General features: G+C 47.7%; 2 protein-coding genes across 2 annotated transcripts; one reads left to right on the top strand and one right to left on the bottom strand.

Moving 5' to 3' along the window:
- The first annotated feature begins 8,772 nt into the window (after nucleotides 1-8,772).
- Nucleotides 8,773-15,494, top strand: WFDC2 (WAP four-disulfide core domain 2). Its single transcript, XM_036245742.1, has 4 exons — nucleotides 8,773-8,871; nucleotides 9,395-9,535; nucleotides 12,351-12,503; nucleotides 15,344-15,494. The coding sequence occupies exons 1-3, from the start codon at nucleotides 8,796-8,798 to the stop codon at nucleotides 12,500-12,502; spliced, it is 369 nt and encodes a 122-aa protein (XP_036101635.1). The 5' UTR covers nucleotides 8,773-8,795; the 3' UTR covers nucleotide 12,503; nucleotides 15,344-15,494.
- A 13,334-nt stretch (nucleotides 15,495-28,828) lies between these two features.
- On the bottom strand, nucleotides 28,829-54,158 carry LOC118619374 (eppin-like). The gene is made up of 4 exons (XM_036246082.1): nucleotides 54,068-54,158; nucleotides 52,257-52,388; nucleotides 48,188-48,355; nucleotides 28,829-29,031 (listed from the first exon to the last, which is right to left on the bottom strand). The coding sequence occupies exons 1-4, from the start codon at nucleotides 54,156-54,158 to the stop codon at nucleotides 28,829-28,831; spliced, it is 594 nt and encodes a 197-aa protein (XP_036101975.1).
- Nucleotides 54,159-54,962: the final 804 nt, after the last annotated feature.

The raw sequence follows: 54,962 nt of genomic DNA, 5'->3' as shown, positions 1-54,962 counted from the left end.
GCCAGATGCTGCCGTCCTGCTCCTGAGCCAGAGACCTTGAGATGGGTCAGCAATAACTAAATGGAATCTGTCAACCCAACATTTGGAAGGTAGAACTTCTCAGAAAGTTTCCAAGGCGGGGCTGGAGGGTTCAGAACAGGCCTCCCCCAGGATGTGCTGCTTGTGAATTATTTCAAGCTGAAGGCAATCCTGACCCTGTGGGCTCAAGAAGTAAAACTCTCCCTTAAAGAATTTAAATTTGTGTTTTTTTTCCCCCAAATTAAATAAGAGATATTACCAGATATAAATATGACCTGCCTAACTGGGGCAGGGCAAACATCTAATTACTGAACATCTATCTGGTGTTTTCATCCATCTGGGAATGACCCTCCTCCCTTTGGAAGGCCCAAGGCATCTTACCTCATTCCTCGGCTCAGGCCACCATGTATCTTAGTACACCTTTCTGTCTCCGAACCTCTCATGTATGAGGGATCTCTGACTCTCATGGAGTTCCCATATGGGCATATGTAATTAAATCGGGTTATTTTCTCTTGTTCATCTGTCTCCTGTGGATATAATTACTCGGCCAGCCCCCAAACCCTAGGAGTATAGAGGAAATGTATTTCTCCCCAACAGGTGTGAGAATGAGGATCAAAAGAGGAACCCTGAATTACTGAGCAATTACTCCCCAGGGTCCCAGAGCTAAGCATTCTCCATTTATTAGTCTCAAATACCCTCACAACAAGAGTCCTAAGAAATGGGGTTGGTTGTATAAACAAGCCTGTTCTACAGATAAGGGCACCGAGGCCCAGAAACACTAAGTAATGTGCCAAACCCATGCCCCCTGTTGGTGACGCAGGCAGTCTTTTGTGCTGTCCTGCACTCCCGGCTGGGTTAGTCTCCAGCGTGTCAAATGAATTCAAAATGAGTCTTGAGGCTTGCTGGGAATAAATGATAAAGATTTATTCAAGGATCTTAATGGTTTACAAGCCTAAAACACGACTGGGGAATATGCAGAGGAATCTGAAGAAGAAAGAGAAGCCAAGAGTTCTTACAGTGCAAAGTACATTCTCAGGAAGAATCTGTCCTGCATTCTTAGCCTCTGGATGAGTCTGAGATGGTCATCCTCTAGATCAGCGACTGTCAACCTCTTTCATCTCATGGCACATATAAACTAGGCACTAAAATTCTGCAGCACACCAAATAATATATTTTTTGCTGATCTGGAAAAAAATAGGTATAGTTTTTATTCATTCACCTTGGGCAGCTATTGTTTTTTGTTTGTTTGTTTGTTTTGACAGTCTAAGGGAAAAGAGGTCAGTGCCCCTCACTAGTCAGGTATTGCATGTTTTAAAAATTCTTGAGACACTCCGGTTGAAAATCGCTGCTCTAGATGACCAGTGGCCTGGATAGTGGGTGTCAGGCCATCTGGAAAATGGATGTAAGGTGGTCAAGATGCTGTTGGTTCTCCTCGGGATCAAAGTCACCTTTTCTTCAGCCATTAGGAACGGGTCTTTAAGGAAGCCCTGCCTGCCCCCTGGTGGCTGTAAAGGAAGTGCAACCTCCACCTGGACCCACGTAAACTCTCCTGCCCTTATGACTGGGATGATAAATGCTCATTTTATTTTAGTTTATTTATTTATTTTACATTTAAAAATTTTAATAAGTATTCAGTTTTACTCATCATGGGCAGCAAACTATATAATTATACTGAAGCAATATTTGATAGAAGCCCTTATTTATTTTATGCACCACAACTATAAAAATGGCTTGAACAGTTCCATTTAACAGTTTATAAAGGGCAACTACATAATACTCTGCATTTCATCTGGGATGAATGTACGCTTCTGAAAAGATTTCTACCAATTTCTACCACTTCTGAAAAGATCTAGCTGTGTGAAAAAGGACTGTCCCCAATACAAAGGTGACTATGTCGAGAGCTTTAACCCTTTTTTCCCCAACACTCAGCCCCTGGGTGATTGTATGAACAGATCTTACACATCGTTTGGGTCTCAGTGCAAATGTCAACTCTTCAGAGAGCTCTTCCATCCTTGACTTACAATGACATGACCTGGCTTTAATTTTTTTTTTTTTTTTGGACAGCATTTATTGATATTTTCTACTTAGTAATTTACTTGCTTATTTTCTTCACTAGAGAGTATAGTCCCAGGGCAGATACCTTGTTTATCTGGTTTACCACTGTTTTGGTGATCTATTGTGCATAAAACTAGTGGCTTAAAAGAATTTGTTATTATCTTTTGTGGGCTTGTGAGTTAACTTGGATCAGCTGGGTTCTGTATGAGGTTGGGTCAGATGGTGGCTGAGGCTAAAGTCATTGGAAGGCTTGACTGAGCCCAGGCACCCACAATGGCTCCACCACAAGATTAGCATTTGGTGCTGGCTGTTGTCTGGGAGCTTAGTTGGGACGTCCACTGGAGCACCCATATGTGTCTGCATGTGGAGAATGGATGAACTAGATGGAAGGGAGTCCAATACTGATAATGCTTGGACGAGGCAAGAATGGTGGAAATGATGAGAAGTGGATTCTGGAAGTAGTTATATATTTGAAGCCAGAGTCTATAGGGTTAGCTGATAGATTTCTGTGGGTTATGAAAGAAGGGAGGAGTTATGGAAGACCATAAGGCCTGGGCACCTGGGAAAATCAAGTTGCCATTTATGAGATGGGAGAAGCATCTTAAGGAGGAATCAAGAATTTGAGTTGGAGATGTTATGTTTGGAAGGCAGGTTAGACATCCAAGTGAAGATATACAATAGAATGGAGTTAGGAAGGACATGGGGGGGGGGGTGCGTGTGATCATTTAGGTTTGAGGAAACAAAGCCTATGCTGCAGAGAAGCCAACAGGTGGGTGTGACGAATGTTCAGAGGGAAGACTGGACCTAGTGACGTTGGACAGGGAAGAACAGGAAGAGTCCACAGTGATGCTGTGACTGTGAGCCCCCTGCCCTAAACAATGACGCGGTAACTTCAGCTGATCTTACCAATAAAGGTGTTGAGTTTAAGAAGATGGGACAGCCAGGTGAAAATGCTCTATCTCAGGCAATGTGCAAAGCCAACAACCGAGGATGAAAGAGACGAAAATAAAAATGGAAAACGACTGAGTGTCTAGACTCAGAGGAGAGGTTGGGGGGTGGAAATCGACATGTACTGAGTACCTACTATGTGCCAGGCACACTGCGAGTTCTTTATGTTCATAAATGCAGCTGGCCCTTCAAAGGTGCCCGCAGGGAGGGCGCCATCATCCTGTTTTACATGTAGGAAACTGAGGCTCAGACAAGGTATGGGTATTACTGGGTCCCTCAGGGGGCAAAAGTGGCAGAACGGGTTCCCTGCCTTGATGTGGTGGTAAAAGTCTCTGAGTAACTAACTCTGAGAGAGGTAATCTCTGAGAGTGGAATAATATAATAGAATAATACCCAGTACCACTTACGGAACATGTATTATGTAGCAAGTCACATAAATCTTTATCTGGAAACCTCACAACAACATTGGGAGGTTGTATTCCCATTTTGAAGCTCAGTGGCTTAATGTCTTCTCCAAGGTCGCGTAGCCAATAATGGCAGGACTTAGGATTCAAATTCAAGACCCTTTGACTCCAAAGACTAGCCTCTAAAAGAAATTTGAGCCCTGGCCGGTTTTGCTCAGCGGTTAGAGCATTGGCCTGCAGACGATTCCTGTCAAGGGACCGTCAGGTTCAATTCCTGTCAAGGGCACGTATCTCAGTTGAGGTTCATCCCCCGCCCCGACTGGGGTTTTGCAGGAGGCAACCAATCGATGTGTCTCTCTCACATGTGTCTCTCTCTCTCTCTCTCTCTCTCTCTCTCTCTCTCTCTCTCTCTCTCACATGGATGTTTCTCTCTCTCCCTCCCTCCCTCCCTCTCCCCTTCCCACTATATCTGAAGATAAATGGAAAAATATCCTCAGGTGAGGATTAAAAAAGAAGAAAAAGAGGTTCAAAAACTGTGCCCTCAAAGACCCTAGGTACCACAAGGGGGACTCAGGTGCTTCAAATACAGAAGCTCTGCTTTTCGTGGTTTTTTGCACTGAGACTATTTGGAAAAATAATGTCTGTATAAAGAATGTGGTTTGGCCCTGGCCGGATTGGCTCAGCGGTTAAAGCATCGGCCTGAGGTCCAGAGAGACCCGGGTTCAGTTCCCGCTAAGGGCGCGTACCTCGGTCGCAGTTTGTCCCCGGCCCTGGTTGGGTCGTCTGGGTGGCGACCACTCGATGTGTCCCTTTCACGTCGATGTTTCTCTCTCTCTTTCTCCCTGCCACTCTATCTGAAAAAAATATCAAAAAATGTCCTCGGGTGAGGATTAAAAAAAATCATTATAATAAAGGATTTGGTTTGTATTTATGTCATGAAGGCCTTAACTGTGAGTTGGGGGGTGGGGTGGTGAGGGCTGAGAAAAGGCCATTGGATTTGGAGAGAAACCTGGTGGCGACCTAGGTGTAGGCGGTTAGATCTCACCGGTTGCTGGCAGCAGAAACAAATTCTGGCTAGTATAAGCAGAGAAGAAATTTGTGAGAGTGATGTGGGCATGCAGAGGGCATCTAGTCTCCCTTCCTAAAAGGAGCCTTAAGTTAGCCCCTGTTGGATTCTTCACCTTGCAACCAGTAGAACTGGAGGGAAGGCTAAGATAACCCAGCTGGGAAAGAATGGTAAACAAGGCAAAACTGAGTCTTCCCAGGGCACCTTTGAATGAGCACCATGCATTTCCAGGTCTTGTCCATTCATTGCTCAAGGTTAACATTCTAGGGAGAGCATCTGTGTTGACCACCCTTTGTCTGGTGATAGGGCAACCACTTTGATCAGCAAGCCCCACTGCCTCACCTGTCCTAGGTAGAGGAACAGTCATTCCCCCAAAACAAAATCAGGGTACTGTCATCAGAAAAAGGACAAACAGATGCTAGGTAACAAAACAACAAAATAGCCAATATAGTCAGGGAGAGAGTTTTCTGTGAAGACAGTTTGTGTGGGTCCAATGGTCCAAGAGGATGAGGCCCCATTGTATAGTTAAAGCCGCCCTGTTTGTTCCTCGGAATTTTTTTAATCTTCAAGGTTAACTTGTTTATAGTCATCTCAGAGTGGGTGTGTCTACATCTGACTAATGTCACCTCCCATTGTAAACCTTTCCTTCTTTTCTAGTTCCTTTCTTCCTTTTCTTCCCTGATAAATATTATTTTATGCTCATGAAGTCATGTCCAAAATCTTTGATGCATCATCTATGCTAACCTCAGATGTGTGTGTGCGTGTGTGTGTGCACAAAATTGAAGTCACTGGGACTGCATGACTAAAAGCTTTTGACAAGTGTCTTCCTTCTGATTTACTGGCTGTGTTTCTTCCAGTAAGTCACTTTCAGAGTTGAATTTCAGTCTCTTCGCCTGTAATACAGGAATAACAATACTTAATTCATAAGACTGTTAAGGGAACACTAGCTACCTTTCACGGAGGTCACAATTTTCAGCATCCTCCACGCCAGGCAAGTACTGTGAATGGAAGTAGTTGGAGTGGGGTGAGGGCATGTGAGACAATAGGAGCAGCGGAGATGATAGGAAAGTGGAAAGAATTCTCCCCTCGGAAAATGAGAGCAGTATCAGCATCACCTGGAAACCAGTTGGAATGCAAGTTCTCAGCTCCCACCTGTCAAAATCAAAGGCATCTGCAGGCTTTGCTAGAGATAAATGATAAAGTTTATTCAAGAGTCTTAGGATTTGCAAACTGGAAACAGAACTAGGAAAAGGCCCAGAGTGTTCCAAAGAAGGAAGAAAAGAGTTCTTACAGTAAAAAGTACATTCTTGAGAATAATCAGTCGTCCATCTTTAGACTGATCTACGATGGTTAAAGATTAGATGCCAGGTAGTCTGAACGACAAGCGACAGGAGGTCTGCTCATGCCCAGTGATCTGGCAAATGGATGTCAGATGGTCTGGGTATGAGTCCTTCAGGGGGTAATCAGAGGGTTATCTGGAGGTTTGATATATAGCCAGGCATTGACGCGGGACTGAAAGTTCAAAAGTTTAAGTTCCCAGGCTCGTTAAAGTAAGAATTGAATCATTTCCTCATATCTCAATCTACTTGATTTTAGCGATTCAGCAGCTTGACTATGGTGACTCCATTTTATTCCTTCACTCTCTGCCTCACATCCCAGACCTACCGAATCAAAACTCTGGGGGTAGCCCCGGCCGGTTTGGCTCAGCAGTTGGAGCATTGGCCTGCAGACCAGAGAGTCCCAGGTTCAGTTCCTGCTAGGGGCACGTACCCAAACAAAAACACCAAAAAACACAAAAACAAAACTCTGGGGGTAGAGATCTCCAAATCCATGTCGTAACAAATTCTCCAAGTGATTCTGATATTTGCTCAAATTTGAGACCCACTTACTGCTCTGTAAGACTACAGGACTGTGTCTTCAGATCTTTCACTTTTCCCAGGAGAAGCTAGAAATTTATTTTTATGTATTTGAAATCCCCTGCTTTCAAATCTTGACAACAAATTCAAAGTTTTTAAATATACTGTGTGGGCTAACAATAGATATGTTTTAGCTAGATTTGCAACCCCTGGTTTATGCCTTTCCCCTTTAATCCTTAAAACAAGATGTAAGAAGATGTCGGTCCAAAAAGCAAAGTGTCACTTTAAGTCAATAGCCAGGAAGTGGTCAGTCCCTGCTTTGGACCTGAAATTATTTGGTTGTAAAGCCTCTGCCCTTTTTACTTTTTGTGTAGAAGAGAAAATATATCAATGTCCCTAGCACAGAGACTACCATCACAAAAGAGAAAAATGGCCATTGACTGATGAAACTTTCTTCTCCATCCTCTGCCCCACCCCATCCTTGCAGCCTCAGGCCAACCCTCATTCCTGTAAAAGAGTCAATCTGCGGGGAAGCCCATGAGGGCTGGGAGAGGTGAGGCTGGGCAGTTTCCTGGCCTGAGGAGCTGGGTAGGTCCCAGAAGAAAGCTGTGGGCAGCAATACCTAAGGCTAAATGTCCAGTAGCCGCCAGCTGGGTCCACAGGCTAAAACTGGCTGCTCACCAAAGAGTCCTCTGTGTGCCCTAGACTGCGTTTCAGGAGCTCACCCAGCCTTGTGCCCCCACCTGGCTCCTGCTTCATTGCTGTTGACGTCTCTGAGCTCAGAGTAAACAGTCCTGGCCCCGCCCAATGAAGGCATGTTTCTTGTCCCCAGGCTGGGCATGGGAAGTTGGGGGAGGCATTCTCAGCCTTATCTGTCTGTGGAGAGTGGCTGGAGGTGAGCCCTGCTCACCTGTCATCCCAATGGTCACTGCCCCAGGGCCCCTAGCAGGGGTGGGAAGCTTTTTTCTGCCGGGGGCCATTTGGATATTTATTAACATCATTCAGGGGCCATACAAAATTATCAACTTAAAAATTAGCCTGCTGTATTTGGTCAGGCTAATTTGGTGAGGTGTGTGATGTTAGCCGGTATTGATTTCACAGGCCTTATGTGGCCCGTGGGCCGGACGTCCCCACCCCTGACCTATAGCCTGCAGCAGCAAAGACTTCCTGGGACTTATAGAACCTCAGATCCTTGGAGCAGGAAGGATATTGAAAGGCACTCCGTGTCTAACTCCCTGAGTAACTCTGTCTTGGCATTTGCCAGCCTGGATTCTAAAGCTTATATATACTTATCAGTCTCCTTAGTAACAGTAGACGCCATTTATCCATTACGTGTCAGGGCTGGGTCCCTATGTCGGTCATGTGGACAAGTACACAGCTATTCCATGTCAGAAACATTACATTCTTGTTCTCATTGAATTCTGATACTATTATCATTTTTGTAGATGACAAAATGACATCTCAGAACAGGGAAGTGATTCATTCCAGGTCCCTCGGCTGAAAAGTGGTGGAGGTCATCAAATCCAGACCCTGTCACCGTAAGACCAATGCAGGAAGGTTCCTTTGATTACTTTCTCTCAACCAAGTGTCTTGCCCGATATGTGTCCCATAGTGGGCACCTAGAGAATATTTATGATGGGATGGGGAAAGCAAGGGCTTGGACAAGGACACCTGGATTCAAAACCTTGTTTCTATAGCATTACAGGGAGCTTGCTGGGGAGGGGTCTAAATCTCCCAGCATCCAGTTCATCTGTCTTATACTGATAATACTCTCTGTTGGTAGGAATCCTGGGAAGATGGAGGCTCCATGAGACAGTGAGCAGAGGCTGGTTTAGAGTCAGCCTGATAGACTGCTGGTGTGGAAAAGGGAGGAAGAAACACCCCAAATGGCTGCAGACTGTTAACAGGTTTGTGGGTCTCCGTCTCTTGTGTCAAATGGGTTCATTTATTCATAACAACCGCTTTTTTTATAGCCTTTACTATGTGCTCTGCATCACTACACCGGACTTCCATCACTAACCCCTGACCCCAAATCCAACCGTTTAATCCCCAGTACCCATAGCCTCCCTGTGGGCCCTGCCCTTCCCCTCTTCCTCCGGCTCTGAGCATTATGGGGAGTCTTGGAATGGGCCTGAGCCTCTCCTCCCGCCGCCCTGTCCTCGGGCCCCAAGAGGGCGGAGGCGGAGGAAACGTGGACAAGGGTCCGGCTGCAGCTGGTCAAGCTGGGCCTGCCTGGAAGCTGATTAGGTTCCTGGTTCCCACCGGGGCCAAGAGTGACACCTGATCCCAGGGGATTGTGAAACGGCAGGAGGTGGCCGCCCGCCCGTGGTGCAGAGCAGTCTACCCCGCCGGCTCGCCCCGCCCCTACCCCACGCCCCCCGCGCGCGCTGTTAAATCCCCCCATCCGGGGGCAGCGGCTCTCACCTGCACCCCGCCGGGCGCAGCACCATGACGACCTGCCGCCTCGGTCTGCTCCTCGCAGCCCTCCTCCTGGGCCTGCTGCTGGGCTTTTTCCCGGTCACAAGTGAGTGGGGCAGGGAGAGGCCGGGCCAGGAACGCCAGGAGGGAGCAGGGCAGAGGCGTAGCCTCTCTGCAGGCTGGAGAAGTGGGGGATCCTGAGATAGAAGTGGGGAGACCCATAAAGACGAAAATTTGGGGAGCCATGGTGTCTAAGATGGTGACCCTTGGAGTTTAGGGTGTGGGGTCCAAAGTACTGGAGGCGGGAAGAGGCTTTGTGCTGAAGGTGGAGCCTGTGTCCGGAGGGGTCCCTCCGCCTAGACGCCGGTAGCTCCTAGACAGTCAGCTGTGCGGGATCCCCTGAGGATAGAGGGATCTGGGCCAAGGGTTGGGTAACTCCTGTACCCTTCCTTCGGTGTTCGGAGCCCCAGGCCTGGAAGCAGCGTCCGCCGAAGGCTGTAAGGGGAGCGCCTAGGGCCAACACTGAGAATTCCTTGAAGCTTGAGATCCGGGGTCCCCGGAGCAGGAGGTGGGCATCCTCCGGGACCCGGGCTCTGGTCTCCACTGACCGTCCTCAACCTCCCTCCCAGGCACAGCAGTGAAACCGGGCGTGTGCCCCGAGCTGGAGGAGGAAGGGAACTGCACGCAGGAGTGCGGCTCGGACACAGAATGCCCGGACAACCTCAAGTGCTGCCGCGCGGGCTGCGCCATGCTCTGCCAAATGCCCAATGGTAACTCCCGGCGGGGCGCGGCGGGGCGGGCGCAGGGCGGAGGCGGGAGCCTCCGGGTTCCAGGAAGGGGGACGCGCCAGGACCCAGGGACCCCTGGCCAAGTCCAGGCGGATGGAACTAGATCGATCCGCACTCTCCCTTGCTTGTCCCTGGGGAGACAAAGAAGTCAGTGAGGCGCAGCGAGAGGTCGGGGAGGCCCCCACCCCTACCTGTATTTCAATCTCTGGTGCGTGACGGGCTTCCGGGCACGCACAGCAAGGACGTTGTTCTGGCAGGCGGGGAAGTCCAGAGCTGGCCAGTGACATGGGCTCCAAGGCCTGGGCACTCATCCCTCTCAAAGTCCTTTCCCTGCGGCCTCCCTCAGCCCCAGGAGTAGGATATGGGACGCCTGGCCTGGCCAGATTTCCCGGATTACCCTATCCAGGCAGGAGGCGATCTTACAGGGTTAGGAAAGAGGAAAGTTCTTGCCCAGTCACACTGCCAGATCTTGGTTCAGCAGGAGTCATGGCCAGAGGGGTTCAACTTTCCCCAGTGGATTGAAGGAAGTCAGGACTCTTCCTTGAACACTCCTCTCCCATCCTCATCTTTAAAACAACCTCTTCACTCCAGGGAGTGAGTGAGAGAATGTGTGAGAAAGCTTGGCGCTCACGTCTCCCCACTAGGCCCTGGGACTCCATCAGAGCAGGAAGTGGCATTAGACAGCATGGAATCCAAGCTTCTGGGTTTGCACAGGGAAAAACTGAGGACTAGAGGCAAGGCTATGACCTGGGGTACCAACTACTGTGATTACTGGTCCTTGTCCAGAATATAACCCTGTGATGTTCCCTCTTTGTTACTTCTGCAAAGATGCCAGCAGGGGCTGGGAAGGTTGGTAGTTAGAGACCTCAGACACTTATGATCAGGGAGGTGGGAGGTAGAGAAAGGACTGGCCCATGGGCCTCTAATCTGGACCAGTGAGAGGAGGAACAGAAGGAGAGGTGGAGACCAGGAGAGAAAGCAGGAGGCACACAGACAGATGAGAGAAGTGGATTGGGGAAAAAAGGAGTCTCTGCTGTTAGATAGTGTCTTTGCTGTTCCCTTGTCTCAGATGGACAGACTGAGGCAGGAAGAGGGCCAGGGCCAGACGGCCTCCTGAACTAGAATCCTGGTTCTGCCACCTGCTAGTTGTGTGATTCTGAGCAAGTCACTTTACCTCTCTGAGCCTCTGCTTTCTCCTCTCTACTCAAACTTCATAGGAATGATATAAAGGCTAAATAAAATAATATGTGTAAAATATCTTAATAGGAGTAGATTCTCTATACACAGCGCCTTGTTTCATCTATACACAGCGCCTTGTTTGAAAAAGGCAGGAGCTCTGGAACGGCAGCAGGGTATCCAGAGCTCCTGCCTTTTTCAAAGGAATGTATTTTTGTGTGCTAGAAAGTCGGCCACTCCTGTTCTGCAGCTCGTCACCCAATTCTGTGCTGCTGTTTGACATTTGACTGGGCTTGCTCCTGGGGTTTTTGGAAAGTCAGCTGAGTTCCCTTCTCCTTTACCCAGGAAGTGGAGCATGGTGTGTGTATGAGAGAGAGAGAGAGAGAGAGAGAGAGAGAGAGAGAGAGAGAGAGAAACACAGATATTGGAAGGCTTGGCTCAGGCCTTGGTTTTACTTTTGACCAGCGGTGTGATGTTGGGTTGTGCCTTCACATCCCGTGCCTCATTTTCTTCATCTGTGATAAGAACAGGGTCATAAATATCCCCTACAGAGGAGATATTGGATGTGAAGATTAAAGGAGATAATGAGGCCCAGTCGGGGTGGCTCAGTGGTTGAGCACTGACCCATGCACCAAGAGGTCACTGGTTCGATTCCCGGTCAGGGCAGGTTGTGGGCCTGATCCCCAGTGGGGGACATGCAGGAGGCAGCCAATCGATGTTTCTATCGCTCTCCCTCTCCCTTCTCTCTCTAAAAGAAAATCAATAAAGAAAATAAATAAAAGAGATAATGTGTTTACACAAAGAACATTGTAAGCGGCACACCTCTGCAGCCATAGCCGTGTGTGTGTGTGTGTGTGTGTGTGTGTGTGTGTGTGTTGGTGGAAGAATGCTTGTCTGTGTGTGGATGAGGAGTGTGGATGGGGTCACGGTGCTCCTGGTTGTAAATGGGAATGAGTATATGGAAGTGGGTAAAGAGATTGTGGGTGTGTGACCCCTCACATGTGCACCACAGTTTGCGGTTTACAAAGCAGCACAGTGCATGGCGCATAGACTCAGAAGCCAGATTCCTGGCTTTCACATCCTGTCTCTATCCTGTATGACCTAAAGAAAATTGCTTAACCTTTTGGTGCCTCGGTTTTCTCATCTGTAACATGAGAAAATGGTGACAATACTTCTCCCCCTCCTTTAGGACCATTGTGAGGATTAAGTGAGTTAATACACAAGTTAATATGCATCAAGTGCTTAGAATAACCACTGACACATAGAAGGAGCTAAGTAAATGTGGACTGTTCTAATTACTCATCATTATTGTTGTTGCAAAGGAGTTTGATTTTTCAGGGAGAATTCCTACAGGCCTATTGCCCCCATTACTTTTGCAACAACCCCTGACATGGGCAGCACTGTGCTGGGGCTCTGGGACATTCTGGTCCTAGGCCACAAAGTCAGGAAAAGGCAGAGCTGGGACTCTGAGGTCCTGTGATTCTGGAACCAGTGACGGAGGGAACCTGTGGGGGAGGGGTTTGCAGGTGATCTTCCAAGGAGAGGGGTGCTGGGAGGTCAGGCTGTGGATACCCTTGGCATATCCCTCCACCCACTGCCCCTTACTCCTTCTTCTGTGCAGAAAAGCCCGGCTCCTGCCCCAGGGTGGACTTCCCCTTGACCCCGCTTGGCATCTGCCGGGACCAGTGCCAGGTGGACAGCCAGTGTCCCGACCAGATGAAATGCTGCCGCAATGGTTGCGGGAAGGTGTCCTGCCTCACACCTGTCTTCTGAGGTAGGTGGGAGGAAGGAAGTGCCCTGATGCCCAGATATGATGACACCTGCAGGAGGTGGAGAAGGAGGCCCTGGCGAACCTACTTCTGTCCATGCAACAGGTGTTCCCTGAGCATCTATCACGTGCCACGCTCTGCTCTAGGGGATGCTTCATGAGTGAACGAACCAGACGGCAGTTTCTCTGATGGGTTTACAGCTAGCGGACAATAAACAAAACCAGCACATGGAGTGTTAGAGGGAGCTGAGTGCCGGAGAGGAAAAGAAAACTGAAGGGGGATGAGGAGTACTGGGGTGGGATGGGGTGGACAGGGAGCAGGGTTGTCTTTTTTATGTGCCATCTAGAAGGTACTGAGCGGGGAGCCATGAGGGCATCTGGGAGAATGTTCCAGGCTGAGGTGCTAAAGCAGGAGCACCCTGGTGCGTTTCTGGAAAAGCCAGAGGCTGGAGCCAATAGGAGGAGAGGGTCGGAGAGGGACGGAGTAAGTCAACAGCTCCTAGGGGCCTGACAGGCCCTTGGAAGGACTTTGGTCTTGACCCAGAGATGTCGCACCCTTGGAAACGGACACGCTCCGACTTAGTTTGAAAGGCCTGCTCTGGCTGCTGTGTGGGGAATAGACTGTGGGGACAGTGGCAGAAGCAGGGAGGCCACCAGGAGGCTCCTGCAAGGGACCAGGTGGGAGATGACAGACCAGGGGAGATGAGCGGCTGGGTTTTGGGACATGTGTGAAGGTAGAAGAAACAATATTTGCTGGTGAATTGGCCTGTGAGGGAACGAGATTTACTCCTTCGTTTCCTAACAGGGCATCTAAATAAGTCAGCAGCCGGAGGAGCAGCTGTACCTTGGGGGAGGGAACAGTGGCCGAAGGGCCCCTGGGAAGCTCCTTGCAGGGCCAGTGAGAGGCAGAAGAGTTGATCTTTACTTCTGCCAAGACTCGTGGTTTCAGGACGGACAGGCAGACATCGGTGGACTTCAGCTGAGGTCGTCAGGTGCGCGCCTGCAGTGTGCTGAGCAGTTCTGAGCAGGCCGGGGCTATTGGCCTCTAGTGGCTCTGACGTTAAATGGAAGGATGCTGGAGTCTCTCTGTCCCCATCTATAATTAAAAATAAAACAGTATAGGCCCCGGCCTGTTTGGCTCAGCAGTTTGAGCTTCAGCCTGTGGACCAGAGAGTCCCGGGTTCGGTTTCCGCTAAGGGCACATACCAAAAAAAAAAAAAAAAAAAAAACCCAACAGCAAAAAAAACAGTATCGCCCTGGCTAGTTTGGCTCAGCGGTTGGAGCGTCGGCCTGCGGACCAAAGAGTCACAGGTTCAATTCTGGTCAAGGGCATGTGCCTCGGTTTCGCTTCATCCTTGGCCCTGGTCGGGCTCATGCAGGACATGACCAGTCAATGTGTCTCTCTCACCTCGATGTCTCTCTCTCTCCCTTTCTTTCTCCCTCCCACTCTATCTGATGATAAAAGGAAAAATATTCTCGGGTGAGGATTAAAAAATAATAATAATAATTAAAACAATATCAAGTCCTACAGTAAGTGTAAGGAATGAAAGCAAAACAAAACCCAACTACACGCTCCGCAGGCCCCCTGGGCGGTCCAGTGCTGGGCCACCGGCTCTGTGGCAGGTGCTGGGACGAAGGTGACTGCTGCCTTCCTCACGGAGCTCGCAGCTGGGGGCCGAGATGGACAGATGGACGGACGTTCCCAGTGCTGCCGGGGAGGAAGGGCGGCTGCTGTGGGAACAGAGGGGAGGACTGGGAGAGGGTGCAGCAGGCTCCCGGAGGGCTGACCCCGAGCCAGTCCTAAAGGATGCGAGCAAGGTGGCCAGTCTGGGGAAGCACAGTGAGGAAGGAGGCTGTTCTAGGCAGAGGAAACAGATGAGCAAGAACCTGGCAGTGCCCTTTGGTTGAAATCTCATTGTTGATCTGCCGCCCCCCCCCCCCCCGCTTATTTTTTTATGCTCACCCAAGGACATTTTTCGATATTTTGTTCAGATAGAGTGGGAGGGAGAGAGAGAGAGAAACATCGACGTGAAAGGGACACATCGAGTGGCTGCCACCCACACGATCCAACCAGGGCCGGGGACAAACTGCAACCGAGGTACGTGCCCTTAGCGGGAACCGAACCCGGGTCTCTCCAGACCGCAGGCCGACGCTCTAAGCGCTGAGCCAAACCGGCCAGGGCGATCTGCTGCCTTGGACAGGCTCTCAGCCAAGGGGCAGGCAGGTCACCACGGAACCCAGTATTGCACAGGTAAGACAAAAGCCCAGAGAAGGGACGAGCTCAAGGCCCCGTGGTTGCTACTTCACGGCAAGACCGTCAGTGCGGAGAGGGAACCACGGTCTCCCTAGGGCCCAGCGCTCTCCAGTGATGCCGACCCTCTCTCACCTCCTTGAGTGCCAACAGCATGGCCAGACGTTTGAGTCAGGAAGACACAGCTTCAGATTTCAGCTGACACTTAACTACTCTTTCACCTCCCCGAGCTGCAATTATTTCACTTCTACGAGATCAATGAGATCTTCTTTGATCAGCTAATCCCAGCTGAACCCAAAGAATGGAGGCATGGTGGCATTTCCTGGTGGTCGAGGGACACGGAGATAAGTGACAGTGGTCCCAGGAAGGCCACACAGTCAGCTGGGACCATGGTATAGCCAGCTGTGTCCGAGGACTGGTCTGAAGCAGAGGAGTGAAGTGCCCGGGGCCTCAGGAAGGTAGAGTGGGGGTGGAGGAGGGAGGGGAGAGTGTGATGGAGTCGGGGAAGCCTTGGTCCGGAATTTAAGCTGCAGGTACTCTTGCTTAGTGTTGTGGATATTGCTGTTGATGGTTTTATTCTGTTTTCTCCCTGCAGTTTCAGCCACCACAGCCTGAGAATGAGGGAGTGGAAGTCTGCCCGGCCCTGTCCGGCGGCAGCCCCGCTGCCTTCCCCTTTCTGGCCTCTGTCTCCCTCCTGTGCTGACCACCATTTCCTTCTCCGGCCAATAAAGTGACCACTTCCAGCACGGCTGGGGCTGTGGCCTCCATTCTTACTCTGTCCCTGCCTCTGACTCTGGGTTGGAATGGGATTGGGGGGGGGCCGGGCAGCGACAAGATCATCTAGGCTCAAAGTCGAGAGAGGGATCAGCTCGGAAAAATGAACATATTTACAGGGCTCGGCTCATGTGCGCTTGGTGGTTATTCTCCCAGGATGACGGGAGGGAAAACTCGGGCTCAGAGAGGGTGGAGTGCTCCTGAGGCCACACCGATCCTTGCTGGGTCTGATAACTGCAGCAGCAGCATGTTCCATGCTCCAGAGACAGGGCTGGGAGGTTCCCGGATGGGAGCTCCTGGGTCCGCAGACCACCCAGAGTGGTTGATGGCAGCCCCATGCTGTAGACCAGGACTCCCCCTCCAAGTTACCAGCTCACGGCCACAGAGGGAGAAGATGGCAGAGCCAGGGTCCCTTGTTTTAAGTCAAATCATTGTTTGGTATAAACAATATATTCATAGGGGTCAACATTTTAAAGGTAAAAATGAAAAGCATTGTTCACCCTTGACTCCCTGTCTCTAACTCTGGCCACCCAGCTGTTTTTGTGAATGTGGCCCAAATCAGTTTCTGGTGTATCTTTTCAGAGATACAGTGCCGTCTCTCTGTGTAGCCTCTCCCTATTCCTCCGCCTCTCTCCCTATTCCTTCTCTCTCTTTTCCTCTTTCCTGCTTCCCCCTCCATCCCTTTCTCTATCCCTCTGTCTCCCTAATTTCCTCCTCGAGTCCTCTTTCCTACTCCCCCCTCTTTCCCTTTCTCTCTCTCTCTCTCTCCCTCCCTCCCTCTTCCTCCCTGCCCTGCTCTGTCTAGCCCCATTTCTCTTCCCCCCTCTATCCCTCACTCTATTCTCTTTCTTTCTCTATCCCCATCTTCTCTTTCTAGCACCTCCTTTCTGTCCCCTCTTCTCCATGGCCCTCTCTCTTCATCATCTCTCTATCCCCTTCTCTCAATACTCCCAGGTGTTTTAGGTATTATCGCCTCTAAATCTAATAATGTCTTTTAAACATGGTGTCTGGCATCATCCCCACTGTACATGTTGGGAGACTGAGGAGGCCCAAAACTGGTAAGAAAAAAAGAGGTCTGAACTCAGCCCTCCGCAAAACTGGGCAGCAGGTGCATTCCCAGGAAGCGGTGCTGGATATCGGTGCACAGGTATAAAGATGACCTGGGCAAGGAGGGTGAGCAGCCGGCCCAGGGTGGCTTTGGTGTCTCTGATTGGAAGAAGGAGCCCGGGTAATGGAACCTTGAGGGGTGACCTCACTTCCTTGGTGACAGAACTCCAACAGAAGTTAGAAGTCTGGTAACCAGGCATCCCTATACAGCTCACTTGACAGGAGCCGTCAAGAGAACAAGATGTGCCCTGGCTGGTTTGGCGCAGCGGTTAGAGCATCAGCCTGTGGTCCAGAGAGACCGGGGTTCAGTTCCCGCTAAGGGCACATAACTCGGTTGCAGTTTGTCCCTGGCCCTGGTTGGGTCGAGCGGGTGGCGACCACTCGATGTGTCCCTTTCACATTGATGTTTCTCTCCCCCCCCCCCATTCTATCTGAACAAAAAAATGGAAAAATGTCCTCTGGTGAGGATAAAAAAAAACGATTTAAAAAAAAAAAGAGAGCAAGATGTATGTTTGCTGTTTCCCGACTTCCCGAGGCTCTGGGTTGAGGAAAGCCCAGTGTGTCAGCCCAGAGCGAGGGATGTTTCTGTGGCTGTAGATACTGGCACAAACCTCCCCTCTGACGTCATGAGGCACCTTCAGGTAACAGGGCAGGCCAATCCAGGCCAGGCCTCTCTATCTTCTCTCTCTACCTCCTTCTCTTAATACCCCTTCTCTGTTCCTCTACAGCCTCCACACACACCCCTCCACCCCTTCCTTCTACACCCATTTTTCTTTCCTCTTTCCCCCCTCTATTTCTCTCTCTCTCCTTCTCCTTACCCCTCCCTCTCTATGCCTCTTATCTCTATCATCTATCACCATCTCCTGGGGATACATAGATATAAAATCCTCATCCCACCTTTTTACATTTGCTATACACATTGTGTTTTATCTTGCCTTTTTCACTTAATGCATCTTGTCGATCATGCCATAGTAAAGGGCAGGGAACGTCTTCATCCTTTCTTGCGGCTGTAGGGCGTTCCACTGTTTGGATGAACACCCTTTACTGAACCACACTTCTACTATTTCGGTTGCTTTCGACCTTTGGCAGGCCTAGATTTGAACCTGAGTCACCTGATGCCAGTGTCCCATGCTTCCTCCACTGCAGTGATGTCTCACTTTTTTTTTTATCCTCACCCGAGGACATTTTTCCATTTTTTGTTCAGGTAGAGTGGGATAGAGAGAGAGGAACAAAGAGAGAGAGAGAAACATCGATGCGAAAGGAACACATCGAGCGGCTGCCACCCACACAACCTACCAGGGCCGGGGACAAACTGCAACCGAGGTACGTGCCCTTAGCGGGAACCGAACCCGGGTCTCTCAGGACCGCAGGCCGACGCTCTAACCGCTGAGCCAAACCGGCCAGGGCGTGATGTCTCACTTTAATCCATGGGGTGTGGGCTTAGCTTTTGGGCTGCGGAGGAGGGAAAGGATGGAAGTCATGGCAGTGACTCTGGCCCCCAGGACAGTCATGCCTCCTGTTAATCCACCCACTGCGGAATGTGAGAGATCAGGGCAGAGTAAGTGTCACTGTCTGGAGATAGGAGTATGGTGGCTTGGTGTTTGGCCAGCCTTATCTTTCCTATCCTCCGGTGGGTCCGGGCCCCAGGTCATGAGCTAGGCAAGAACCAAGGGCTTCTCCATCCACGCCCTCTGGGGTACAAGGTGCAGGAGTCTCCTGGATGAGAGTAGGAGTGCTCAGTGCATAAGGCTGCCCCCTGGCGATAGATGGCAGTATAGCTTTCCTTCTAACTTCCCCTTTTCTGGTTTCTATCTGTCCATGCTTGGGTCTTCCCAGCCCTTCTGGGCAGAAGCAAAGGCAGCCAGTGATGGGCTGGGTAGAGTTGTTAGGTGCTAAATGTGTGGCTACCACCCCCTCCGCTTCCTCCAGGTTTGCATTCGGAAAGAGAGCCCTGGGCAAGGCCACGTCTAACTCAAGGAGGCAGAGGTCTGTCTTTTGTTCGCATGCCGTCATTCCTTCCACCAGCACCCCCGCAGCAAACTTGTATCACTCATGCAGCAACTTTCACGAGCCCGTAAGTGGCCACAGAATCTTTAAGCCAGGGCTCCAGGCAGCTGCTACCAGCTGTTCATTCATTGGCGTTGGCAGGCAAAGTCGCTGCTCCTGACTTAACTCAAGAAATAAAGGGCCAACAGTGGGATATCAGCCTGGTGCTTGAGGTTCTGCTGAGTGAGAAGGCTGCACCCTGACTGGGGGCCGAGGGAGACGGAACCTCAGGCCCTCTACCAGAACCTTAAGAGGGGCTGGGGCTTTTTCAGGGGGCCTCCTGGGGAAGATGAGGTGGGGAGAACCAGGGTGGAGATCAGGAAGCATGCCAGGGATGAACAGGAAGAATCACCTGGGAAGGAAGGTTGCGGGGTGGAGCGAGTCAGGTGAGAAATCTGGCTGGGGGATTAAGAGGAGCCCCTGGCCTAGGATCTTTCTTTGACCAACTTTGGCAGCCAAGTGGCTGCTGCAGGTTGGGGACGCTGAAGGTCTTTGGCTGAGGAGGGGGAAGAGGACAGAAGGAGGGGCTCCAGTCTGGTCCGTTCCCCCCCCTCTTCCAGGTCTTGATGGGCTCAGGGCTAGGAGGATGGCTCCAGGGCCAGGAATCCTGGTAAACTGCCGGCTCCAGATGGAACTGAGCCTCGCAGCTCCTCCCAGAACTGCTCAGAGCAGGGTTTCTTCCTGCTCACCTTCTCCCATTGCCCGCAGCAAGCTACTCTGCTGCCGCCTCTAAACCCAGTCTCCAGGCCACGGGGCGGGGGAGGGGGAGGCCTATGCAGCAGTGCCGCGTGGAAACAAACATCTGTTCTGCAGGGAAGTGCAGATTTGGGGGTGGAGGGAAGTTACAACATAGGAGTGAGCTGGAGCTTAAAAAATGGAATTCTAAGTACAGACCAGAAGATTGCCCTGCCTGAGGGACAGCATACATAGAGGCGCGCTTTCATTTGCTTAGTGTTTACTGAGCTCCTACTATGTGTTTTGTTCTAGGTGGTGGGGATTTGACATCAAGGACGTGTGTGGTGTTGGGGGACTAGTCAATAAATGAATGAACCAACGCATATGTAACACATCAGGTTGTGGAGAACTATTAAGTTAGGTGAGAGGACTAGTGAGTCCAGGGGACGGGTAGAGGTGAGGGGGGTTACTGTGCAGAGGGTGCTCAGGGAGTGTCTCATAAGGTGTCATGCAAGTAGTGAGCGGAAGGAATAAAGACATGAGCCCTGTGACAATCCATGGGGAGAGCGGTCCAAGCCCAGGAAACTTTCAGGGCCAAGGGCCTGAGGTCAGTGTGCTGTGGATGTCTGAGGACCGTCCAGGTGGCTGAGGGGAGATGTGATCCAAGAGGTCGTGTGGGCACAGGTTACCGAGAGCCCTGTGGTCCCTGCAGGGAAACACAGGAGGGTTTGAGCAGAGCGATGACATCATCTGACAACATTTGAAAGAGATCCATCTGGCTGCTATGCTAAGAATAGACTCTGGGGGGGGGGGGGCGATGTGGAAGCAGGGAGAGCAGTTAGGTTGGGGCAGGGAAGAAATGACTTCCTCCCTCTCTCCCGCGCTCTGGCGGTACCAGCTCTGATGGCACCCGCGTGGTTCTGCCTGTCCTGTCCATTAATGCATCTTAGAGAAACTTGGACTTGTGAATTAATCATATAGCAAACACATCAAATGCTCCCTTTCCTTCCCTGTGTTTACTTATTTGATCATTCTACCACAAGGTCATGGCAAAAGTGAGAGGGAGGAGAAAAACTTAAAAACAGACTGCTGGCTGACAAACCTAACCCTATATTCAGTGCTGCAAGGAGCCGGTGAGGGTCTGGTTTGCTCAGCTGTTAAAGGCGGTACTCTTGGTGGGAATGCAGACTGGTGCAGCCACTAATGGAAAACAAGATGGTGTTTCCTCAAAAAATTAAAAACTGAATTGCCATTTGACCCAGTGATCCCACTTCTAGAAATATATCCTAAGAAGCCTGAAACACCAATCAGAAAGAATTATGGCCTGGCCGGTTTGGCTCAGCGGTTAGAGCGTCAGCCTGCGGTCCATAGAGACCCGGGTTCGGTTCCCGCTAAGGGCATGTACTTTGGCTGCAGTTTGTCCCCGGCCCTGGTTGGGTCGTGTGGGTGGCGGCCACTCGATGTGTCCCTTTCACATCGATGTTTCTCTCTCTTCCTCTCTCTCCTTCCCGCTCTATCTGAGTAAAAAATGGAAAAATGTCCTCGGGTGAGGATAAAAAAAGAAAGAAAGAAAGAATTATGTACCCCTATGTTCATAGCAGCACTATTTATAATTGCTAAGATCTGAAAAACAGCCCAAGTGTCCATCACTAGATGAGTGGATAAAAAAGCTGTGGTACACACCTTACTCCAGTTCATGAATTGTTTTGTTTTGTATTTTAATTTTTTACTGTTTAAAGTATTACAGATGTCTCTCCTTCCCCCCTCCCCCCCTCCCCACTTCTTACCCCCTCCCACCTTCCCACACTGTTGTCTGTGTCTATTGGTTATGCATATATGCATGTAAGTTCTTTGGTTTCTCTCTTCCCGCCCCACCTCCCCCCTTCCCTTTGAGGTTCATCAGTCTAACAACCAATTTGTACGTCTTAATCCCTTCATCTTTTTCACCCAAAGCCCCTCCCATCTGGCAATCAACAAAAAGTTCTCTGTATCTATGAGATACAGAGCGAGGGATGTTTTTGTTCTGCTTGTTCATTTTATTTGCAGATTCAGTTATTGATAGATATGTATTTATTGCCATTTTATTGTTCATTTTTTTAATCTTCAAGAAGACTCGTCCACATTTTGTATAATACTGGTTTGGTGGTGATGAACTCCTTTAGCTTTTTCTTGTCTGGGAAACTCTTTATATGGCCATCGATTCTAAATGACAGCTTTGCAGGATAGAGTAATCTTGACTGTAGTTCCTTGCTTTTCATCATTTTAAATATTTCTTGCCACTCCTGTAAGGTAGCCAGGCGTCGCCAGTGGGAGGTGGGAAGAAACCAGAGAGCCAAACAGCCGAATAAGCAGAAATCAGGCTTTATTGGGTGCACTCCGGGCGGGTTCACAGACTCCGGGGGTCGAGTCCGAGAAGCCGCGCCCGATGCTGGGGTTTGTGATTTTTGCGCCTGCGGCAGCGGGAACTTGTTGTTAGGGTTAGGTCCTGAGGGGCTACGCATGGGGGCCTCTGGAATGTGAGTCTATTGTCCCGGAGCAAACAGTTCCTGGACTAGGACAGGAGAATAGGACAGGAGTTGATCTCTGAGTTCGGGGTAAACAGTTCCTGAAACAGGGTGGGAGTCTAGGTTGGGTAAGCAAGGTAATGGCTGAGCAGTTTGCCTGGCGCCAGTTCCCAGGCTCTCGGACATTCCCGACTCTGTGATATAGGAACAGGGGCCAGGTCGTCTTTCTGACTACTTCCTGCTGGACGGGGGTGGCGTCAGAGGAGGGGGGTCCGAGTCGGTGTGGTCCAAGTCTGGGGGACTGGTCAAAGGCTGGTAATGTTGTAGCATCATTTGGTGGACCTCTATTGTCCGTGTGAGCTATGCAAATCGGAGAAAACAGGGGGCAATTAGCCGTATAATTATTATGATGATGGTTGGGCCGAGGAAGGGGAGGAGTAAGGAGTACATGGAGGAATTCCACCAGGAGGAGGCGTCTACTGAGAACTTTTGTTTTTTTAGTTCTGAACTTAGCTGGTGGAAGGTTTCAATGCGGGTTTCTACCAAACCTGATTCCTTGATATAATAGCAACATTCTTCCCCAAGAAAGAGACAGGTTCCTCCGTGTTCCGCTGTGAGGAGGTCCAGGGCCCTTCGATTCTGCATCGACAGCTGGGCCAGGGAGGTGATCTGCCTCTGGAGAGAAGCTAGGGACTCAGCCGAGCTGTCAATAGCAATCTGAAATTGAGATTCTAAGCGTTCTGAGGTGACTAAGGAGTGTGCCAGGGCACCCCCTCCCAGTCCAGCGGCGACAGCCGAGGCTGAGAGGGAGAGTCCTACTAAAAGGGGTAAAAAGATTGCCCGCTTTTGTTTCGGGTTGTAATATATGTATTTTTGTTGGAATTCAGCAGGTGTATAGACCATGAGTTGGGGGGGTTAGGGTGACAGGCAGGCAGAGAAGAATGGATCCAAGGGGGAATGTGAGAGAGAAGGGTGTAGGGATTGGGGACTACTGGGGAAATGGGGACGACCGCCGCGTTGATGATGTGGAGGTCCTGAACAAGGCAGTACTGTCCTGAGGCCTTTTTAACGGGGAAAATGGGAGTATTACAATTGGTGGGGATCAGGAGGCCTTGTGTCCTAAGCCTGGTGATGATGGGCAGGAGTCCCATCCTATGAGCGTGTGAGATGGGGAATTGCGGGCGGTTAGGAAAAGAAGATGAGTCTTTGAGTTTAATTAAAACAGGAGTGTGGTGGGAAGCAATGGTGGGGGTATCCATGTCCCAGACCTCGGGGTGGACTCCAGGTAGGAGCTGGACGTTGGGGTCTGGGTCAGGCTCAAGGTCGGGGCCTGGCACCAGTGCCAGCAAGAAGGTCTGTTTCGGGGAGAATGAGATGCTTGCCTGGAGTTTGGACAGAATGTCTCTCCCCAGGAGGGGGACCGGACATGAGGGCATGACTAGGAAGGAGTGGGAGAACGGGTGACCCTCAACTAGGCAGTTAAGGAGGGTCGTCCGCTGTGGGGTCGAGGGTGATCCGTCGATTCCCATGACCGAGACCTGGGAAGGAACCGTAAGGCCCGAATGAGAGGGAAGGACAGAGTAGGTAGCCCCCGTGTCTACCAAAAAGGAGACAGACTTACCCGCTACCTGGAGCGTGACCCTGGGCTCGGCGAGGGTAATCGGAGTCGAAGAGCCAGGGCCCCCTCAGTCGTCCATTAGCCCCAGCAGTTCTAGGGCCAGGAACGTCTGGTTCTCAGTCCCCCTGCATTGAGGTGCCGAGGGCTGAGCCAGGGTCGGGCAGTCCGACTTCCAGTGGCCCATTTGTTTGCATTGAGGGCAAGGTTTGGTGGGGGGCCTAGGCTGCGGACAGGCCTTCGCCCAGTGGCCTTCCTTCCCGCATTTGAAACAGGCGCCGGGGGCGTGCGCTGTCCTCCTTTGGAGGTCAGTCTTTTTCCCGGTTCCCCTGCCGGCCGGAGGGCCGCTACCAAGGCTTGGGTCTGGAGGCTGGCCTTCTGCTGCAGCCACGCCTGCCGGGCTGCTTCAGCCCTCTCCTCCCGGGCATTAAAAACTTTAAAAGCCATTTTTACCAGGTCTTGGATGGGAGTCTCAGGGCCCTCTTCAGCCTTTGGAGGAGGGGAAGTCTGGGCTAAGAGAATCTGGAGAGCGGAGCAGTGCGAGCAAAGGTCAGGGCGGGAGCGGAGGTCCCAAAAAGCCTGAATGTACGGGATCTCAGAGTCCTTTCTGGTCCGCCGGCAAAAATTGGCCAGGTCCCGGAGGACGTTGAAGTCAAAAGTACCCGTAGGTGGCCAGTGAGACTGGTTGTCTAGGGTGTATTGAGGCCAAGCGACCTGGGTCAAGAAGATGAGTTTCTTCTTGTGGAGGGTCTGAGAGTATCCCAATTTGGAGAAATTTATAAGAAGACATCCCAAAGGAGTCTTAGGGTCTATTTTGGATTCGGAGTTTCCCATAATTTAGTGGCCTTCCGGACCCCTAAGTGTCGGAGGAGGAAGGGTATGAGGGAGGCGTCCCTTCCAGATACCCATCTCCGGACAGAGATAGAGGGGGGAGTGAAAGGCGTCCCTTTCAATCAGTCCCCCTATATGGACTCCAGGAGTCGTGAGGGGAGGGCTCTCGGCTCGGCCGAGTCTAGGACGAGAGACCCCCGGGCCGGGCCGGGACACAGGGGTCTGGCAGGAAGGGAAAGGGATCGAATTACTTACGGTTGCAAGCCGTATCTGCAGGGAGCTCCGAATTCAAAGCGGTGGAGGGCGACGAGGCAGGGAGAGAGGGAGGGGGGACTCTCCCCTCAGCCTGCAGGGACTGAGGTGGGTCGCAAAACCCCTCCCCGGGGTTTCGGCACCAGATGTAAGGTAGCCAGGCGCCGCCGGTGGGAGGTGGGAAGAAACCAGAGAGCCAAACAGCCGAATAAGCAGAAATCAGGCTTTATTGGGTGCACTCCGGGCGGGTTCACAGACTCCGGGGGTCGAGTCCGAGAAGCTGCGCCCGATGCTGGGCTTTGTGATTTTTGCGCCTGCGGCAGCGGGAACTTGTTGTTAGGGTTAGGTCCTGAGGGGCTACGCATGGGGGCCCTTGGAATGTGAGTCTATTGTCCCAGAGCAAACGGTTCCTGGACTAGGACAGGAGAATGGGACAGGAGTTGATCTATGAGTTCGGGGCAAACAGTTCCTGAAACAGGGTGGGAGTCTAGGTTGGGTAAGCGAGGTAATGGCTGAACAGTTTGCCTGGCTCCAGTTCGCAGGCTATCAGACAACTCCCTTTTGGCCTGCAAAGTTTCTTTTGAGAAATTGGCTGACAGCCTTATGGGAACTCCCTTTAGGTAACTAACTACTTTTAAGATTCTCTCTTTTGCCCGGCCAGTGTGGCTCAGTGGTTGAGCATCGACCCATGCACCAAGAGGTTGCCGGTTTGATTCCCGGTCAGGGCACATGCCCAGATTGCAGGCCTGATCCCCAGTGGGGGGCATGCAGGAGGTGGCCAATCAACCCCTTGTGTGGACTTAATACCCTTCTGTTGTAATTGAGTCTTGATTGCTGTTGCCACGTTAGTGGGAGGGTTTTACTCAGGCTGATCAGCTGCAAGAACTGGCTGTGTCCACTGACCACTGACCTCTAACTACCTTGGATGGTCAGCTGTGCAGGGTCCCACCACACAGAGCAAGACTTACTTCATCAGGGCTCTGGTACCCACTGAGTCCATTCCTTGAGTGTGTCCCTTGTGGAGGTGGTTGGGTGGTGGTGTTTCGCCATGGTCTGAAGCTTGCACTGGGTGTGCTGGCTCTGGGGTAGGGTCAGCCACTGCCTTTGTTCTACCTGGGACCCCCAGGCATAAGCTACAAAGCGGTCTGCAGATGGCTGCTTCTTGTGCTGGGCTTGGAGGTGCCCAGGCAAAGCCAAGCTGTGAACCAAGGCTGGCTGCTTCTCGTGCCGGGCCTGAGGCTACTTAGTGAGAGGTATGGGGCTTGCTGTGGCCAGATGCTGCTTGTTTGAGAGAATTTAGGAAAATCTGAAACAGGCCAATCCTATGGTAAAGCCACTGGAAAGACCTTGGGTGGGCCCAAAATTTGGATGGGGCATGGCCTCAAGGAATCACCAGGCCAGGGTAAATAATGTGAGCCAGGTTGCTGGAATCTCAGATACAGTGCCCATCTGCTGGCCCCATGGGGGAAGGGCTCACCAAAGGATCAAAAGCCTCCACCATCACGTCTGTCTGGGAGATAGCTGCCTCTCCAGCCCTCGCCCCGATGCCAAACAACAATTCTTCCCCATGTCTCTGGTGCCTTTCAAGCTGCCTCCCATTCATGCTGGAGCACAGAGGGAGCGGGTCTGAGTAAGTCCAGGTGTGGGCCCTTTAAGAGGAACTGCCTGGGACTCTAGAAGCCTCAGCCTCCCTCAGCCTCAGTTCCCACTGGTTTTTACAGCCAAAAGTGATGGGGTCTTCTCTTCCTGGCACTGGAACCCTGAGCTGCGCACCTGGTGTGGAATGTGGACCCCCCACTCCTCAGGGAGGACCTTCACAGCCGAGGTAGCCTCCTGATTTTTATTCGCCACACGTGGGTATGGGACCAGCCTGTTTGAGCCTCCACCCCTCCTATCAGTCTTGGTGTGGCTTCTTTAATTTCATAGTTGTAGGACTTCCATTCAGCTCGATTCCAGGTGGTTCTGAAGGATGTTTGTTCTGTAGTTTAGTTGTAAGTTTGATGTGGTTGTGGGAGAAGGCGAGGACCGTATTTACCCACACCACCTGGAAGTCCATTTCACTAATTGTTTGCATGACTTCCTTTACAGCAAAAGAAAATCCTGCGTTGCATTCAATAGTCATGTCTCTTTAATCTCTAATATGGAAAAATTCCTTGACCCGCCCCCCCCTTTTTTTGGTCTTTCATGACATTTTGGAAGACTATAGGTCAGTTATTTTATGGAATGTCTCTTCATTGAGCTTATCTGATATTTTCTCATGATTGGATTTATGCTTTACAAAATCGATATTGTGTTTTTAGTCACATGATGTTAATTTGTTTGGTTACTGGTGATGTTCATTTTCATTACTTGAGTAAGGTGGATTCTACCAAGATTCTCCACTGATGAATAAGTGTCTGTGGGGAAACACTTTGAGATTCTGTAAGTGTCCTATTCTCAAAATTTTACTCACTAGGTTTAGCATTCACTGATGATTCTTGCCTGAAGTAATGATTATTTAATGATTACTAGACAATGGTTTTCTGATTCTATCCTTTTTGAGCTCTTTTTTTGGCTTCCTGTCTCTCTAGCTACAGTGTGAGGGGTGGGTACTGTGTTCCTTTACACTTCTGAGCCTGGGGGCATTGTGGGGTAGAAGGTAAGTTTGTAAATTTTGAGCTCTCTGAGTTTTGGTTAAATGTCCTGTGCTAGGGTTTAGTACATCCCTGTGGTATAATATCCTACTCAAAAGAGGGGGTTACCCTCAGGCCTTACATTAACCCACCCATTCTGAGCAGAGCTTGGGACCCCTCCCCTTACTCCTCCCATTCTCCCTCCCTTCCTTCCTATCTTTCTTTTTTCCTTTCTCTCTTCTATAATTCAGAGGTGATGAGACTCACTACTTCCACGCATAGTTTAAAACCTTAACTCTGAAAAATAAATCCCACATTTGGGAAAGTTACAGGGTGGGCATTGCAATGCAGAGGAAAAGGACTTTTTCTTGGATTACTAATGACTGTTTTATTCCTACTCTGATTTTAGAGAAGTCCTTACCCATCTTTGGTCTTCTATTTTCCCCTCTTGATTTGATAACTGAACAGATTACCCCCATGTTTTCTCCTTCCCCTCCAAGTTGTAATAATTGGTGCCACTTAAGGCAAATAAATCAAGGGACTGCAAGACCAGGGCCCTTCACTGCTCTCCCCATGTAGCCCATGGCAGGAAGACGTGGTGTAGCCTTAGAAGATAAAGACTTTCATCAAGTTTCACTAATTTTTAAATTAAAAATGGCTTTAATATCTCCAGTTCCTCCCCCATTTCCCTTTCAACTCTGGTTTCTGTTGTTCCCTTGTCTTGTTTCGCAGTGTTGTGGCGTGATAGAGTCAATGGAAGTCTAAATAAGAGATGTTTATTAGCTGGCTGGCATCTGATTCCAAACACCCCTGTGACAGAGTCTTTGGAGATCAGCCTCGATATGCTTTATTACATGCCTTTTATACCTTACAGCAAAAGTTTAATGAGATAAGAAAATAGGATCTTCTTGATATAATGCCCAGGGCTACAACAATGCTGTATAGAATTAATTTGCCTAGTGGATAACAGGAATACCCAGGAACACCCAGTCTATTATCTCAGGTATTTCAAGGTACACTGAGTCACACTTAGCCCCGAGCAGCACAAACACAATGCAAGCCTAATTCCTTGAGCTTGTGGGGGAGGTTGAGTCTCTGACTCAAGACCTCCAGGCTCCAGGGACTCTGTCAATTTCTTGGTTCAGGGTTAATCTCTATCTTGTGGATTAAATTCTTTACAAAACAGGTTCAGCTAGAGGGCAAACAGTGACTTTCCCAATCATCAATTATGGAGCTGTAAACAAGTTAGCACAATAATTTACCAATCATCAATTATCGGGTTATAAACATGTCAGCACAACAAGATCCAGAAATCCTTTACTTGCCCAATGTAGACCCTTCTAATACCATGCTTGGGTTTCAGAGTCACCCCCCTCTCCTCCAAAACCTTTACCCTCTAATGGGCTAAGTAGTAATTCAAATTAAGTGTGAATGACTGTTAACTCTTGATCTCCCCAGTGTGTATGTACATATGTATGTATGTAAAAAAGAAAGTATTGAGATTTTGGCAATATTTATAGAATTTCAGATGCAGAGATGAGTGATTTTAAGAACACAACAGGGAGAATAAATTTGGGGTGGAGAAATGCATCTCTTGTTCACAAAAATATCTTTTATTGCCACAGCAATCCTGACTCCAGGGAGGCCGGGTTCTTATTAGGAAATCAGACATTCCGGCAGACTTTCTTACATATGTTTTTCTTCAGAAAGTTGTTCCCATTGCCCTGACAGCCTCCATAATAAAATATCTCACATTGATGAGTTTTCACGTTGTAAAACCATCGCTGGAGTTTGGCTCGACAAGGGCCCCTTTCTATAGGAAGTTTGCAAACTTCTGGGGAGACATTCTGATGCTGATTCTGTTGGCCTAAAGAGAGAACATGTTTGAGAGATGCCTAACTTATCACCTTTCGTTGTAAACCCCATATGCCAGGGACTGGGATGGCTGTGGGCACAGCTGTGAGGCTGTCCACAGTAGCTGAGCTCTGTACCTCTTCCCATCAGCCCACCTGGCCCACCCAGCCATAGCCTTACCCATCTATACAGAGTGTGAGGAGTTTTAGCCTGCTGTGCTAAAAATCCCAGACTTGAGAATCCGGCTCTAGTGAATTAAAATCCACACACAACTGTGTGATATTGTATCAACTTCTCTAAATCTCCATTTCTTCATCTGTACAATTAGGGAGTGGAACTCTACCATCTCTGATCTGATTTTCTAGGATTGGATGAATAAGCCCTTTCAGGCTTCTCCCTCCCTCTTAATCATTCTAGAGTAGATAACCTGCATGGAAAGAGAAATGACGGGATCTGAGAGAGAGGTTCAAAGCTGATTCAAATGTCTAGCTGTGTGATCTTCAACAAATCACCTGTATCTTTGGCACTCAATTTTCTTCATGTAAAATGGGTATATAATAGTCACACTTTAGGCTTATTGAAGGCTTAGAAATAATCTATGGAAAGCATTGATAAATAGAAAAATATCAATAAACAGTAGCTGCTCTCAATCACTCTTTCCCTTCCTTGACCAAGAAAGGGATCTCACCCTACTCATTTCCATAGTCTACATGCCTAGCTCTTAGTTCTCATTAAATATTTGTTCATAGAAAAGAAACCCATGAGATCCTCTGAGGCGGGGTTACACATTTCTTTGTAGTCTCGTTTTATGTGAAAGGTTTTATCCTTACACTTAGTACTCAAGGTAGATATTAGGACTAACAACTTTACATAAAAAAACTAAGGCCAGAGAGGTGAAATTCCTTTCCTAATGTCATGCTAGAAAGTGGTCGTGCCAAGAGTCAAGCCTAGGATGGTCAGGCCGCTCAGGCTTGTAGGTTCTCAATCCGAATTTGTTGTTGTAGAATGAATGGATGGATGAATGGATGGCCACTCCTATAGTGAACTTGCAGACATCAGGCTAGGCAGAGGAAAAGGTTCAGGCTCTGTCTTATCTTCTGCCCCATATAGCTAACTCTGAGGGTTAAGGACAATGGTAAAGGGGCAGACTAGTTTGTCCAGTCAAGATGGGAAGTGGGGTGGGGCCTGTTGGGTTTTCTTTAGTTTGTTTGTTTTTTTATCCTCACCCAAGGACATTATTTTTCCATTTTTTGTTCAGATAGAGTGGGAGGGAGGGAGGGAAGGTGGGGGGGGGGGGGAGAGAGAGACAGACAGACAGACAGACATCGACGTGAAAGGGACACGTCGAGTGGTGGGTCCGGGACAAAATGCAACCGAGGTACATGCCCTTAGTGGGAACTGAACCCGGGTATCTCAGGACTGCAGGCCAACGCTCTAACCACTGAGCCAAACCGGCCAGGGCCATGTTGGAAAGTTCCTGAGACATCTCAGTCATAGCAGCCTCACTCCCTGGACTCTTACAAGTGGCTTTGCAGGGGCTGGAGTCCCACATGGCTTTTTAATTTTCTCCTTCTTGCCTCTTTGCTCCTCCATTTCATTAAACCAAAGAAAAATTACTTGACCTGTTTTCTTTCTTATGTAATTAGGATGATAATACCTTCTTTGTATGTGTGCCTAGGTGAGCATATGTATGTGTGTGTATATTTTGAGTATAAAAGAAATTGTGCTAATGCTTTACAAGAACCTATTTTTTTCACTGCCCCTCCTCCAATTTATCTTATTTTCTGTTCTTTATTATTTTTGTTTTATTTGGGGGGAATGTTGTTCTTCTCTAAGGTCTTGAGTGCTATGCTTGGCTAATTGACTTACAACTTTTCTTTTTAATCCTCACTTGAGGATATTTTCCATTGATATTTTAAGAGAGAATGGAAGGGAGGGAGAAAAATAGAGAAAGAAAGAAACATCAATGTGAGAGAGAGACATCAATTGGTTGCCTTCCACACAATCCTGGCCAGGGCTGAGGATTGAACCTGCAACCAAGGTATGTATCCTTGACCAGAATTGGACCTGTAACTCTTCAGTACATGGGCTGACGCTCTAACCACTGACCCAAACTGGCCAGAGTGACTTATAACATTTTTCCCCTAATATAAGCACTCAAGGCTACAAATTTTCTTCTAAGAACCACTTTAGCTGCATTTTACAAGTTTTGTTACATGGCATTTTTATAATTGATTAGTTCTAAGATAAGAAATGTAAACAGCTAAATTATACCAAAAGCTTTACATGCATCAGAGCAGTTGGTCAATAACATAACTAAGATCATTCACCTTATTTTTTTTTTTTTTTTTTTTTTTGTACAGATAGAGTGGGAGGGAGAGAGAGGAAGGGAGAGAGAGAGAGAAACATCGACGTGAAGGGACACATCGAGTGGCTGCCACCCGCACGACCAACCAGGGCCGGGGACAAATTGCAACCGAAGTACGTGCCCTCAGCGGGAACTGAACCCGGGTCTCTCCGGACCGCAGGCCGACGCTCTAACCGCTGAGCCAAACTGGCCAGGGCCATTCACCTTATTTTATAGAAGAATAAACTGAAACTCAGAGAGGCTAAATAATGTTCTCGAGATATGGAGTTTGTAAGTGGTGGAACCAGGACCTCAACCAAGGTAGCTGACTCCAGGTATGTCCATCCTGTTGACCACTACATTCTTCTTCCTTATAGCAGAGGTTCTTACATTTGAGTGTGCATCAGAATCACACTCAAGGGCTTGTGAAAATGCAGATTGTGAGAACCACCCCCAGAGTCTCTGATTCAGAAGGACTAGGAAATAGTAAGTTTTCAGGTGATGCTGCTACTTCTGGACCAGGAGACAAACTTTAAGAATCACTGGCCTGTAGGATTATTGGGAGGTTTAATATCCTATTTATAGTCCAGTCAGTGTGGCTCAGTGGTTGAGCATCGACCCATGCACCAAGAGGTTGCTGGTTTGATTCCCAGTCAGGACACATGCCCAGGTTGTGGGCCCGATCCCCGGTGGGGGGCATGCAGGAGGCAGCCAATCGGCGTTCTCTCTTATTGATGTTTTCATCTCTCTCTCTCTCCCTCTCCCTTTCTCTCTCTCTAAAAATCAATAAAGGGAAAAAATATCCTATTTATATATAAGAATCTATAATCTATAGCTTCATGCATGTACATACATGCAGAGAGCTATATGTAAAAATGCTCACCAACATATTAACAGTGATAATGCCTGGTAGGGAAGATTTTGATAAATTTCTACTTCCTCCCTCCTACTTTTGTATTTAAAATTTTCTAAAAAATATATAGGTATTATTATTATTATTGTTATTTCAGATAGAGCAGGAGGGAGACAGAGAGGAAAAGAGAGAGAGAAACACCAATGTGAGAGAGACATCAAGTGGTTGCCACCCACACGACCCCAACTGGGCTGGGGACAAACTGCAACCCAGGTACGTGCCCTTAACAGGAACTGAACTTGGGACTCTCTGGTCCGTGGGCCGATGCTCTAACCACTAAGCAAAATTGGCCAGGGCTATAGGTATTATTTTTCTAATCATGTATTATAAGACGTAGTTTTTTAAAAGGAATCTTACTAGCTGCTCAAAAATTTTGGCAACTATTGCTAACTGTCCTTATTTCTTTTATTATTATTATTATTATTATTATTATTATTATTATTTTAATCATCACCCAAGGACATTTTTTCCATTTATCTTTAGATAAAGTGGAGGCAAGGTGAGGGGGGGAGACATCGACGTAAGAGAGCTATCGACTGGTTGCTCCCACACGACCCTGACCAGAGCCAGGGACAAACCGCAACCGAGGTATGTGTCCTTGGCTGGAATCAAACCCAAGACTCTTTGGTCTGCACACCAACGCTCTAACCACCGAGCCAAATAGGCCAGGGCTAACTGTCCTTGTTTCTATAGATTATCCTGGATATACTGCATTTCATCTCCTCAATTGCATTTGCAGACTTTAAGCTTCAGCAAAGAAAGTAGACCAGAAAGGACCCTTTTTCTACACATAGATCTGACCTGGCTAAGTCCTTTACTTTCAAATTTAGGCTCATATCTCCCCTTCTCAATCTTACCTTGCTCACAACCAGCCCCACCCCAGACTTTGAATCCCCTTTACCCTGCTCTACTTTTTCCCTTTCCTGTAGCACGTTTATCACCTATTCCATGTATCATGTATTGTCTGTCTCTCTCCCACTGGAACATGAATTCCACAAAGGCAGGTTCTTTGTTTCACTCATTACTTTAGCCTTACCACCTAGGACGGTACCTGGCATATTATAGATGCCCAACATGTATATTTGATGAAGTGAATTGAATTGACTCCCTACCCTATGAGATAAAAAACAGATTCTCTTGGTACCGCCAACCCCCCTGCCCTATTCACAGGCTACTCTTGGAGCTCCCGCTTTCATACCTACCTGTTCCTACTCCCGACTGAAGCTCTTGGCCAAAGGTGAGAAGCAGGAGAAACGGAAGAGACATCCGGTGCTGCATGGTGCCACCCAGCCAGTGGCCCAGCCGGGGTTGGCGCTTTAGGGAGAAAGGGGAACAACGGGGAGGAGCCCGGCCTCACATTCAGCTTATTCATCCCTAACTCCTGCTTGTTGGGAGTTTGGGCTACCCCCGGAACAGAGTGTCCAGCCAAAGAATGTCTCTGCCTTTCTTCTTTGGTCTTATCTGATCTTTGGTCTTTATCCAAGGCCACCTTATTACACTTCCGGGTGGAAGCCGCTGTAAAAATAATAAAACCACTTTGTAGATGAATAGAGGTTCAACTCCCTTGACTTTATCACATGGATAGTGAGTTTCAGAGCTAGGACTGGGACCCTCCTCTGTTCAGCTCCCATGCCCTTGCATTACTCATTCTTTCTACAAATGTTTATTGAGTTCCTATGTAGTGCCAGGCATAATTTTAGGTGCTGCCTCCCTCACATCTGAAGTCTCCTAGGGAGTTATGAGAGCAACACACACATTGTTTTGTAGAAGAGGGGCCTAACTTTATTTGGTTTAGAGAATAAGTCTGTCTCCAGACACTTCAATTGCCAGGGACCAGCACATTACCCACCCACCTCCTTTCCCAGATCCTCTAGAAATATGATTCTTTTGAAGACAACGCTGACACATTTTAGTGGGATTTAAAGTCTTGGATATGAAGTCTAGGGTTGTGCTTTTGTGTGCAGGTGCTCTTGACCTAGGGCAAGTCATGTGATCTCTCTGAGCCTGTTTTCTCATCTATAAATTGAGATTAATTATGCTGACTTAACATACTTCCCAGAACTGCACAGATGTTCAGTGAATATACAAATGATTCATACATTATAAAGGCACACACAGACACATGCCATTTGCAGACGTATGTGTGTATGATGATCTTTTTGGAAATGGGAGTGCACACTGGATCAGAACCATACTTGTTCTCTGCAGAAATGTGTTACCCATCTTTGCACATTAGTAGTAACTCTTCCTTCTCCTTAAATCCCCTTTAGCCATGATGATACTCATTCCTTGGACATTGCTTCTCCAAACTACAGTTCACACAATGGTTGGTCAACTCACTCATCACCTGCTCATCTTTATTACTTCCTCTGCCTTTATTTTCTTGAAGATTTCTCTGAAGCCTGTGTTTCAACATCTTTGTGATACATCTTCTTTTGCACTTTGGTGGGTCCACCAGGATTATTCCTGGTATCTCTTTCCTTATCTCTTTTGGGTGGTCAAATCTATTTATCAGAAACCAAAATAATGGCAGAAGGAGGCCCCCAGGGAGTGACCAGACTGTCATTTACCATTCAGACAAAGCGAAGGCAGAACTGCCTACAGGTGCTCTTAGCCGAGACCTCCCACATGGCTCCCTCTTTTCGAGCAGCTGACTTGGAAGTGAGAACTGACCTTTGCACACAAAGAGTAATTTTCATCCAGGGATGGGGCAATTCTACCCCCCCAGGGACACTTGGCAATGTCTAGAGACATTTCTGATTGTCACAACCTGGGGGGTAGCGGGGACCTATTGGTAGAAACCAATGATGCTGCTAACCTAACCATCCTACAATTAGCCCCACAACACAGAATGATGTGCCCACCAATGTCAATAGTGCCAAGGTTAGAAAACCCTGCAGAAGAGTTAGAGATATAAATATTGTTTAATTATAAAAATATATCTAACATGCCCTGGCCAGTTTTGCTCAGCAGTTAGAGCATCGACCCGCAGACCAGAGAGTCCCAGGTTTGGTTTCTGCTAAGGCCATGTACCTCAGTTGCAGTTTGTCCCCGGCCCCCGTTGGGGTCGCGCGGGTGGCAACCAGTTGATGTGTCTCTCTCACAATGATGTTTCTCTCTCTCTCTCTTCCTCCTTCTCTCCCTCTTGCTCTATCTGAAGATAAATGCAAAAACATCCTTGGGTGAGAATAAAAACAAATATTTCCAACGTCAGCAGTATGCTAAGGACTTCATGCAGTGAGCGAGCCCGTGCTTGATGAGGTGTGCCTGTACTTATTTGGCTGAACAGGTCTTGTGGGTGGTACCAGCCTTTGAAAACCAGGCACTCTGTACCCGGGTTGCCCTGGGGGAATCTTTGGCCACAACTCAGTGACTTGGCTCTTCTTCAGGTGATTTGGGTGGTGGGGTTACTATCATTCCAGAAGATGAGGGCAAGTGTAAGGTTTATTGAAAGCACATTAGAAAAGCTAGCAGGAACTCTTGCTAGTTATTTAGCACCTTTACTCATCAAGTGGTACTTACCCTATGTCAACCATATATGTGTGTAAAGATTTAAATTACTTTTTATTGAGATCCATTTATTTGGATGGTGTAGGGATGGAGGAAGTAAATGTGGGTGAGATTTTGAAAGAATAGACTTTTCGCATTCAGATTCTAAACCCACAAAACCTTTATCTTTTCTAGAAGGGAGAAGGAAACTAACCTCATTTCAACACCAACAATGCGTCAGGGAATTTTCTGTCTTGTCTCATTACATTCTCATAAAAAGTCCTTGGGATAGATATTATTATCATCCTCATTTTACAGAACAGGGGAACAGGGGCTTAGAGAGAAGACTTGCTTATACATATAACAAATACACTTATCATAAACATACACATACTGACAGTTTATTTCTATTTTTTACCTTATATACATTAAAAATAAATGTCTAGAGGGGCAAAATAAGGTTGATCACTTTAAATTTATGTCTTCAGAAATCCAAGTACAATTTTTAGCAGAGGATAATTATTAGTACTCTATGACAAATAGCTTGAATATAAATAGAGGAGAGAGAAATTGTCTTTAGAACTCAGGAGCCTTGAACTACTTATATGACATAAAAAATGTCCAGTGGGGAGCTCCAGGGTTGACCCCTTTTCTGGAAGATGTAACCCTACAAGGTTTGCATCTGAGTGGTTGAGATTATAAAGGGTTGCCTGCTTCCCTCCACCCCACCCCCCGCTATGTTTATTCTAATAATACTAATCTTTATTGTTTATGGAACATCAACATCCTAGGTAGTATATTATGCACATATAACTCATCTTGTCTGCTTGTCACAAACTCTATGACATTGGTTTATTGTCTTGCATATTTCAGATGAGGAAACTAAGACCCAAGGAAGTTATGATATTAATTAGGAGTTTGACATTAAATCAAAAGGGTTTTAGGCCAGTAATTCTAAACTTATAATACATCAGTCACCTTGAGACCTTTCACTTTCTTTTTTCTTTTTTTTTAATCCTCACTCAACGGTATTTTTCCATTTATTTTCAGATAGAGTGGGAGTGAGGAGGAGGAGGAGAAGGAGGGGGAGAGAGAGAGAGAGAGAGAGAGAGAGAGAGAGAGAGATTGATTGGTTGCCTCCCACATGACCTTGACCAGGGCTGGGGACCAAACTGCAACTGAGATGCATGCCCTTGACTGGAATCGAACCCGCAACTCTTTGGTCCACAGGCTGATGCTCTAACCACTGGGAAAAACCAGCCAGGGCTCATTTTCTTTTAATTCAGTTTTTAAAGACTTTTTAAAGACTCTAGAATCTCTGAGTTCTTTTTTTTTTTTTAATTTTTTTTTTTTTATTCTCGCTCGAGGACATTTTTGCATTTATCTTCAGATAGAATGAGCGGAAGAGAAGGAAGATAAGAGAGAGAAAGAAACATCGATGTGAGAGAGACACATCGAGGGCTGCCACCCACACAGCCCCACCGGGGCCGGGGACAAACTGCAACTGTGTATGTGCCCTTAGCGGGGAACCGAACCCGGGACTCTCCGGTCCGTGGGCCGAAGCTCTAACCGCTGAGCAAAACCAGCCAGGGCTCTGAGTTCTCAATGTACTGGTATTGGTGAGCCACTTAGATGATTTGCCTACCGAAAAAATCCTTGACCTACTCAAAGGCAGACAATGTGTTTAAAAGATTCTGCAGTGTATGCTGCTCTCCCTCACAGGGCCTGCTGACTTGGTTTCACGTCTGAGCTATCTTAGAACAGCTCAGATAGCACTACTTGTTGACTTTACAGTGTACATCCCACTAAATAAGAGTGGAATCTGTCCTTCAAACACAAAACCTAGGTTTTAATGACAGTTACATAAACTCAGTTCTTCTTTCTTGATACGTTATTTTCCTGGAGTGCAGCTCACCTGATGAGGGGCAGGCATAGCACAAGGGCTTGGACTCTAGGTCCTCCTGGAAGGCACGTGGTCTACAGTGTTTCACTGGATCACCTATTGCTCTGCACAGGTGCACACTTTTCTCATAACTAACACCACTGGTACCTTTTTCAGCATCACTGGGACCAGGTAGGATGAGAGCCAAGGAAGTGCCCCAGGTGAGACTGAGATCCTCTCTTTTCTTTTTCCAAATGTGCAGGTGTGGTACCTGGTCCAGAGAGGAGAATGACTTGCTCGTTGTCATAGAGAGATTAATGGCTAGGGCAGCGCTAGAGACCAGGTCCGCAAGCCCAAAGCTTTTCCTACTATTCATGGAACTAGTCTAACTTCACCCTGTTGTTTTGGAGAGAATGTTCTCTCTGATTTCTACTCAAGCCTCAGTTCTTTCCTCATGTCCAGATCCTGCCAATACTCGTGTAACCCATTCTCAGTATTACATTTTTTTTTGCTGGAAATACTAAGTATGGTTTCTGTGTTCATTACTAAACCCTGACCAATAGAGTGAGAGTCTGGCCTTTCAACTTGATAGTGGAACATTGACTCTCCATGGTAGGGAATTCTTCAACTGTAGGAATGACATTAAGATGCTGAGTATTAAAAGCAAAGGGGACGCCCTGGCCGGTTTGGCTCAGCGGTTAAAGCATCGGCCTGCGGTCCGGAGAGACCCGGGTTCGGTTCCCGCTAAGGGCATGTACCTCGGTTGCAGTTTGTCCCTGGCCCTGGTTGGTCGTGCGGGTGGCAGCCACTCGATGTGTCCCTTTCACATCGATGTTTCTCTCTCTCTCTCTCCCTCCTGCTCTATCTGAACAAAGAATGAAAAAGTGTCCTCGGGTGAGGATAAAAAAAAAAAAAAAAAGCAAAGGGGACAAGTAGCCATTATATCCACCCTAATTTCCAATGAGGATGTGGGATCTTGCTACTCTTTGAACCTGGATTTTAGCTCCAGTTTTGCTACTGATTTGCTGTGTGATCTTGGATCTTTCCTACTAGAAGCTTCCATTTGTACACGTGTAAAAAGGTGGGGGAGAGTTGTTGGGGCTGGTGGAGTTCTCTTAATACCCTCAGCTTAGACATTCCCTGAGTTTTCAAACTACCCACAGCTTCCTCTAGGCATTTCTGGTTCTGCAGGAAGCTTTGAGGTGAGAAGAAGAAGAGGGAAGACAAGGGGGTTTGGGGTCTTCATGGCACTATGAATAACACCTAAAGACTCCACTCAGGGTGCCCTCTGGGTTCTTTTGAACAGAGAAATGAGCAAGCAATTGACAACAAAGTGATACAGCATCGTTCATTGAGGTTCTTATAAGGCATGGAGTTCCCTGTGCTCAGACACAAGGGTTTGGAGCTCATTACTGAGCACAGCAGGTGAGCAGACACTGTCAACTACAGGGCATACTCTGACTATTTCCAAGGACCATTCTGGTCCATGAGCCCCTAGAACAGATGATTATGTTCCAGTCACTCATGTATGTTAACCCCAAGCAAGGATTGAGAAGCAATGATGGGATGGAAAAGCCACAGGTGCTCATCAGATTTGTTAGGGCACCTCAGCTGTCTTATCTTCTCAAATTTAGAAGTCCTCTTGGACACTAGTCCACCACCTTCAGCTTATGGATGGGAAACTGAGGTCCTGAGAGGAGCACCCTGGCCCCAACCAGGTTTCCTGATGGAATCATACAAAAGAGAATTCATTTAAATCCCTGTGTTTTTAGGGAACAAACCCGTAGTAGAACTACAAATATCAAGTATGACTATGCATTTATTTTATGCATCCCAACCACAATAAAAATATAATCATTTTTGTTTAGCCAAAGGCCAAATTACTTTTCCACAGAAACTGAGTTTTGCAGAATTGCTGTTATATATGTGAAACTTAAAAATTAATCTATATAGATCATGTGCAATTTGTGATATTTGTTAGGTTTGAAAAATTTGCAATGGGTTGCAATTTTCTTTCTCATTTGAAAGAATATTTACTTCTTCATTTAATGCGTATTCTTTTTAAAGACGAATCCCCTAACTTTATAAGCTTAAAACTATATAAAACATGGATCTGCTCTGGTAATTCTTATGTATCTTATGACAATTTTACTGGGGCAAACGTGTCACTAGAGTTCTCAATCTGCAGGATTTTCCTACTCCTCTCTCCCTATTTTTTTTTTTTTTTATCCTCACCCGAGGACATTTTTCCATTCTTTTGTTCAGATAGAGTGGGAGGGAGAGAGGAAGAGAGAGAGAGAGAAACATCGACGTGAAAAGAACACATCGAGTGGCTGCTACCCGCACGACCAACCAGGGCCGGGGACAAACTGCAACCAAGGTACGTGCCCTTAGTGGGAACCGAACCCGAGTCTCTCTGGACCGCAGGCCAACTCTCTAACTGCTGAGACAAACTGGCCAGGGCCCTCTCTCCCTCTTTTGACGTCACTAGGAGACCCAGTGACTTCTTCTCTGAAAACTTCACTCAGGGAGCAGATGTGAATTATTCAGCCTCAGAGATATCAGACCTCACAGAGCACTTTATTAGGGGAAACCTGAGGTTTTCAAAGGATAAATGGGGGCCCTGAAAGTTGAAGAGACAGGGTCACACTGAGAAAGGGTCAAAGGGTGAAGGGTATTATGTTGGAAGAGAAGCTGAGCTGGAGGAAAGGGAGTAAGCAAATCCTGGGGTTCAGTGTTTAGAACAGCCAAGGTCTTGGCAGCTGAGATTTGGCCAGTGGGGACCAATATGAACCATCAGTCAAGCACATGTGGAAAGAGCCTGAATTATGACCCAAATCCTGGAAGTTGTTCCAGCTCATGTTATCCTAGCCAAGGGGATGTCGACGACCATGGAGACCACATCAGCAGCGGCGGCTCTGCAAGACAGCAGGATAGAAAAAACGGTGAGATGTTTGGGCTATGATTCCCTTTGGAACTAAAACTTGCTGTTAATTGAAAAAAGGGAGATAAGATCTGTGTGTGTGTGTGTGCGCGCACGCGTAACCGTGTGCTTTTTTTTTTTTAATCTTTATTGTTGAATATATTACAGATGTTCCTCATTTTTCCCCCATTGACCCCCTCCTCCCCACTCCGGCCCCCCTCCTGCCTTTTCCTACACTATTGTCTGTGTCCATTGGTTATCCATATAAGTTCTTTGGTTTATTTCTTCCCACCCCCCAACCCCTTCCCTTTGAGGTTTGTCAGTCTAGCAACCAATTTGTACTTCTTAATCTCTTCACCTTTTTCACCCCAATCCCCCTCCCATCTGGTAACCAACTAAATGTTCTCTGTATCTATGAGAATGTTTCTGTTCTGCCTGTTCATTTTGTTTGTAGATTCCATTGTCGATAGATATATATTTATTACCATTTTGTTTGTTCATATATTTTATCTTTTTGTTCAAAAAGACCCTTCAACATTTCATATAAAATGGTTTGGTGGTGATGAACTCCTTTAACTTTTTCTTGTCTGGGAAAGTCTTTATATGGCCATCGATTCTAAATGACAGCTTTGCAGGATAGAGTAATCTTGGTTGTAGGTTCTTGCTTTTCATCACTCTGAATATTTCTTGCCACTCCCTTCTGGCCTGCAAAGTTTCTTTTGAGAAATCAGTTGACAGCCTTATGGGAACTCCCTTGTAGGTAACTAACTGCTTTTCTCTTGCTGCTTTTAAGATTCTCTCTTTGTCTTGAACCTTTTGCATTTTGATGATGATGTGTCTTGGTGTGGGCCTCTTGGGGTTCATCTTGTTTGGGACTCTGTGCTTCCTGGATTTGTATGTCTGTTTCCTTCACCAAGTTAGGAAAGTTTTCTGCCATTATTGTTTCAAACAGGTTTTCGATTTCTTGTTCTCTCTCTTCTCCTTCTGGCACCCCCAAGATGCGAATGTTGGCACGCTTGAAGTTGTCCCAGAGGCTCCTTACACTATCCTCATTTTTGGGGATTCTTTTTTCTTTTTGCTGTCCTGATTGGGTGTTTTTTGCTTTCTTATATTCCAAATCAATGGTTTGCTTCTTGGCTTTACCTACTCTACTATTGAATCTGTGTAAATTATTCTTTTTTTTTTTTTTAAATCCTCACCTGAGGACATTTTTTTATTTTTTGTTCAGATAGAGTGGGAGGGAGGGAGGGAGGAAGGGGGGGGAGAGAGAGAGAGAGAAACATCAACGTGAAAGGGACACATCGAGTGGTTGCCACCCGCACGACCCTACCAGGGCCGGGGGACAAACTGCAACCGAGGTATATGCCCTTAGCGGGAACCGATCTCAGGTCTCTCCAGACTACAAGCTGACGCTCTAACCACTGAGCTGAACCGGCCAGGGCTATTCTTTATTTCATTTAGTGCCTCTTTCATTTCTGACTGTGCATCCATCATTTCTGACTGGTCCTTTTTTATGCTCTTGAGGCCCTCACTAAGTTTGCTGAGGTTCTCACTAAGTTCAATGAGCATCCTTATAAGCAGTGTTTTGAACTCAGTATCTGTTAGTTTGCTTATCTCCATTTTGCTTAGTTCTTTTCCTGGAGATTTTTTCTGTTTTTGTATTTGGGACCTATTTTTTTTTTTTTTTTGTCTCCTCTTGTTGGCTGCCTCCCTGTGTTTGTTTCTATGTATTGCTTAATGAGAGGTATGGGGCTAGCTGAGACCAGATGCTGCTTGTTTGAAAGAATTCAGGAAAACCTGAAGCAGGATCCAAGACAGGCCAATCCTATGGTTAAGCAACTGGCAACAGCTTGGGTGGGCCTGAAAGTTGGGTGGGGCGGGGCCTCAGGGAATCACCAGGGCGGGGCTACCAGTGTGAGCCAGGTTGCTGGAGTCCCAGATATGGTGGCTGTCTGCTGCCCCAGGGAAGGGCTCACCAAAGGAACAAAGGCCTCTGACAGCACGTCTGTCCAGGAGAAAGCCCCCTCTCCAGCCCTCGCTCCAGTGCCAAACAGCTCAGTTCTTCCCTGTATGTTTCTGGCGCCCCTGGAGCTGCCTCCCCTCCAAGCTTAGAGGGAGAGAGTCCGATAAGTCCGTGCACGGGCCCTTTAAGGAACTGCCTGGGGCTCCAGCCCCATCAACCTCCCAGAGCCTCAGTTCCCGCTGGTTTTTCCAGCCAGAAGTGATGGGGATTCTCTTCCTGGCACTGGAACCCTGAGCGGGGCATCTGGTGTGGGATGGGGACCCCCTCAGTCCTCAGGGAGGACCTTCCCAGCTGAGGTGTCCTCCTGATTTTTACCCGCCACACATGGGTGTGGGACCAGCCCCTCGCGCCTCCGCCCCTCCTACCAGTCTCCATGTGGCTGCTGCTTTGATTCCATAGTTGTAGGACTTCCATTCAGCTTGATTTCAGGCAGTTTTGAATGATGATTGTTCTGTAGTTTAGTTGTAACTTTGATGTGGTTGTGGGAGAATGTGATACCCCTTTACCGACCCGCAGTCTGGACCGGAAGTCTATAGGGTTGCTTTGACAATTAATGTGACAAAGCTTGTAAAGCCATTGTCAGGCTGCCTGGGGCATAATAATAATAGCTGATATTGATGAAGTGCTTACTGTGTGCTTGTACTTTTCTCCTTAATCCCCATGACAACTCTGTGGGTAAGCCCTATTAATATTCACATTTTATAAAGCACAGGGAAGTAATGGGAACTTGTGCAAGGTCACACAGCTGCTAAGGAGTGGAGGCAGGATTTGAATCTGCTGTCTGAGTGCTTCCTATATTTCAGCTGCTAGTTATGAGGGTCTTCATATCTCAGCATTTCAAGGGACTTCCAGAGACCATTCTTCACCCCAGAAGCAAGGATCCCCTGTGGGTGTGGGTGTGGGAAGGCTTTTGGGGGCTGCACTGGGGAGGGTGGTGCTGGGAGGAGTGGCCTTTCATATGGAAAAGACCCTTAAGCTGCCAGTTTTATTAGTTTGTTTCATGAGCTCCAGGTCCAGGTACTTCCAGGAAGTGAAATCTCCTATCATAATAACAGTGGGTCAGTTGCCACAGACTGTCCCCTGCATTCACCAAGGAAACTTACCAGAAGGAAGGGAGCTAAAAAGAAGACACCAAGTATCTCCCCTCTCTCCCGCCCAGGATCCCAGGCTGAGGTGGGGGAAAGCATTTCTTATCAGTAGAATTCTTTGTTCCTTCCTCCAGCCAAGTCCCATTTCCCCACAGGGCGTGCTGAGTCCCCAATACTTACTGTTGATGGCCTTATCAATCAACCCAGGTTCCCGGACACCCCAGGAAGATGAGTGGTACCACGATCAGCAGAAGTCCTAAGAGCCCCATTTTAGGAGGAACTGGTCTGGCTGGTGGCACCAAAACTAAGAATGAGTGCTCAGCAGCAACTTCTTCTGAGCTTTCGGTTGCCTTGGCACAGCCTAACACTCCAGGAACCACACATCACTGGAGACAAGCCAGTTACACTCCCTCCTCTGGGGAACACCAAGTCCCCAAGGCCATCAGTGGGACTACCTGGCATCCACAGCACCAGTCCTGGGAAAAGAGGCTCTTGATAGGCAGCACCTAGTCCTCAAGTGAGCTGAGGGTCACTGGTCAACCAAGAAGAGGGGACATAGCTTATCGGGGGCTTCTAGACTCCTTTAGCAGACAGGGTGTTTGATTCCAGGGTCTTTAATTTTTCACGGAGAGTTTGGAGGTCAAAAGTATGCTAGTTCTTGTCTTTCTTTCCAATCTTAATCTTCTGACATGTTTTTCTTTCTGCTTATGTTTCTCACACTGATTGTTTTCCTTCTCTCTGTGCCTCTTTCGTTTACTCTGTGCTTGTCTTTTTCTCTTTTTTACTGTGAGTCTCTCTTTGTCTGGGTCTCTTCCTTCCTGCTTTTCTGCTTCCTTCCTGTCTTTTTCCTCTTTGGGCCACTCTGTTTCTTTAAACCATTGTCCAACAGTAAAGGTATTGCCATGAGTAGCATGTAGGGGAGGAGACAGGTCAATTCCAGATTGAACCAAATCTTCAGAGAGTGCCTGTCAAGATCATGGTGCTTTGAAAGCAGAAGAGAGCCCTGGCCAGTTTGGCTCAGCGGTTAGAGCGTCGGCCTGCGGTCCGGAGAGACCCGGGTTCGGTTCCCGCTAAGGGCACGTACTTCGGTTGCAGTTTGTCCCCGGCCCTGGTTGGTCGTGCGGGTGGCAGCCACTCGATGTGTCCCTTCACGTCGATGTTTCTCTCTCTCTCTCCCTTCCTCTCTCTCCCTCCCACTCTATCTGTACAAAAAATGGAAATATATCCTCGGGTGAGGATAAAAAAAAAAAAAAAAGAAAGCAGAAGAGAATGTGAAAGCTAATGGAGAGCTTCTATCATTGGGTGCAATTTGGAATAGGTGGTGCAGGAGGAAAATAGTAAGTAAATGTCAGTTATGACCTCAGAACCAGGGTGAGGATTTCTGAAGATTGTCCCACTGAACTCTCCAAGGTAAGGCCTATAACATCAGTAAGACATATTCTTAGTTCACCTCTGATGTTACCTGCAGCTGCAGGAGACAGTTCAAGTGCACATTTTTTCTAATCCAGTTTTTATGATTGAGATGAAATTCACATTAATTTATTTTATTTTATTGTTTTTATCCTCACCCGAGGACATTTTTGCATTTATATTCAGAAAGAGCGAGAGGGAGAGAGGGAGGGAGGGAGGAAGAGAGAGAGAGAAATATCGATGTGAGAAAGACACATGGAGTGGTTACCACCCACACAACCCAACCGGGGCTGGGCACAAACTGCAGCCGAGGTACGTGCTCTTAGCGAGAACCAAACCCAGGACTCTCTGGTCCATGGGCCGATGCTCTATCCGCTGAGCCAAACTGGTCAGGGCTAAAATTATTATTTTTTAAATATTTTTCTTTATTAATTTTTAGAGAGAGATAGAAACATTGATGAGAGAGAACATCAATTGGCTGCCTCTGCACGCCCCCCGCTGGGATTGGTCCCACAAGCAGGGCATGTGCCCTGACTGGGGATTGAACCAGTGACCTCTTGGTGCATGGGTCAATGCTCAACCAGTGAGCCACACCGGCTGGGCAAAATTAATTTTTTTTTTTATCCTCACCGGAGGACATTTTTCCATTATTTTGTTCAGATAGAGTGGGAGGGAGAGGATGAGAGAGAGAGAGAGAGAGAAACATCGACGTGAAGGGACACATCGAGTGGCTGCCACCCGCACAACCCAACCAGGGCCGGGGACAAACCACAACCGAGGTACGTGCCCTTAGCGGGAACCAGGAATTGAACCCGGGTCTTGTGGGACCACAGGCCGACGCTTAACCGCTGAGCCAAACCGGCCAGGGCCAAAATTAATTATTTTTGAGTGAACGGTTCAGTGGCTTTTTAGTACCTGCATAATACTGTGTAACCATTACCTTTATTAATTCCAACACATTTCATCACTCACAAAAATGCCACGCCCATTAGCAGTCACTCTTTATTTTCCCTCAGCCAACTCCAGCCCCTGGCAACCACTCATCTATTTTCTACCTCTATTAATTTGTCTATTCTGAATTTTTTTTTTAAATTTTTTTCTTTATTGATTTTAGAGAGAGAAGAAGGGAGAGGGAGAGAGAAATAGAAACATCAATGAGAGAGAACATTGATTGGCCGCCTCCTGCATGCCCCCCACTGGGGATCAGGCCCACAACCTGGGCATGTGCCCTGACCGGGAATCGAACTGGCGACCTCTTGGTGCATGGGTCGACGCTCAACCACTGAGACACACCGGCCGGGCTATTCTGGATATTTTATATGAATGGAATTTTAGAGTGTATGGCCTTTTGTGTCTGGCTTCTTTTACTTGCTGTGGTTCTCAACCCTCCTAATGCTGCGACCCTTTAATACAGTTCCTCGTGTTGTATGTGGGCGTATCTGCATGTGGGCAGACCTGCCTGGAGACGGAAAGAGGGGCGGTGTCTCAGTTCCTAGGTTCCTAAGACCATTGGAAATATGCGTTTTCCAATGGTCTTAGGCGACCCCTGCGAAAGGGTCGTTGGACCCCCAGAGGGGTCGCGACCCACAGGTTGAGAACCACTGACTTAGCGTAATGTTTTTAGTTCATCTGTAGTGTAGCACATCTGTGCTTTCTTCTTATGGCTGAATAGCACCCAGTGCACATTGTTGGCTTTCCACTTCAAGCATCAGAGTCTCTACTTCTCCGCCGTGGGTTTTCTCTGGCTCCCGGGAGCTTGCTCTGACTACATGCAGAACAGCCCGGAAAAACGAGGGATTTCATGACCCCAGACATTCCGTAGGGTATGGAAATCAGTGCGTACATGCCTCAGTTTCCCCACAACTGAAGATGGGTGAAAAAATATGGCATGGTCCCTTAGGCGGTCTCCAGTAGGATTAAGCTACAGTTTCCTACAGTAGTAACCAGCTCATAATCAACTCCTTGCTCTCCTATTTCACTTACCCCACTCCCCACATTTAGCTCCCAAAGAAACTACTTTTACCCATACCATTGTCCTAGGATCTATTTCTGGGGGCTTCAAACTAAGGCAATGCCCATGGGCCCTTGTCTTGAGAGGGTCTTGTGATTTTTTAAAGAAACAGAGGAGGATAACAATATCCCTGGGGCTCTAAACTTTCAAGGTTCTGATTTTCTTCACCCCCTTTGATGGTGTCTCCAGAAGCCCCAGTGAAATTTTACTCTCCACAAACCATAATGTGCCAACAGATGTGTGTCATTCAGCCTCAGAGACACAGGATCAAACAGAGCACTTTATTGGGAAAAATTGGGAGCTACACAGGTATAAATAGGGGTGCTAGAAGTTGGACTATAGAAATGGGATCAAAACAGGATATCTGTATGAAAAGAGGCTGAGAGGGAGGAATGGGGAGGCAGATCCCAAAATTCTGTTTTGGGAAGGAACAGGGCCCTGGAATGCTGGGAGTGGAACAGTGGAAGCCAACCTGGAGTGTCGATCAGGCACACGGACAGAGCCTTGCATCTGAGCCACATCCTGGTGGCGTTCCAGTTCATCCTCATGCACTCAGGATCAGGAGCCTGCTGGGAAAGGACAGCAAACCAGCTGAGCATCTTCGGCTCACCTTATCTTCAGAACTAGTCTTGAAGTTACGTTTGTACATCTTGCCACAGGATGTTAAAGGGAAATGGTTTACTTTGGGAAGCTATAAATCTCCTTAAAGGGAAAATGGATGTGGATAGGAGTAGATTACTAGCAAAGAGTTTAATTAGAAAATTAATGGGCTGAGATGGTTGGTCAACATGTCCAACATTAGGCTGGATGTCCTGTGACCTCTCTGAAGTTGAGTCTGAGATTTCACCACTCCTGCATCCTCCCTCCACCCTTCATACTTGCCAGCTTTCATTCATGACCACATCCCTTCCCAACCTCAGTTCCCAGAAAGCCACTGTCCAACCACCGTGAGATGTATTCTTACCTCCTGACTGGAGCTGGATTGGTCAGCACCTGGTCTGCCATCCTGGAATGGACTAGCCAACACCCAGACCTCCCACGTGGCCCAGGGGAGGATGGGAGATTGGGGCCCTTGGGACTCACTTGTTTTGGAACACATGCTCTGACACAGGTCTTTGGTTTGGAAGTTGTTATTGTTTCCTTGGCAGCCACCATAGATGAAGCTGTAACAGGTATCGTTTTTCTTATCATACCACCACCGACGAAAATAAGCCATGCAGAGACCAGGATCTTTTGGCAAATTGCATATGTCTGTAGGGAGAAGCCAGAGTTGAGAATTTAGAGTGCCCACCCTGAAAAAATACAACTGTTATTGTCCTTCTGGCAACCCCCCGAGATGAAACTGAGCAGGCTCCTTTCACCTTACCACACCTTGGAGGGCCAGCTCCACTGATGTATTGTGCACATTTGTAGGGAGATCCCAAAGTGGAACTGCTTGGGTGTCTACATCCCTGGAGAACATCAGTCGCTCCCTTCCCTTCTGGTCAATGGCCCCACTGTCTCCCCCGAGAGTGAGGAGACTCTGGTTTCGAAGTTCTTTTCCTAATTCAGTGTCTGCCCATTGACCTCCCATTTCTGCAAAGTGGAAATGCAAAATCCCCCCCTGTTTGTTGCACAGGGCTTTCCTGAGGGGCAAGTGAGACCACCCTCATGGCCCTCTAAATTGTGAGCTCCTTGATGATTTTGAATGTGCAGATTCTAGACAGTACTTGGCAGAAAGAAGCTGCTCAATAAATGCACACTAAATGGATAAAAGGTATGGTAGTGCCCTGAAAATTAGAAATTATAAGCCACTTACTCTGCCTTCCAAACCATGCCAAGAAGAGAATATGGGATCATGAGCAAAGTGCAAGTCCATACAGGGAAGGCGAGAGTGGTTTTTCAGATGGTCAAGCACCTTTTCTTCCTGTAGTTAGTTTCAGTCCTTTTAAGGGTTCAATTTCATTCCCCCCTCCCCCTGCCTTCATTCATATGTTAAAGGCCTAACCTTCAGACCTCAGAATGTGACCCTATTTGGAAACAGAGTTCTGAAAGATGTCGTTTGTTAAGATGAGTCATACGGGAGTAGGGTGCATCTCTAATACAATATGACTGATGTCCTTATCAAAAGGAGAAATTTAGACACAGACACATACGGAGAACATCATGTGAAGATGAAGACAGAGGTCTACAAGCCAAGGAACACCAAAGATTGCCAGCAAACCACCAGAACTTGGGGGAGAGGCACAGAACAGATTCTCATGCACAACCCGAGAAAGAACCAACCCTGCCAACACTTGACCTTGGATTCTAGCCCGCAGAACTGTAAGACAACACATCGCTGCTGTTTAGGCCACCCGGTGCCTTGGTGGTCTGTTCCAGCAGCCCTAGCGACCGACACCAGATCGAGCTAAACTGTGAGTTCAGCCGAACAGTCAAGTCCTGTTGACTTTCACTTCATCACAGCTCACCCCTCTGACGCTCTTTTTCTTAAAATTTTATTTATTTATTTTTAAATTACAGTTGACTTCAATAGTATATTAGTTTCAGGTATACAGCATAGCGGTTGGACGTGTCTATAATTTACGAAGCAATCCCCCCCACACACACACCGATAAGTCTAGTGCCCACCTGACATCATACATAGTTTTTACAATATTTTTAAAAAATGTTTTTCAATGACAGTTTACAGTCAATATTTTTGTCTTAGTTTCAGGTGTACAGCATAGTGGTCAGATAGTCATATACTTTACAATGTGTTTCCCCTGATATTTCCAGTACCCAACTGGCACTACATATATAGTTATTACGGTATTATTGACTATATTCCCTATGCTGTACTTTGTATCCCCAGGACTGTTTTGTAACTGCCAATTTGTACCTTTTAATCCCTTTATATTTTTCATTCAGATTCTGACCTTCCTTCCATTTGGCATGCATCAATTTGTTCTCTGTATCTATGAGCCTGTTTCTGTTTTGTTTGTTTATTTTGTTTTTTAAATTCCACATATAAGTGAAATCATATGCATTTGTCTTTCTCTGTCTGACTTATTTCACTTAGCATAATACCTTCTAGGTTGATCCATGTTGTCGAAAATGGGAAGATTTCATTCTTTATTATGTCTGAGTAATATTCCATTGTATATATGACCATATCTGCCACTGTATTTAATTTAAGTCTCAGTATCTCATACCTGGGCTGTTGAGATAGCCTCAAAATTGACCTTCCTGCCCCTGGCCCTGGCCCCTCCAATCCATTCTTCATGCTGTCCCCAGAGAGAACGTGATGGATCTAAAACAAAGCTGATCACATCATTCCACACCAAGACCTTGACTTCGTGACCAAGTCTCCTCATGACCCACAGGCCCTTCATGGTCTGGCTCCTGCTTGTGGCTCTGGCCTCCCCCCCCATGGTACCCTTCTAAGCTACATGTTCCTGCAACTTTCAACACACCATGCCATCACACACCTCTCACCCCATATTCCCTCTGCCCACCCCACTGTTGTTCCTTAGTGACACTCCTATTTTTCCTTCAAAACCTTTCTCAGAAATCGACTCCTGTACAGTATCTCTGACTCTATTTTGCATGCCACACCCCTACAGGTGCTGAATTGACCCTGCTTTCTTCTATGATGCTTCTGAGTCGTGTGTGCATGTTTGTCATTTGTCACATCTCAGGTTTCACTCGTGAGGTTGTCAGTTTCTTGAGCAGGTTTGTGTCTGATTTCATCTGGGAACCCCATTCCTAGTAGGAGGTCTGGCACAGTATAGAATTTGGCAGAAGGTTGAGGGTAAAAAAAATAAATGAATCAAGAATATTTGACCTGGACTGAATAAGTCATTCACTGAGCACCTACCATGTGCTAGACAAAGAAAAGGTTATTCAGCTTACTGGATCCTCCACATAACCTCAAACACTGGTATCTGAGGAAACTGAGGCACAGTGAGGGAAAGTTGTTAATTTGCCCAAGGTAAATTGGCTGGCAAAAACTGGACTAAGATTTGAACTCAGGAAGTCCGAATTCAGAATCCACCTGCAGGCAAAAGTTACCATCCTCCTGCCTTCCCACTCTGCTCCATTGTCAAGTCCTGTTTTCTTTACCTCCTAAATACTCTCCAAACACATCCTACTCTCCCCCACCCCCTCAGCTACCTCCCTCATTTAAGCATTTCCTTGCATCCTGAAGTCCTTTAAGACATCCCATCCCTCCTCTGCAGGCATAGTAAAAACCTGTTCACGTCACCACCCACCTCAATGGATTTCCATTGCTCTTAAGATCAAAATGAGACTCAAGCCCACCAGACCCCACCTACCCACTATCTTTTTTGCCTCGTACCGTGCTCTCTAGACTCCACTATTAAGTACATGGTATTTCCTGCACCTGGAAAGCCCTTCCACCCACTTTTGGCCTAAATTTACTACCCACCTTTCTGTTTTGTTTCGTGTGTGTGTGTGTTTAAATCCTCACCCAAGGATATTTTTACATATATCTTCAGACAGAGTGGGAGGGAGGGAGAGAGAGAAACATCGATGTGAGAGAGACACATCGACTGGTTGCCACCCACACCACCCCAACCGGACTGGGGACGAACCACAACCGAGGTATGTGCCCTTGGCTGGAATCGAACCCAGGACTCTTTGGTCCATGGGCCGATGCTCTAACCACTGAGCCAAGCTGGCCAGGGCTACTACCTTCCTTTCTGAATTCAACAACCGGTTTGCTTTCTCAGGGAAGCTTTTTTCAGCCTCTGACCACATTGGTCAAATCCTATTGAGTCTCAGAAACTCAATATTTGTTAAATGAATAAAGAATCTTTGATAGTCTCTCGGGAACCCAGGGAGATGGGCATGGAGTGAGGACTGTAGCAGCAAAGGAAAACTCTCCAGTCTGGAGGGGGTGAAGGGAGATTTCCTGGAGCTCAGTCAGACTTTTCAGATTAGGCGGAGAGGCAGGCCCTCTAGAGCAAGAAGCTAGGCGATACGAAATGAAGATATTACCTAATGTCAGACGTCATATTTGGGGCAGGGAAGAATGGAGATCCCAGTTCCCCCCAGTCCAGCAATGTTGCTCAGGGACCCATCCTTTGCAAACCAGGGACAAAGCCAGCCCAAGCAGGCAGAGGGTGAGGGCTTGGGTAGAAAGCTTTGTTATTCCAAGAATAAATAATACCTTGATGGAGGTCTAAACATTTTTTTCCACAGTTGAAGATACAGCACTTCTTCTTGTCCGGACAGTTTTTGTCCTTTGTACACATATCCCTTTCTTTGAGGTCACATTTCTCTCGGATTCTGGGGCATCTCCCTGCAGAGAGAACAGTCTTACCACCCTCAGTCCTGGAGGGCACAGTGCCCGCTCTTCTCCAGACCCAAGGCAACTCTGGGGAGTCAGGGAAGTTGACTTTCACTTGGCTCATCCCGGGAATCCTTTTCCTCGGGGTGTTCTTAGTAGTTCCCAGCACTGTCTACACTGCGCTCCCTCCTGACCACTCCTCACTCTCTGCCTTCTCATCCCGTCTCTAGTCCCACCCCCAGCCCAGCTCCTCTGAGGCAGGATTTCTCAACCTTGACACTAGTAACATTCCAGCTGGTAATTATTTGATGGGAGGGGACAGCTGTCCTGTGTGTCACTGAACGTTGAGCAGCATCCTTGGCCTCCATCCTCTAGATGCCAATAACAACCTCCTACCCAGCTGTGACCAAAAATATCTCCAGACTTGCAAATGTCCCCTGGAAAGCAAAATCATCCTATTAAAAGCCACTGTTCTAGGTTTTTAATTCTTAACTTTTGGTTTACCGCTTACTCTCTCTGAACCTTGGTTTCTTCATTTGTAAGATCATTTTAGCCTTACAGAGTTGTGAGAAGGAAATGAGACAACATGTGTAAAGCTGTGATCATAGTAACTGATGCACAGTTATATTAACTAACATGTGTTAGGTGTTTACCATAGGCTGAGCACTCTTCTAAGCATTTGCAAGGTTCTCTCATTTAATCCCAATAATAGCTCTAGGAGATAAGTTCTATTAATATTCCCATTTTGCAGATAAGGAAACTGAAGCACATGGGATTTAAGTAACTTGACCAAGGTTGCATGGCTACTAGGTGGTAGAACCAGAATTTGGACCTACCAAGTCTGACTCCAGATCCTTCTCTTTAAATCCTTGCTTTCTGAATGTTCCGTAAACGATAGCAATAATCATTATTACTACATAGTCATGGAATATTACCGTCTTAAGTTCAAAGGAACTTCTGGATACTGACTGTCCTTTATCCCAACGGAACCTTTGAGGCTGCAGAGCAACTTTACGGGACGGTATTTGAAAGGGTCAGGAATTGATAGGGATGCTGTCCTGAGAAAGGGAGCTATTTTTGTTGTAGGGTAAGGGGTTGTTCCCTTAGGCTCCTGGATTCTTTTTTTTTTTTTTATCCTCACCCGAGGATATTTTTCCATTTTTTGTACAGATAGAGTGGGAGGAAGAGAGAGGAAGGAAGAGAGAGTGAGAAACATCGACGTGAAGGGACACATCGAGTGGCTGCCACCCGCACGACCAACCAGGGCCGGGGACAAACTGCAACCGAAGTACGTGCCCTTAGCGGGAACCGAACTCGGGTCTCTCCGGACCGCAGGCCGACGCTCTAACCGCTGAGCCAAACTGGGCTCCCGGATTCTTATAGACCCTCCCACAAATGCTATATCCTACGACTCTTCCCAGCCCTTTCCCTTTTCCCCCAAGAAAGACCTTCTACTTCAAAGGGGCTGAAAGTAGGGGTTCCCTTAGGTGCGGATTCTTGCATTCTCCGAAGGGATCTTCCACGGAGAGGGAAACAGAAAGAAATATTCCAAATATCTCTCTCCTTTCCCAACCCAGGACCAAGGCTAAAATAGTGAAAAGCAACTCAAATCTGAGGGATAATTGTTCCTTGTTCCTCCTTACAGCAACCTTCCCACTCTCCGGGGGAGGGGCTGAGACCCCAGTACTTACTGGGAGAGATCAAGTCAATCAGATTAAATCCTTGGACATGCATCAGAAGGACGGCTATCACCAGGATCCTCAACAGTCCAGAAGACACCATTCTGAAGAACAGCTGGCCTGTCTGTCCGGTGTTTCCGGAACATAGAAATGCCTGGCTGCCTTTGTCCAGCGTATGTTTCCAGTAGTCAGTATCTTGGCTATGAGATCGGGAGTCAAGCCAACCACCCTCTTTCTTCCTGGGAACGCCAAGTTCCGAGATTATCAGTGTGACTAGCTGGCACCTGTAACCCACAGCCCTGTGGAAAAGTCTCCTATTGGATGACTCTTGGTTCGTAGCCTCTTGGACTGAGCTGGGTCCTCTGGTTCACTGGGGCTGCGGGGTGGGGAGTGAGGGAGGCTTGTCTCGTTTTCTAGGCTCCCTTAGGAGTGAATGGGGTCTTTTTGATAAATTTGAGGGTTGTGGAATGTCCTCATTCTCTATTCCTTTTCCATTTTATCTGTACGCTAACGGGCACACCCCTTCCGTCTCTGACAATGTATCTTTTTGATCTCTTGGTATCTCTTTGCTTCTCTGTGCCTCTCTCTGTCTATGTCTGACTTTTTCTTTTTCTGTGCATCTCCCACGATCTCTGTGTCTCTTTCTCCCTTTCCCACGCTCTCCTCCCACCCCTCTCCCTTGTCTCTTTAGGTCACTCATATTCTTTGGCTAAGGCCAAAGAGTAAGGATGTTGGCCCAGAGCAGGGTGCAGAGAAGGAAGCAGGCTGATAGCAGAGTTTGCAGAGAGAGTTGGTCAGGGCTGTGCTGCTTTGAGAGCAAGAGAGAATGTCAGAGTTTATAGAGAGCATCTACCATCTGGTGCAAACTCCCTGTTGTCCGAGGAGGAACTATGAAAGGAACCAGCCT

This window comes from Molossus molossus, unplaced genomic scaffold, assembly GCF_014108415.1.
Source record: "Molossus molossus isolate mMolMol1 unplaced genomic scaffold, mMolMol1.p scaffold_m16_p_6, whole genome shotgun sequence".
Taxonomy (NCBI): Eukaryota; Metazoa; Chordata; class Mammalia; order Chiroptera; family Molossidae; genus Molossus; species Molossus molossus.
This window is presented reverse-complemented; position numbering and strand designations above follow the sequence as displayed.

What these genes read in the sequence shown, in the direction of transcription:
- WFDC2 (XM_036245742.1), top strand. Translation starts at nt 8,796, where the DNA reads ATGACGACCTGCCGCCTCGGTCTGCTCCTCGCAGCCCTCCTCCTGGGC. An exon ending in GGGCTTTTTCCCGGTCACAA is followed by an intron (nt 8,872 to 9,394) that starts GTGAGTGGGGCA and finishes CCTCCCTCCCAG; the next exon opens with GCACAGCAGTGAAACCGGGC. An exon ending in GCTCTGCCAAATGCCCAATG is followed by an intron (nt 9,536 to 12,350) that starts GTAACTCCCGGC and finishes TCTTCTGTGCAG; the next exon opens with AAAAGCCCGGCTCCTGCCCC.
- LOC118619374 (XM_036246082.1), bottom strand. Translation starts at nt 54,158, where the DNA reads ATGGTGTCTTCTGGACTGTTGAGGATCCTGGTGATAGCCGTCCTTCTG. An exon ending in GATTGACTTGATCTCTCCCA is followed by an intron (nt 52,389 to 54,067) that starts GTAAGTACTGGG and finishes TTCTCTCTGCAG; the next exon opens with GGAGATGCCCCAGAATCCGA. An exon ending in ATGTTTAGACCTCCATCAAG is followed by an intron (nt 48,356 to 52,256) that starts GTATTATTTATT and finishes TTCTCCCTACAG; the next exon opens with ACATATGCAATTTGCCAAAA.